This window comes from Pimephales promelas, chromosome 9 (genome assembly GCF_988280905.1).
Source record: "Pimephales promelas chromosome 9, fPimPro1.hap1.1, whole genome shotgun sequence".
NCBI lineage: Eukaryota > Metazoa > Chordata > Actinopteri > Cypriniformes > Leuciscidae > Pimephales > Pimephales promelas.
Window position 1 is genome coordinate 24,648,763 of NC_142777.1, and position 72,089 is coordinate 24,720,851.

The 72,089-nt window shown below is 37.2% G+C and overlaps 2 protein-coding genes across 5 annotated transcripts in view; both read left to right on the plus strand.

Annotated features, from left to right (window-relative positions):
- The first annotated feature begins 38,643 nt into the window (after positions 1 to 38,643).
- Positions 38,644 to 49,413, plus strand: pitx2 (paired-like homeodomain 2). Of its 4 annotated transcripts, XM_039664506.2 has the most exons (5): positions 38,644 to 38,869; positions 40,640 to 40,837; positions 42,868 to 42,935; positions 47,122 to 47,321; positions 48,189 to 49,413. In XM_039664506.2, exons 3-5 carry the CDS (start codon positions 42,890 to 42,892, stop codon positions 48,750 to 48,752), a joined length of 810 nt encoding a protein of 269 aa, XP_039520440.1. In that variant the 5' UTR covers positions 38,644 to 38,869; positions 40,640 to 40,837; positions 42,868 to 42,889; the 3' UTR covers positions 48,753 to 49,413. The 4 variants fall into 4 exon arrangements, with proteins under 4 accessions (XP_039520440.1, XP_039520439.1, XP_039520441.1 ...); XM_039664505.2 differs by lacking the exon at positions 38,644 to 38,869 and having other exon boundaries at positions 40,467 to 40,837; XM_039664507.2 differs by lacking the exons at positions 38,644 to 38,869; positions 40,640 to 40,837 and adding an exon at positions 42,698 to 42,776.
- Positions 49,414 to 60,480: 11,067 nt separating this feature from the next.
- Positions 60,481 to 72,089, plus strand: part of elovl6 (ELOVL fatty acid elongase 6) — a 14,059-nt gene continuing 2,450 nt past the window's right edge. Inside the window, exons 1-3 of the mRNA XM_039664508.2 lie at positions 60,481 to 60,784; positions 70,017 to 70,148; positions 71,115 to 71,266. Of these exons, the coding sequence (XP_039520442.1) occupies positions 60,702 to 60,784; positions 70,017 to 70,148; positions 71,115 to 71,266 (367 nt within the window). The 5' untranslated portion in view covers positions 60,481 to 60,701. The remainder of the gene's footprint in view (positions 60,785 to 70,016; positions 70,149 to 71,114; positions 71,267 to 72,089) is intronic.

Sequence of the window (72,089 nt, forward strand, 5' to 3'; positions counted from 1 at the left end):
AAATTGTCTACTGAAAGAATACATTTGGACAAGGTCTCGTCCTTTTTTGAATAATAACCAATACATTCCAGCTACTTGCATTGCATCTTCAGATGAATTGCATGAAACTAGAAACACACATTGTGCCAGGTTTTAAGTCCACATATTTTCACCAATTATACATGAAATCTTGACATTGCATTATAACTTTTAAAGAAAATGAGTTAAATCTTGTATTATAACTTGTAAAAAAATAACTTATTTTGATGGGTTAAAGCAATGTAAAATATTGTCATAACTTAATGATTAAAATTTTCTACTGAAAGAATACATTTGGACAAGGTCTCGTCCTTTTTTGAATAATAACAAATACATTCCAGCTACTTGCATTGCACCTTCAGATTAATTGCATGAAACTAGAAACACGCATTGTGCCAGGTTTTAAGTCTGCATATTTTCACCAATTATACATTAAATCTTGACAAAATTGAAGAGATGCATAAATGATGATGCATTACTGTTTCCCTATCTGGTCATCTCTTTCAACTCTCCTAAGAGGGTCAGAACAGATATGAGGGCAGCTGAGCTCTGGCTGTCCAGAGACGGTTTCCTTCACAACAATGTATAAAGAAGTCAAGGTGAAATTCCCAAAGAAGCTGTAACTTTTCAACATGCAGTTGCATAGTCAGATAGATTTACACGCTTCCGTGACTGACTAACAAGGTCAAGAGCAGGAGGCTAATAAAAAAGAAAAAAGAAAAAAAAAAGGAGAAGAGAGAAACAGAACTCTTCTCTCGCCTCCGAGACATCCACAACAAGCAAATATTAGGCTGAAAATCGTGAGATCAGAAACATAGAGTGATAATGGCCGACTATATATGATCACACACAGATGAAATGAAAGTCTTGGTATTCACACAAAGAAAACAGAGTCTGAGAAGAAACAACAAAACACACAGTCGCATGCTTACTCTAAATCCAGCTATTCGTTTCTCTCGGCCCTTTTCTCTTTCTATTTTCTCTCACGCGCTGACCCGCGGCTTCCGATGTCACAGACACATTAAAGGCGAGTTTATTATCAGGCAGGAGAAAGACAACACACTCAGTGCCTGAATTATGACGACAGTTGGAAATCCGTTGTCTCAAGCATGAAGCCAAATGGACTGTATTTCTTCTCTCTGTAAAAACATACATCACTGAGGGCTGAAGGGCAGACTCTCAGTAGGTAAGCGTTCTGTAGTCGTGGCCCTCACTTAACCAGCACTGGGGGCCAGATCACTCTGAAAAAGCAACTATTTAACCCTGACTTGAACTCCCACTGAAAATAAAACCCTCGTATGGCACTATCTCTGAGGGGTCGAGAATAAAACGGCGACGGGAAAGAAAATATCACGTGCGTCCGATGAGCCAGAGAAAGCAAACATTTGCTCAAATTCATAAGCTTGTTATTTGGGTTTGCCTAAGATCTTATCACCTATCCTGATCCAAAACAGTTACAGATAGTAAATATTGTCTGGGGGACTTAACCCTCTCATTTTTGTCACCCAACTTAGCCCATCTCAAATTCTTGATTTATTTTATTTTTTTTTTATTATATTTTAATTATTACTCTCTAAAAACGAAATATGATTTTTTTTTTTATTACACAGCAGTCTTAAAATTTCTAATCGTCTAAAACCGTAGACATAATATTGATTCATTTATGCATGAAACATCCTGTAATTTTCACAACCAACCAAGACACATCTAAAACAAAAAACCTAGACAGCTGTCAATCAGGCGTCTGTCACTAGCAAGTTTCCCAGGGTTGGGCTGTGTGCTGGCATCCCCACACTGTTTTCAGATAAACAGTTCCTATTACACTGCAAACAGCTATTCGTGCCCTCCCCTCCTCCTCCGAAAACAGAGTCATAATTCAAAACAAATGATTCCAAGCTTTGATGAGAGCACTTTTATGGGTCACAGAGAGTGAACCTCCCTACCGACATCTGTTTGATTTTATCTACTTGAACTTTATCCTCAGCTGGAGATTTATCGGCCTGCACTGGACCGAGCCTGTTAAAGTCGCCGCAACAGACAGGGTGAGAGAGGGACCGCGGGGGTGATCTTGAACGAATGAGCAAGTAAATGAGTGTGGAATTGCTACTTTGTGAATTAATTAGTTGCAATGAGCGAACGAGTGATTGATTAGTGTGTGACTGGGGAAAAAATAAATGTAGGAAAAGTAATATGTGAGATTGGACCAAAGGGCAGAAGATGAGAATTAGGTTAGTTAGAGGTAGCTGACATGTCCAATGCTACTTATAGGTCCACCTAAAGGGGGGCATCCCAAAAAAAAAAAAAAAAAAAAGTGATTGAGAATTATTACAAAATATAATAATATAAAAAAATATACAGTAAAAACAGCAACAACGTTAAATATTATTACAATTTAAAATAATGATATTATATTTTAATATTTTTTCAAATGTCATTTATTCCTGTGATGACAAAGCTGAATTTTAAGCATTATTACTCCAGTCTTCAGTGTCCCATGATCCTTCAGAAACCATCATTTTTATTATTAGCTATGTTGAAATGAGTTGTGCTGCTTAAAATTTTTTGTGGAAACTGCGATGCATCTTTTCCCGTATTATTTGGTGAATGGAAACCTTTTGTATAACATTATAAATGTCTTTACTATCACTTTTTATCTATTTAATGCATCCTTCTTGAACAAAAATATTAATTTGTGTAAAAAAAAAAAAGAATCTTACTGACCCAAAACTTTTGCATGGTAGTATATAAATTGACACTTACAGTTGTACATCCATAAATATTCCCCAAAAAGTGTGCTCAAAATAAAGTGTCTGTAAATTCGCTCTTTTGTTCCTTGTACTATTAGCGTGTGGGTCATGTACTAGTTGTTCAGTTGCTGTACGTGTGGTTCAGGCAGCAGGTCAAAGCCCTGGTCAGATCTCTGAGATTCCCAGACTCTAAAGGGGATATAACTCATTCCCAAGCCTGCCTTAGACCCAGTCTCCTCCTGGCTCTTTCCAGCTCTGAAATATTCTTTCAAAGGCCTGGCGCTGGAGACAGATACTGAGGTGTTTGAGATAAGGTTGGAGATGCATTAAGGGATTTTCCCTTTTAAAGTTGTCAAAGTTTTTTTTTTTCTCTCTCTCTCTCTGCAGCCCCTTTTCAGTCATACATTTTTCTCAGAGGCTTGTGAAAGGAAACTGAAAAAAAATAGGTGAGCCAAAAAGAGAGAGAAGCAGCATATTAAGCACAGGGGGCTTAGGCTTGTGGTCACTTCACAGCTCATAAAGGATATGGAGGGAGACTGTGAAGAGGGCCCAAATGCTGAGACTTAAGGGACAGGCAGAAGAAAAGCTCAGCTACGTTTAAAAGCACAGAGCGTCAGTGGGAGCCAGGTCAGAGAAAACCTCTTCTCAGGTAGATCGCTGAGACTACAGAAAACAAGTAATACAATCTGTAACAAATCACACTTTTGCACAGTTATAATAAATAGACTGAGTTCAGACTGAAGATCTGTTGACATTGAAGAGAGCCGAGTACTTACAAATGAACAGAAATTGCAGAAGGCCTTTATGAGTTGGTTCTGCAATTATCTTGATTTTACAAGTAAAATCAAACTTACAAACTTTTCAACACAGCCTGTTCTTAAATGGATAATTCAAAAAGATAAAACCGTAATGTTTACGGTAAAAAGCCGGCAGCTGTGGTTGCCAGAACTTTACTGTCAAAAATACAGCAACGTTATTGGTTTTACAGACTTAACTTAAAATTTACAGTAATAAACTGTATTTCATTATCTGATATAATGTTAATTTACGAACATACTGAAGTATTGATATCTGTTTTGTACCATTGTAATACACTGAAAACCAACAATCATCACAGCAGTGATGAGTCACATGATCAGTCAATCAAAGCTCATCACAAACAGCTCTTCCCCAAGAAGATTTATACTTATCCACAAGTTTCCGAGGGGCGCTCCTGTAAAAAATAAAGTGGGTGAAACTTCCGGTGACGCGGCGGAAGTAGCATTCCATATTTTGTGTGTTAGTTAGCGAAGAGGCTAGCTGTTTTTCGGAGAATTATTTCACTATTTAAAGACGCAAATCTTTATGAGAGATGTCGTTACGGAGCTCAGGGACAACATGTGCTGTTCGCGGTTGTATGTATAGCTGGACTAAACTAATTTAGTGGCTTAAACGGGATTGTTTTGAACATAAGCTGAAAACGAAATCAGAGTGATCCAGCCAACGACTGTAGTTTCCATCATCTCCCAAAAGACGACGAATCTTCCTGTGTACATTTGTTTAAATTCTTAATGTTCTATAAACTCTATCAGCATGTGATTGGCTGTTCGCTACTGATGTTACACCTAAACTCAGGATCAAAGCCTGTGTTGACAGAATACCAAATGTGCCAGTTAATGTATTCAAGTAGCACATTCATTTATAATTTTGAATAAACTCCAAAGCACAATGACTAAGTGTGTATTTTTTATTTTAATTGTTTGTCAGCTCGCACAACTGTCTGTCACCATGCCTTGATGAGTATTGATTATTAATAATATTATTATAATACTCCCAGCCAACTACTGCGGAGGGTAAAGGTACTGTTATTTTTACCCTTTTGAATTTCGTTGAGGTTGTGTTCCCACATCGTTAACTAGTTTGGATCGCTATAACTTGAATGACTGTCAACTGTTGAATGAACGAGTGTCAAGCGTGTCAAATCGCGCTTTGTTTACTTCCAACCGGAAGTCACGCCCACTTTTGACGCAAGGCCTCATGGGGCGTAGGAAACTTGTGGATATTAAGAAGCTGCTGCAGTCTCATTCACACAAACATTAAACACCATCACGGTAACACACATGAAATAAAAAAATTGCAATAAACATTAATTTAACAACATTAAATGTAACATAAAACCCTAATGTACATAACTGATTAGAAAAAAAAACAAAACAAGAAAATTATGAGAAAAAAATACATAAAATGTGAAGTGCACAGGAAATTATGGGAATGTCAATTTAAGCCTTGTTCACACTACATGATTTTAAAAAGTTGGGCTGGACTGTGCGGTTCACACTACATGACTTGTTCTCAGTGAAATCAGGAGTGTTCAAGTTGTTTAGCTGTTCACACCACACAACACAACATGACAGGAGGTAACCTAACTGACGCCTTGGGAAGCATTTGACCATGCTTCAATATCTGATGCTTTAGGCGCCCTTTAGCGTCAGTAAGATGACGCCCTAGGATCGCGTGTACCCTACCCCCACCCCAGACCTAAACCTAACCGCGTCCTCTAACTGACGCTTTCCTTTAGCGTCAGTTAGATGACGCTGTAGGATCGCGTCATGTAAGTGACGCTAAAGGGCGCCTAAAACGTCAAATATTGAAGCATGGTCAAAGGTGACGCCTTGGGGTGAGAATGCGTTGACATTTAATGGTATTTTACAGTAAAATTACATTACCTGTACCATGAGATCTTTCACAATTTTTTACATAGTACGGAAACTTTGTTAACCAATTAACAGTTTTGCACTGTATCATCTTTTACCGTTAAAATCACAATTATTTTTTACAGTATTCGCAGCAGTTCAAGTCTTCAAACAAGCAGCAGGAAACGTTAAAGCTAATACGGAAAATTACATTTATCATACCATGCTACTCTAAAAGTTGCGGTAGCAACTTGATTCTCACTGTTTTGTTTGGTAAAGTAAATCATATTTAGTACTATATCATCGTTTCCCTATTTTGATTCAATGTGTTATGCATTGTATCAACATATTTTCTTAGAATGCCAAGGAGAGAAAAAAAATGATTTTTGTCCTATACTTCAGATTTCAACAAGATCTTCTATTAAAGTTTTTACAAAACTAAAGGAGGGCTGGCATACGTTTGGTGGAGATAGAGGTGAACTGACAATCTGTTAATACTAAGAAGATATGAAAAGTAATCAATCACATTCAAGTAGCATTAAAAACAGCTATGAATTTGCTCCAGGTTTAACTTTTGAGAGGAGATTCGGGATTTGAGTCCAGTGTGATTTTACAGTTAGCATCTTTAGATCTATCCAAAAACAGTGAAAATACATCCACATAAACAGCCTCCCCGTTTTTCCTTTGTCTTCTTCAATCTCTCTCTGGAGTGGTTTAGGGGTGGTTGGAGGGGGTTTTGTCCAGCTTGAGCAGAGATTAAAGTTAGACTGTGATTGGGAGCGTAAAGTTGACTCTGAGCATTAAGTGGGATTAAAGTTGGGCTGGCTGTGGCAGGACCTGAACACATTCACTGTTATGCACTGTTGCAGACCCCCTATTCATCTAAAGGTTTTGAAAACATGAAAGAGAAAGAGAGTGAGAAAAGTGTGTGTTGGAGGGGTTCTGCAGGCCCATTTGTTATTTTAAATGTGGCTGTGAGTGTCTGCATTGAGGGACGAATTAATCCATTAATCCAAAATTAGTATAAAAGATCAGTTCTTGCCACTGAAGCAGAGCAGAGCCGATCAAGGGGCAAAGGACAGCATGCACTGGGTGACTGAGCAACTGAGTATGTTTTGAGTGCACAATAATATGTGCAGAAGTGTGAATCCGAGCCGCTTGTGACAATGCAAAATGAAACAAGGAGTCATTTTAAACTCTGCTTAAATGCAAATGTGATATTAAAAACTTGTATCTTGTCTGTTCACGTTTTTTTTTTTTTTTTTTTTTTTATCGTTTGGTTTAGTAATTGGTTTACTTATATTTAGCTTGAAAGACAGTTTCAGGGCAAACACTGGATTGCAATGTCATCTATAGCTGCACTTAAAGGGATACTCCACTTTTTTTGGAAATAGGCTCATTTTACAACTCCCCCAGAGTTAAACGGTTGGTTTTTACCGTTTTCAAACTCATTCAGCTGATTTTCTGATATTTAGAAGAATATCTGTAACCAGACAGTTTCTGGTCCCAATGACTTCCATAGTATTTTTTTTTTCCTACTATGGAAGTTAATGAGACTGGTTACTGATATTCTTCTAAATATCAGAAAATCAGCTGAATGGATTCGAAAACGGTAAAACTCAACTGTTTTACTCTGGGGGATTTGTAAAATGAGTCTATTTCCAAAAAAAGTGGAGTATCCCTTTAAGACAAACTTAAATTTACCTGAAACTTGGCAAAAAGTTGAAACTTGGATTTCAATGTTCCAGTATGCATTGCCATGGCACTGAATTGGGAGAGTAAATGCTAAAAGTGTTATAGAACGTTTTCGTGTGTGTGTGTACAAGATTAATGTTAAGTGGGAGATTTAGTAGTGTTTAATGCTTTGCTATGCTAATTTAGAAGAGTTATGTGGAGTTAACAGAGTTTCTATTATGTGGGGGTTTTGGGGGGTTACCATCAGGTGACAAGTGGAGCATGAGGTTGTTAGAACAGCCTGGTATATGTTATATGTCCTATATTGCCATACTGATTCAGCAATTGCTGTGATATGTTTATATGTTGTCAAAGCATGTTGCCAAATAGCTACAGTAGTTATAGATAGCTCAATTTCCACTACTAAAAGTATTTAAATTGAGTTTACATGACAATTTTAAGCTGAAATATCATATTCATATTACACGCCTTCTAAAGTCATACAAATTGTGTATAGAAAAAAACTTAAGACAGTGAGTTGAACTGAAGAACAAATGATTCAACTGAATTCATGTAGACCAGTTTTGTGAACATGATCAACAGATTCAATTTCAATGAATTTATCAGACTTAAAAACAAAATTCTCTTTCTCACTCAGACCAATCACATGGCTTCAGAAGTCACAAGTCATAAGGACCACTTTTTTGTATTTGTTCTGAAGCTTCAGTCCTCCATTTGTTGTAATTGTAAAAACTAAAGTCTTTAAAATATATCCTTTTGTGTTAGACCAAAGAACTGCATGAGGATGATTAAATAGAGAAACAAAATTACCCCCCCCCCCCCCCCCCGAAATATCTCTTTACTACACCTGCTAAACGTTCACACAAATTAATGTTTGTTCACTAATAATTTGTTACAAACAGGCAGATGACTACTTTTTTTGTCGTTTATCTTTCTCACACACCTGTTGGTGTGTATATAGTTCAATCGTCACTGACCTGCCGCTCTGACAACAGCTATTTCTTCTCTTTCCTAACATTTTCAAACAGTCTCCTCAAGCAATTAACAGAGTGAATGTGAGTTCATTCTGCAGGCATAAACGCCCAGCATGTCTACATGGGACATTTCCTGTGTTAATGAAATCCAGAGCAGAGCAGTCAAAACTTCACTGACCTCTCAGCATGAGGAATCATCTCCAAAAACACCCTAAACATTCCCTCTTTCCAGTGAGCATCTAAAAACACCCCCCATTTCGTTTTATGATTTTCAGCTTGTTGGTAAGCAATATAAAATGTGCTGTAGTAGTGCGTAGTGCTGCCAAACTGGCTGTGGCCAGAGAAACTGAAAGGGGGTTAAAGAAAAAGAAAATAAATTGTACAGACTTCCACAATTTGTAAAAGAAGGAATAAAGAGAAAACCTAGAAAATGTTGTAAATGCTTGAGAAATGCATCAAAAAAATCCATGGACTAAGCAAATGAAAAGCGGAAAAAAAAACACATGCGTCACTCACTTACCCAAATATGTCATTGCTGCAAAACCAGTTAAAGGCTGTGTTAATGTTCTAAAAGCATTAGTAATGAAACCTTCAAAGTGTCTATCAATGCAGCATGTTAAAGAAACCGAATTATATAGTCTCTGGCATTGGCAAATAGTTTCCGAAATACATGTAAGCATTTCTCTCTTTTACTATTCAAAGAGATTTATAGAGCTGGAGTAAATTACAGTGGCCTTGAAAAAGAAACCAAAAATCATCTCCTCCATCAGTTTGACTCTGCGTGTGCCAAAACTTGGCCTTTTAACTCCACTAGCCTCTCTCTTTCTTGATCCCCCTCCTCTACCGTCAGCGTACACAGCATGTGAACAACTGATCTGGCATAAATGAAAGAGCAGAGAGGCATAAAACACGGCTCTTTGTGCTTTCGGAAACATAATACCGCACTGTGCCACAAAATCTGATCGCACACGCATACGTTCAAACACAAACAAACACAAACTTTTGTTTTCAATCTAATACATGTATATTATTGGTAAAAGAGGGGTGTGCTATTTTCTTTGCAGATGTGACAACAACACAATTTTGGCTACAAAACGCAAATGCCGAACAGATGAATGGAAGACATGGTAACACACACACACTCTTGCAACCACCCGACATTTGGGCTAAGATTAGACAAATTAAATAGCATTATTCACGTCAGTGGTGCAGCTGTGCTTTAAAGTGGCTTTGTGTTAACTATCAAAATGGTTTGCTTTAAAAGCCACAGTCTTCCCCTCCATTGGCTAAATGAAAAAGCCCTCCTGCTCCCGTTGGGTGGGAAGGTTTTTTTTTTGCTCATGCAATGGAAAAATCATGGCTGCCTTCGACTGCACACCAATGGCTTTGGATGAATCAAACATCTCCAGATCAGATGTTTTACTTCTATTGATATAGTTTACAGGGTGGTATTCATTTTTCATCACAATTGACAAGTTTTGTTTTGGGTTTTTTTTTTTTTTTTTTGGCGCATGTAAGCAATTATGAACATGTATGGTGTATGGGAGTTTAGTCTGTAAATGTGAGCATCCTGTCTACATCTCCCTGCTGTGGGGGACAGATGATCATGTCAGTCTCTATGTGCTCTCCCTCTGAGCTGAGAATGGATGTTCGGCTAGAAACGAGCCAGAGGGGTGCGCATGTGTGTGTGTGTATGAGCAGTAGAACACCAGCCAGGGACAATGATGGATCTTCTACTTTCTGGCATATCATCACCTGCATGCATATGTAACACACTGTGTCAATGTGCATGAATATAAGAAACAGTGAGAGAGTGCGCAAGACAGAAATGGAGGGAAACTGATGGAGAAAGTGGATATAAAAAGTTCCAGAAGATGATATTTCATTAAAGTCAACATGAAATCGAAATTGAGCCAATCTATTTTCTTAATGCATGTCCCTGGGCTTATTGTGAACGATTTATCAATGCGTGTTCTTCCAAAGAAAAACAAAAATGTCTGTCTTAATAATATTTCATATATTTATATATTTTATATAATATTTCATTAAAATGTAACATGCTTTCCCTCTGAAACAACTTTAATTTTCTGCTGACATCACTTTGGCTCTAGGATATTGGACAATGTTAGCCAATAGTCCATTAGATATTTAGTCATTGTTTTAGCAAACTCACATTCAGTCTGGCTCTTTTCTGGCATGACATGTGTAACGCCCACTTTTCACAATCAGAAAGTTTTTCGTTTTTTTTTTTTACTTAAAATAAATAAATAAATACTATTTACAAATTAAAAAAATAAATAAGTAAAATACATTTACAAATAAATAAAATAAAAACATTTAAAAAATATGAAATTAAAAAGACATTTCTACAATACATTAAATAAGTAAATACACAAAAATAAAATATGCAAATTCATAAAATAATGCCAAATAGTACTATCAAACCAATGAGTCATCTATGTTGACAGAGCGATTACTCAATGTCAAGCAGACAGACAGGCAGACAGTACCATGGATTGTGGATGTCAGTTCCTGGAACAAATAAGCTAACAGACATTTTGCTACTAAAATTAATTGAGAAACTGTAAATGAATTGGATTGATTTTTCACTCACTGAACGACGTGGAAACACAAATCAGAGGGCACTGGTTGCTGACAGAAGATGTAGTTTTGCAGACCAGTGATTTGGACTGGACAATCCTGTGGGCAGTCAGATTAGTATGTGGCTCAGGCTGTACCCTCACGCTCTTGGCAGCCTCAACGAGAATCCTTGTTTTGAACGAGGATATGCTTATGTTTTGAAGCTAAAGTTTATGCAAACATCCCGTTTAGCTGACCGACATGATCAAATGAAAGTAATAAGCATAAAATAATGTGTTGTGTGTTATAGATTGTGGTCTGGGGAGAGCGTTTCCAGCATTTGATTGAATCCGGCCTTCCTCACGCCTCAGAGAAACTTGAGCTGGCTCCCCTTCTGCCCAACACCCCGCCCAAAGCATAACAAAGATTTGAGTCGCAGTTTCACATTTACAGAGGGATTATTCACCCTGTCTTTGTGCTTGGATCCCAGAGCTAATAATTTTTACTTTTACTGCCTCCATTAGAGAGAGAGGGTGATAGCAGTTAGGCTTGTATTTATTTCACAGAGAAAGCCTATGTGATGATGTGTTGTTCAAGGCCCATGGTAACGTGATGATTCTGAGTGAGTCAGAAGGAAGAGTTACGTAAAACAAGGTACCAAGAAAAACAAGTTGAGCAATGAAGTTCCTGAATCAGTTTACTTAGATATGATGTGGCAAAAAATACAATTCAATTCCAATGTTGGTTTTTAAATCTTTGTCTCTTGAGGCATTGCCACTGAAGGATATCATTAATAACCCTATAGGCCTACATGTGCATTGGCGAGAATGATGACAATGCAAATCACAATTCCAGAGGAGAAAAACACCCACGACGTTAAACGAATGGGGCTATTGCCAAAGACAAGACTTGTGGCGCTCGGCTTCCTGCAACACAAGGAATCATTCTTCAGTTAGTGGTTGTTTGAAAAGCTGATAGTCCTTCCCAAATGAGCCATTAATGATTGATGACTTGTTTTGTCACCATAGCACATACACTGTTCATTCAGCGGTTTAATGTACATATTAAGAGCAATGAGCGAGGGTGTGTGTGAGTGTGATGTGCAGGGACAATATTAAATGCATTTTTACACTGCCTAGTGTATGGGTGGAGCCCAACCGTTCCCCACTAACAATTCAGTGTGCATGCCTAATGATGACTCAGAGTATAAATGTTAAATGTGAATGAATTGCAAGGGTTCGATTAGCAAGAGTAATTATGGTCATTTTCTGCATCACTGAATCACATATAGACAAGAGTCAAAAGAGAAACTGGAACCAGAGTGATGACTACAATGAATGAAAGTATTCATTTCTTTAAAAAAAAAAAAAAAAAAAAAAAAATCATACTGACCCCAAACTTTTGAACGGTAGTTTCAGCAAATACTGACATTTCAAAAAATGTAAGTTGTTGTCTGTAATTTCAGTGTGGTGAATTTTGCTGAAACATATGGCTTCATGCTTGTAAAAGTGCGCTAAAAGCTGCCATTTGTAAAACGATATCAGCAATTGTTTTTGTATCCCCTGGATCACAGTGTAAAAAAATCCTTGATATCAGTATCTGCTTTAAATTTCATAAATCGGTGCACCCCTAATAGCGACGTACCAACTGAAATTGTGACCACACAACAGAGAGAACTGTGAGAAATATAAACCGTTACACATCCCCAGTGTGTTCACATGTGGACGCGCGATCGTTTGAGAAAAATATTCAAAATGTGAGTCTTGTGTGTGTGTGTGTGTGTGTGTGTTCATCTCCCTCCACAGGCTGAGATTTATGCATGGCACACTTGAACGTGTGAGTGGAGTCAGCATTTTGAAGATGGTGAAAAAGAAGGGGGGGGGGGGGGTTACGCTAGAACCGCACTGTTTAACATTCACATGTTTTACATTTCCAGCCTCTGCGAGGATGACATTTCATTTCTTACTACAAGTCATCTCGCCCAGACTAATTCAATTTACTCCACAGCCTGTCCTCCATTACCATCCTCCTTCTGAGAAGCCTCTTCAATCTCCAGAAAAAAAGGAGTAACACATTATTTTGTTTTCATCGGCCTGAGTGGAGAGCTTTGATGCCATGGGTTGCAAATGAGCGTGTAAATAAAAATCGACATTGTCAAATTTGCCTCCCATTTGCTTCTAATTTCAACTTGTAGTTTGATTGTCCAGGCCAAAGGCCCAAACAAAGCAAGCTCAACGCTAACACTAGCAGGTTAAGGGCCACACATCTTTCTCTAGTTAGGTGGAGATTGCTGAATAGGGTGGGTGATTAATAGAGGTTTGGGGGGGGGGGGGGGGTCTTCTCTGGGGTGCATTCACTCACAAACAGCCACACACACCCTGTTGTTCATTTGTCTGTCTCTTGATGTTACTTTGTCTTGCATGGTGTCTGTAGTCTGTACGGACAATCCAAACAACTTGTATGCAACAACCTTTTTTTCGAGCTTCCAAACTGTCTTATAAACTTGTCCAGTAATGTTTTTACAAAGCCATCTTTCCAGTGGCAGCCCATGTCAAGCTGTCTTTGTAAAACCATCCTACCAATACCATTTAATTCGTTCCATACCACGCACAGATTCACTTCTGAAGGTTATAGCTAATCTGAAACATGGTACAACCATTACCCATACATTCAGTAGAAACATCAGAGTTGGCTAGACAGATAAGTATCACATGCTCAACATTGACAATAAATAGTGTGTTCGCTCCATTATGCATAAGCATACGTGATAGTGTAGTGAAAAATCTCTGTAAGTTGAATAGAATTAATGTTCCGAATGCTTTATATATATATATATATATATATATATATATATATATATATATATATATATATATATATATATATATATATATATATATATATATATATTATTGATTTAACTTATTGATTTTGGATAATCAAACAATAAATACATATCCAATATCATCAATAAATACATAATGATCTGAAAATCAATAAATCTAAAATGGAAAATGCAAATACATTTAAATGCAAAATAAGTTTCCTGAGCACTGAAAATGCAAAAATTTTCACCTGTTCATTAATTTCAGTAATTTAATTATCACAGTCAAACTTGTAGAAGATATGTCTCTCTTTTTAAAAGGTTTATTCTTTTAATGTAATATGCTTTATAAACTTTCATAAACTCAAATCCCATTGCTTAACATTACATGGACATTACCTTTCTGCTGCCCATATCCATCTTATCAAGTTGCACGTTGGGAATCTTTGCATGGAACAAGTGGTATAGTATTCATAACCTTATGTTTAGGCTATAGAGCTGACAAAATGTTAACTTAATCTGAGTTGACACGAGTGCTTTGGGTCTACGGCCTAAGGGGTCGTGAAAAAGTGTTAGTGGGGTTAAGTGTGCAGGTTAGCAGTAGGCTATATAATAGGCAGGAAAGGGGAGCAACAAAGCAGTCAATGCTGACTAAGTTGTCTATCAACTTTCCTGCTCTCTGCTTCTAGCTTGTCTTTACTATTCTGCTTGAATTAAGTCTGTGACAAATTAGCATGTTGTGCTACCATCCAGAATCATTTTCTCCCAGGAAAGCAAAAGGATTACCCTCTCATTGCCTTGACTCCTAAAAACAAAAACAAAAACAAACAAAAAAAAAACTCCTTATGTTTACCAATTATGACTAATGTTTTGTTTTGTAATACTTTGATTCTGGACTTGGGCAGAGATTCAAATAAAACCAGACAGGGTTGACTTTTTACTTTTGACAAAAAAAAAAAAAAAAAAAGAGCGGAAATTACCATGAATATCAGATTCAAAGTGTGTGGTGATCTCTAATGTGTGTTTGTGAAAGGGATTAGCAACATTGCTTCACAACTACAGCAACAACTGCTCTAAATGTGCACACTTTTTGAATACAAGAGGTACTAATGAAACATTTTATATAGCAGAGGGAAACAGCGAGCTAGTAAAACCAAGAGAGAAAAAGTTTTAAAGGCCTCAAGAAGGAAAGCTGAGAAACCAAACCCTATCAATATGCTTTGCCAAAAACTGGTTAGCAAGCCTGTTAGCTTTTCCTAGGTTGTAACTTTTTTATGCTACTGCCATGTGTTCTTCTGAAAGCAACGTTTTACTGCTAACACATTTCTGAGCTGCCTCACCCAAAACATTGCACTAAATGTCACTTCTCAGAGGCGAATGCTGAAAAAAGGATCCATGTTTATGAGTAAATCTTTTCTGAAATGCATTCTAATATTTTAATTCCAAAAACATGTCGCTCGCGAGCTATTTATTCACGTCATGTGCATCGGCGGTTTGTCGGCAACAACTTGAACGTGCTTGGTGGCAAACATTTGTTTGTGTTTTTTTGCGCAGACGTGCTCCCAATTTCAAAGGGAAGCATGCGTGAAACACTGTGTGGCTCAGAGTCCCGCTCCAATGAGAAACACATTTAAGCATTCAGCTCTGAAATGTCAAACCGAGCGCTGTGCCAGCACAATAAGGAGAATGAGAGAATAGATTAGTGTTTGAACCCTGCCTGTTGTCAAATGATGGAAAATAAATCGCAAGGCTTTAATCATTGAGATTGTACATCTCAAATCTTCAACTCCTCAAAGTGGGATGCACATGAATGATGCTCAGAGGGAAATTTGCATGCATACACACAAACTTTGTTAGAGAAATATGTGTAAGCATACGAGTGAGTTTTTAACATGATCAATAAGATGAATTAGAAACAAAAACTAGAACTATTTTGGTTTAAAGACTTATTTAACCATATTTAATGACCTCTTAGTTTGATTATTTTTGCTGCAAGGCCGTTTAGTGCGCTTTCAACACACCTCAGAGACCAATTACTTGAGAGATGACAAGCAGTGTCATTGGCAAGACCACCAGGACTCTACTTTCATTTTGAGTGTTAGGATGAACAAGCATGCAAGGACATGCTCCAAACTTAAATTCAGCTCTGAAATATTAAGAACAAGTTGTTTAACACTGATAAATAATTTCCTTTTTTTTTAACAATGGAGGCACTTCAGTGTAGAGGGTTTTAAAATTAAATTAGGATCCTCTTGAAGTCAAATTTACCACGGCTGACATTTAACAACATCCTGTGACCTGATGGTTGACAAGCTTTTCATTAAGGACTGCTGTGCTCTGCTCTTGCATATTAAAGGCATCTTATTTCCATTAGAGAACGAAAGAGTAACTCGTTGAATTTCACAGGATTTCTCACTACTTAAAAATGCTAAAACGTATCCAGAATTTCTAAAAAAAAATCAGTGCTCCCCTAAATAGAATATAATAAAAATATATATACCATTTATATATAAAATGTAGGCCAATAAGGCTAAAAGAATATAAAATATAAAAATAACTGTACATATAATATAACACATTCACAGACAAGATAATAAGGCGAAAATAAGGCGTCTGTCTTACTGAACACATTTATCCTTCCTAAAAAGTCTGCTTGCCTTAATTTCACTCAAGGGGAGATCTGAGAAGATCAATGACACTAAACCCAAGACTTACCCTCCACACACACACACACACACACACAGTCTGCAAATGAAATGCAGAGTCCCGAGCGAAAACATGCTTCCCCACACACAAACAAACACTGGCATGTGTACACGCAGTGCGCTATTTAAATCATCCGAGTCCCGCACAGTGTTACAATGGGACAGTGATGGTGACAGGCAGAGTATGTTGATCTACCCAAGAGGAAATGTTGAATGATTGACACACCAGCCCACCTATTACCCATCACAACAGGGTCTCCGCAGATTCAGCCGCCCCCGTCGATCACTACCAGGCGGTTTTATGAAAAGAAAAGAAACAAAAAAGGAAAGGGGGAGGAGGAAAAGTTCTGAAACTAAACCCAAGGCCCACCTGTCCGGTGACTGAGGGGGGTTGGACAGAGCTGAAATAAAGTCCTTATGAGAGCACTATGATCATAACCTTCGCAATCCACAATCCTTACAGCTGTCTCTCACTGGCCCCGAGACCCCGACTTCACACACACCCGCGCTCCCTCGCATGTGGACATAAACGCTCGCAGACAAACCACTATGCACACTCATATATATATATATATATATATATATATATATATATATATATATATATATACACACACACACACACACACATGTGCCTACACATCCTTAGGAGAATAAATACGAACACGTACTTGTCCAAGTATTCAAATTTACAGCTGAGATATGACGCAAATTAATAGGCCAGTAAGGAGGAGAAAAGGTCTTTTATTTTTAGGCACCATAACAAGACTGTAACAAGCACTGTGCTCTTTAGTTTCCCCAATGCACACTTACACACTACCTTAAAATAGCTAAAGCACATCCACTTATCCTGTGAAGGGGATTTGAACCCCTAAATAAAAAGGAGGGATGTTTACTCATCTGTATCCCACCCTCCGTTCTCTCCGACAGGGGGAAAACAGGCGCTAAGCTCCAATCATGCTCAAAAAGGCTGAGAGTCTGTGAGCCAAGGCTCTGAATAGCAGAGAGGGCAAAATGTGTCTCCTGAGAACGAGCCCTGCTTCAGTCTAATTAAAAGTTGGCCTTCAAGCAGAAAAAATGATTAGCACTTTTGTGTGATAATGTAATTGGCAAAAGTGGATGCGAAGCGATGCACCTCTAACACGTTGTGTGTCCGTCAAAGTTAAGGGAACTTTTAACTATATGGAAACCTTTTGAAATGTTATGAAGGGATGGATTGACTTTCACTGCGAAAGACAGATGTCCTGCTCGTCACCGATGACAGAATGTGCTTCGATGGGGGTTGATACTGATATGAATTATCTCACATTGTAATTCAGTCATTCAGAGAGCATTTGTGGAATCTGATACAGTTGGGCCCAAAATACTGTGAACATTAATGTTTTAATTTTACTAGGTTTGTATTCAATTTGTAAACTTCAAAAACAATATATGTTTTTGAAAGAAGTCTCTTATGCTCACCAAGGGTGCAATTATTTGATCAAAAAGTAAAAACGGTAATATTGTCAAATATTATTACAAATTTAAAGAATTTGGTGCTCAGGAAACATTTTTTCTTATTATCAATGTTTATATTGAATACAAATTATGAGTGGAAATTTCTGAAAAAAAAATTCAAATTTTCATTGTAGTCCAAGATATTTTGTCTAGCTTCCTATATAGCTCATCAAAATGCCTGTTTGTTTTTTTTTGTTTTTTTTGTTTTTTTCTTTTTGTTTGTTTGTTTGTTTTTTTTTTGTTTTTTTTTTTGTGTTTTTTCCACTTCAGTTTTTATGTATATCGCTGCTTGCATGAGGCATCTTCAGGTCAGGTTATTTTTTGCCATCTTCCCGAGTGGAAATTCTCTGGGGCAGGGTTTGATTTTCCGTCCAGTTTGGAGGGGATTACCTGAGCTTTGGAAGCTCACTCAGCCGTTGCCCACCTTCCATGGGCTGACTGTGCTGAGACGTCTTGTGGCCGGGGCGTAAAGTATCCGTCATTTAGCAGCTAAACGTCCCCTCACTTTCCACAGCACCTCCTCTAACTTTCTCTCTTCTTGGCCCCTGCTTCTCATCTGATATCCAACGTGTTAATAAGGGAGATTTCAGAATAATTCAAGCCAGTTGTTGGCTTCCATAATGGCCATTACATTGCTTTCTGCTGCCTGATGAAAGTGTTCATTACTGTGAAAAAGTAAAAGGATGCTTCACATTCCACACAAAATGCTGGCAAACATCTGACAGAGCTGTATCTCTGCACTGGTGACTTTATTATTTTTCGCCATGAAATGGATGGCGGAGATGTGGAGGCTGTCTGCCTTTTTTCTCTCTCGCTATAACTCATCTCTGTCTTTGCAGTCCAGCGCTGTCTGACAGAGGCAGCTCGAAGCTCCAAAACAGACCTAAAAAATATGGCTTATGTAGTTCAGTTTAGGCCTAGCTTTAGAGCAGATTGCATCTGAGAACTGATCATATAGTATATTTAGACGGGATGGAATGAATTTACAAATTGAAGTTACAAATTGAACAATAAAAGCCTTGCTTGGTTTTAATACGAAACGAATTTGCCTGTTAATAATTTTGACAGAGTTCTGAATCAGCCCATGTCATGGAATCTCAGGAAACAAAGTTACGTAATTCTATATTGAGCACATCAAATAGTTCATTTAAAGTGGGGCAGAGGCTATTTGTAGTGTAGATAATATTTCATCACTCCGTAGTAAAAAAAAAACTAAATAGACCCAAAAGCCAACGGTATGCGGGTGCCTCTTGCCTCGCTCGCTCCACCTCTATTTATTGCTAGTGCAAAGGGCACGTTTGACGTCTCGTGTTGCCTCCCAGACAGAGAGTAGAGACCCCATAAAAAAGAAAAGAGAGCCCGTCTCACCCACCTGTTGTTGCTGAGACGGGATGCCATAGTATGGCTGTGGTGTGGGGTCTTTAAAACCCACCTGCAACATGGAAACTTCATCTGCCACATCTTGCCAGGCCCAAAACACGAGGATGAGTGGAACTCCCCTCATAAAGGGTCAAGCTTCCTGCTTTGATGTCAACTTATTTACTCAATAAAAGTGCTCATATCAAGCTTCATTTAGCACAAAACAAGTCATCAACAACAAAGGCTCTCTGAAAATGTGTTATATTTGTGTGCATTGTGTTCATAGTAATCAGCAATTGTTTTAAAGTCAAATTTTTCTTTTGGGAATACCATGAGATTAAATTGATCCATCTGGCAAACTGATAGCTTACATAAAATACTTTGAAGCAGTACTTTAAAATTACACTGCTTAAACTGGAAATTGACAAAGGAGAAAAGACTAATACAAGTCACTCGCATATCCTTACCTACCTATACACACTAAAAAATCTTGAAGTCTTACAAAGCACATTAATATTCTGCTCACTCGTTCCATCTTTGACATTGATCCGTTTTTAACGGGACACTGTGACACTGACACCCTAAACTGGTCGTCAGCAGACCCCTGTAGTGAGGGGAGTCATCCCTGTATCACTGGTGGATGGAGGGATTGGGAACACATGACAGGCGAGCTTGGACCGCACTGAACTCTCTGTATGTTTGGTGATGTGACTGTCCGCTTTTGGAACAATGGCAGGATTAAAACGGAGGACTATTAAAAGACCAAAGCTGCGCAATGTAGGGGTTGACTCAATCACACTGGAATGACCATGATCTCCGCCATCTGCCAAGAATGCCTCTAGGGCTCCCCTTCACTAAATGAACAGATAAGTATTGGCAAAAGTGTTTAAGCACAATCAAGATCCCGAGTCAAATTTGGTGTGTGTTCGTGTGCGTGTACTATCGATTTGATTTTCCCATTCTTGATTGTCTTTGATGTTTTTTTTTTAAATGCAACTTTAAGTGCGCATGTGAGCTGGAATCGAGGCAGAAACCTAAGACGCACATAAATTAATCGCAAAGAAACTTTGGCAAATATTCAAACGAAAAGCTCCCTTATTTATTACGACAGAGAGATTGACCCATTAAGAGAGTCATAACTTCAGCCTGTCATGGCATTGGCATGTTTTTAATGGCGGAGGGACTACCTCTCTCCAAGTGTCATGACAAGTATTGATGGAAAAATGAAACCTCGTCCAGACAACAAGCAAATAGGAGCCACTTGTGCTGCATTGTTTCAATGCTATCCATGCCACTTATTTTTAGCTGCTTATACAAACTATTCCACAGGTCCTCAAATGGTCATTCTTGCAAGCTCCCGCATACTCATAGCGGGATACCTGACCCTTTGTTTCCACTTCTCATCTCTATTGTTTTTCTTCCTATATCCTTTCCCCTTTCCCCCCTCTATGTCTTTTCAGCAAATAAACAGGTCATAATAATAATAATAATAATAATATTTATAGAAATAAAAATAATAATAACGTAATAACAATAAATCAAAATAAAACCCCACAGGACCTGCAGCTATGATTTTGAAATTTAATATAATAGATAAGATGATATCTTCAGATTTCAGCTGTTCAGCATGAGTCAGGGTTCATTCAGGGGTTCAGAGTTTGAGTTCAGGGTTCATTTCACACAAATTCAGACATGACAGCTGAACTGCACTGCATATATGTTAAACCAAACAAAATAAACAAATAAATACTAACTCTGTCTAATGCTATCTATGTTTTGACTATAAACTTAAGCTTCCCCACACAAAATATTTCACTGCTTGCTATAATTTGTGACAGTAGTTGATGGAGTAGGGCATTCAATGAATCATAAAAGATGGAATATTACTTCAAATCCATATTGATTCTGCTTATAGAAACAAGGTGTTGTGTGGGTGTTGAGTCTGGCTCTGAAACACTACACTGTGTTAAGAGGTATCACTTACAGTGGCTCAAAAAGAAACATCTGGGCAGGCACGACTCCAAAGAACACAAACCCTGCTGAGACTGGAGGAATATTAGAGACCTGGCAACCCACACAATTAAACTCCACCTCTTACTACATGTACATAAACACACAATATAGCTTTCTGTAGTGATTTCCCCCCCAGAACTTGCTAGAATTACTAGGTGTGTGTTTTCGGGTTAATAACTTATAAACATTAAATATTAGATGATTTGAGATTGTATACAACACATCTGTTTTGGGTTTCATTTTGGAGCTATGTCAAAAGGGTGTAGTTAATATAAAACCCACATTCACAAGGATAATGTCTTTTTGCTAACAAAGAATGAAGAAACAATCTGAGAAAAAGAAATTATAAGAGCAACATTAAGCTGATATCTGCCATTGGGACCAGCAGATATTTACATAATTGTACTGATTCATCATTGATAGTCTTGATGGTTGATGATGAATAGGGAACTGTACTTGTGTAGCCAGTGGATTACTAACAACCTTTTATTGAGAGGCAGAATTACTAGTTCTCATAAACACTCTCTTATTCTGGCTGTTAGCCCTCTGCTCTTGTTCTACACTCCACTTTCCTCAAAAAGAATCTTCCTCTCCAACTCTCATAAAACTTACTTGGGTCAAACCGTGCAACCACAAAGCAACACCATTACGACCGTCAAGCCAAATTGTCACTTGCGTTATGGAAGACAAAGAGTGTGTGGTGACTATACGTAGATATGAGGGTTTAGTAAGGGAGGTGTTGGACCAGAAACAACATTTGCACAGCAAGCTGTAGTTCCTAGAAAGCAAAGTGTTAATGCACAGGGTCAGTGTCACTATGTTTGACGCTGATGAGGACAAAGGGAAAGCTTATGTAATGCAAACTGCATACATAGGGTTTTTCCCCTCAGCCTGACCTGATTCTGCCCAAAATAGATCAAGTAAAGAACAAGGGATCTACAAAAGAACTGCTAAGACCAGTGGAGAGAGGAAATATTGAGAAGGAGAACAGCAGGATTCTTGGAACGCTTTCTACAACTCTGACACGTCGGGATGTTGATTGACCGCAGAAATCTGGCCGTGAACCGCCACTGCCTATTTTTGTTGTATGGGTGTTCTTTTTTTTTTTTTTTCAAGAATTTCGACTGCAATCGTTTGCTGCAACATCAGCACTTTCCCCAAAATGACATCTGAGGGCAGTCCTTAAACATACCAAACTTCTAAAACTGCACTGGAGACTACTGTAGGAGCAATGCTACATTTTACTGCTATAAAAGTGAAAGTGACTCATGCAGCAGTCAATGAATAGCCCTTGTGAATAACTGTCACCCTTACAGTCTAAACACACACACACACACATTAATTATTACAGAAAACGATTCCATCTCTATTTCAACGAAAGATCATCAGCAGTTGCCAAAGATATTTTTTATAAATCTCACTGCAGTGCTTACAGTCAAATGTGCAAGCTGCATTTGACACTGATGACACCATTTAACATCTTAATCGAGTGTAATTTAAAAAACATTCATAGACAAGAACAACTAGCTATAACCATGTACAAGCACCTCTTCATGAGAAAACGAAAATGTTTCCTGGCGAGACACGGAGGCTTATTTCAAATGACGAAGGCTTCTGGTCTGCAGAGCGCAGGCTGTGGGCTAAGATTACAGACATCTCAAGTTTAAAAATGCCACAGCACTCTCTCCTTCAGCCGGCAAACTGCATCCCACTGCACTTTTGCAGGCGCTCTACAAATTAATTGCGTATGAGCATTTCTGATTGAGCCATGTCTGGCAACTTCTTTGTCCACCAACAGACTGAGAAACAATTTGTAGAAAACTGGCATCTTTCAACAGCAAATTTATGGGTGAAGTTTTCTGCTCTCTTTATGTTTTACATGCTCAATTTTTACCAATTTACTTTGGCAACGGTTAGCGAGGAACAAGGCTGCACAAGATTGTGTGTATAACTGATGATATAGTCTTGTTAACATACATTTCATGGCGAGTAGAATTTGATATTGATAAGACTTGTAAGGCCTATGACTTACTGAGCCAAACAATACATACATTCTTGCATCAATGTGGACGAAAGACAGCAGCTAAGTACTTATTCACTGGAGCCGCTATTGAATCTGCATCGCGAAACAGACAGTACGACCGGTGCGGTCTGATTAAAGAACAAATGAATCAATCTGCTTTGTTTTAGTGAAAAACATACAACACATTGATCGCAGCTATAGCCCGATTCTCAAACGAATCATTCTTATAAATAGCTCTTTTAATGAATCAAAAAATATACCGTATCAGTCCAATTCTCAAACAGAACACTTTAATTAATCGGTTGTTTAATCAATCAAACATAACTACACTGTAAAAAATTATATGATCAATTAGTTATGAGGGTATATGTTTTACATTACTTTAATTCATCAACATCAGTTAAGCAATTTTCTCCTTTTTTATAAGTTATACAAGTTTCACCTAATTTTTTAGTCAGTTTAATGTAATTTAAGTTGATATGACTTAAACATCCAAGTTGATTGTACTTAATTTAAGGCAACAACTTTTTTACAGTGATATAGGTATCATATATATATATATATATATATATATATATATATATATATATATAATATATATATATATATATATGTATATATATATTATATATATATATATATATATATGTATATATATGTATATATATATATATATATATATATATGTATATATATATATATATATATACACACACACACACACACACACACACTAACTATATAAATATAGTAATTATTTACTAGTTAAACGTATAATAAAGGTTAAATATTTTAGAAGTATTTTTTTTAAGTATTTGATTATTATTGTTTTTCAATAATTAAGGACCTTAATTATTGAAAAACAATAATAATCAAATACTTAAAAATAATAATCAAATACTTAATTTAAGGTCAAATATTAGATTGCATTTATGCCACCTCTAACAAAGACTGTTAAAAGTCATTAAAAAGCCTGGGTATATGCAGAGTTTTATAATTTATTTATTTATTTATTTTTCCCAAATATTTAAGGCTATACATTAAGATTTTTTTATTCAATATTCTTTAAAATACTAAAAGAATAGTTATAACCATTGATAAACCCTTAACAGGAATCAGATTTTTTTTTTAATGCAATACTGGTTCAACAAGCAACAGCAGAAATTTCAACCAGCCATTCAGGCTTCTTATTCAAACTGAGGTCTTAGGATGTAAAGGTTGAGCAGCAGCATCTGGGGGTTGTGATTTCAGAAATGGAAAATAATAAAGAGCAGACACTAAAATATTCCCTTGGCCAAGATGTTCAGCCACAGCATCACTCCTTTTCCCTTTCCGCACAATCAACACTTTTTATAACTTCCCTACAGCTGTCAGACGAGCTAAGAGCAGTGAGGAGCACTCAAAAATAGAGTGGAGGAGGAAAAAGAGATAGAATGATCATCCAGCCCGTTCTCATCCTTTAACGTCATATAGAACGCTATATGCAAAAACGGCGCTATACTACGCACACGGCTCCCTTTATCGTTAATATAACACGCGAACCCAAGACGTTATAAATCCTTTAGCGTGAATATGACACGTACACCCTACCCCACACCTAAACTTAGCCCTCACAGCACGTGTTATATTAACGATAACGGGTGCCATGTGCGTAGTATAGCGCCGTTTTGTCACTAGCGTTCTATATGACGTTGAAGGATGAGAATGCGTTGGATCATCAGCTACTGCTGCTTAAAAAGAGGGAGAAGAGGGAGGAGAGGAGAGTCTGCCAGTGCCTCTCTGACCTCCAGAGTTTGATTTGGCAGAGGCATCGGATAATAGGTCAACATCAAGCATGTAGAAGAGGGTCAGAACGAGGCAGGAAGAAACAAAGAAAATGGAGATGGGAGAAAGTCTGAAGATGGAAAGAAACAAGGCAGAGCGAGCTAGACAGATAAAGAGAGGAGGTGTGGTATCCCTCTCGTGTCTTCTGGCCCCCCGCCCTGCTGGTGTCTTCTCTGTAGTGTCAGATCTTCTCTTCACACCATAGACAGCTGGAGGTGTCAACACTTGACTGTATGGGCCTAAAGCTATTCTACCCACAAGCCCAGAATATGCTCACTCACAAAGCAACCGCCTGTCACAATACCTACATCCCTCTGATGCAAAGCCATGTGTATGGTGTAACTCTAGGGGTCTGTAGGCCCCAACCTGACCTGAGGTAACATTGACTTCCCCAAGCAATTTCAGGACTGGAGCTTTTCAGCATCTTTGTCAAAAAAAAAACAAAAAAAAACACAGAGATCCTTGTAATATGTTTGGCTATATGCCCTGTATTATTTTGATGGGCAAAAGACACAGAACAAGCTGCACATCTCAACGCTACAGAGAATAAGGCTATCACTGTAAGGGGGCAGGAAATGGTTTGGTGATGCCAAAGACAATAACATTAACATGAACAATCTCAATCCAAGCTATCACTTTCCTGTCAGGGCTCAACATACAAAAGCCTTGAAACTAGTTAGGGGTTAAAGTTCCTACTACAAATCACACTGTGTGGGAACACAGTTAATATACTTTCTTAATAGGTTCCAGAGAAGCAAATGTCTGGTAATCAAATATGTTTCCTTGAAATATGTCCCATACCTTTTAGTGTAGCCGGCCCAGAGATGAGAATAACAGGAGAATGACAAAGATGACATAAGAAGGGGTTATTTCCATTCGCATTTTAATTTAATTTAAAAAAAAAAAATGAATGACTGTACTTAAAAAAACAGTGTGTGCTGTCTTGCCACAGAGCAAAAGAAGATATCAAGAGAAAAAGAGTGGAGGACAGCACATTCCTGTGAAGTGAGTTGGACTGGCTGGCACAGATGGCCCAGAAAAGCGGAGATTGATGAATCCCATAGGCCTAGGTCTGTACAGTGGAATTATTATGACGCTTCACCAAAACCATTATACCAAGGTCATACCTCAAATATATACAATATATATATATATATATATATATATATATATATATATATATATATATATATATATATATATATATAGTATATTATATTGTAAAATTGTAAGTTGCAAATTGTAGCCTCTTTTTATTATTTGTAGTTGAGATGATTGGTACCCGGTGGGGTCTTCTACTGTTGTAGCCCATCCGCCTCAAGGTTGTGCGTTATTTCAGCGTTATTTTCTGGTTATTTCAGTCAAAGTTGCTCTTGTATCAGAATCAGTCAGCCCATTCGTCCCACATATTCTGTGAAATATCTCTGTTTTTTTCCGTGCAGTGGTAGTCAGTGGAGTCCTTTTTGTTCACACATATTCTTCAAAATAACTTATTTTGTTTTCTGCAGAAGTAAGTTTTACACTTTTGAAACCATATTTACTAATTCAGGCCTCCCAAATTGCAATTCCCAAAGCATGGTTATGCTTAGTTACATGTTAAGTGTAACATTAGTTACTTAGTTAAGTGTAACATTGGAAAAGTAAAAAAAAAAAAAAGAAGAAGCTTGGATAAGATTTCATCTTCACCATCATCTCTGCAAAAGTGGGTAAGACGTAGATAAATGGAAGGGATGTTATTTTTAAGAAATATTTTCAGGAGAGCTCTTAATTTAAGATCTAGCTAGCAAAAACTCACCCTAAATGTGTGAGGTAAAGCATTTAAATGCAACTGATGTCATGGCTGAGAAATGTCAACATGGAGAGTGTTCTTGTTCTATCCTTATATCCTTTTTTAATTACAAAAGGCACACAAGCATATATATTTTCAAAACCTTGTATTTCTACTTGACCGAGCCTAACACAATTTGAATCTAATCTCTTGTGATATACTTCCATTTCCAACATTTCAGCCTCACATCACCTACACTCAAGTCATCACAGAGACACAATAAATAATAAATGATCCTGAAATTTCTGACGGAATTCCCATTTGCTGTGTGGACGTTTTTTCAGCACTATGGATTACTGTTCATTTCATGCGGTGTCCTTTTCAAAAGTATCTGCTGGTCGGCAAGCACAGAGATTTCTAACAATCACCAACCACACCACAAATTAAAGCAAGCACACAAGCAGTCAACACATTTTTATATTCAGGTTCAGACATTTTAGATAAGATTTTAGATTAAAGTTTCCAAGGTGTTGGAAGGACAGCCAATTTCTCCGGATCACTACGGCTCAGATTCTCAGACTCATTTTCATTAGGGATTCCCACCCTTTTAAAAGACTCACAAGACTGTTTGCTAATTCCTCCTTGAGATACATATTTTGGTGTTGCGGATGTGATGAAGCATCAAGCATTTCCAATATAGAGATGTTAAATTCTTCGGTCTAACTACTCCAAGAAAAGAGCTTACAGGAAAATAACCATGCGTCATTTTACATTCTTTCAAAGCAAGATCTCATATTTCTACTCTTTATACTCACAACTAAAGTTGTGTCTAGTTGAAAATCTTGAGATTTAAAATTGTTCCAATCAAGAAAGACCTTGCCACTGAAGAAAAGTTATTAGCATACAGCATTTTCCAGCTCTCGAGGTGCCATAGGCTGGCCAATAGGCGTATGAAACAACAGGGGTGACAATGATTGATTGAAAGATGATTGATGACTGCAGCTGACCGTTCATCTCAGATTTCAATTGTTGTGGTTCAGGCTCTTTGCACCTTGTAAAGCACTTTACGAGGAGTGCGTTGCATGAGAGGCAGGGGAGAGCAAGGGAAATAGAGGAAGGCAGTGGGACCAACAGGTGCCAATCTAGCCCGCCTGGCATGTTCTTTGGGTTAGAAGGGAAACCCAGACGAAAGGGAAAGAACAAAGTGAGGCTTGGAAAAACAAAGCAGAAATACAAACTGAGAAACCAGAAAGAAGAAAAAATATCAAGGGATTAAAGCAGACAATCATCAAATTAAACTTTGCTAGTCTGATCGATGTGATACAATTTTCCATCTCAGATTGCATTTCTTTTGTAATCACAGTATTAGCCATAAAAAATAAAATAAAAAAATAAAAAAAACTTCACTTGATTGGCTGGAGGACCGTGATCTCCTTCAGTGCTGTCTATATGTTATAATGAGAGACAGGGAACATTGGATCGATTGGCCTCTTCTCTGAATGAGGTTGTGCTGAGGCAGCTGGTTCAGGGCTCCAAACTGACCCAGCTGGTGTCACAACTGGCCTCCATCCTTCAGTAATCAACCCCTGAGAGAGAGGTCAGGGGTTCTCCAGCGTCCAGCAGCACAACCAAGCCTTCCACAACCTGAAGGATTTCCATGCATATGCCATAAAACCAGGTTCATGAGGCTTGAGGTAACATCAGTGTATCCATATAGGCGCCGATTTATGTTTCTGGCAGCAGGTGACCCCACTCCATGATAATAATACCATTTTGGAGAAACAGATTTGGCAAACGATCCAGTGCATATCGGTGTTTGTGCTCTAAAGAATGTCAAAAGTTTCTATTTACATTGTGTTTTGCAGGTTTGAGCAATGTAGACAATCACTTTTCCAATCACAATTTCTTGCACACAATGGCAAATCACAGGTGTTTAAGTTAGCACTGAACAAAAACTCACACATACTTTTTCAAAATATTCTTTACAGCTTTTTAGTAATTATAAAGGGAGAACTCTTTGCGCACTTACTGCCATGCCAAATCCCATTTACATTATTGTTAAGATCTATTAAAGGTATACGGACAATGAGTTACTACTTTTTACCTGAAAGTTCCAACACATTTTTGGTGTCATTGTTTTTCAAAACTATATGAAACCAAAATGAACACACACACACAAAAAAAAAAAAAAAAAAAAAAAAAATCCTAAGACATTGACACAAATTTGACTTCCCCCCCCTCTTAAAATCATTCGAGAGCTATTCATCTGCAATATAAGCACAGCAAGACGAGGCCAGAAATATCACAGAGCATCCTCCTCTCAAATACCCCTCATTGTCAGAGTCCAGATAACTCTATCAAGATACACAAGGTGATTTCAAAGGCTTGTCTGCTGTACAGTGTCACGCCACAGGAATGTGAGGCAATAAGAACAAAAAAATGGAAATAATGAAAATTCTTTTTTGTCAGGGTACCTATTCATCACATAAGAGAACGGACATATGAGAAAGTCCCACTGGGGGTGACTGTGGTCAGAGCCAAAACCTCTCACCCTTTTCCAGTCATGCAAAATGAAGTCATTTTCTACACCGATGAACCTAAAACAATGAGAATTAATGCCTAATTTGATGAAGCTGAATTTTGGCTAAAGCAACTGCACGTGTGAAGCTTTCGGGAGCCTTTGAGAAGGTGATAAGTCTAAATGCCCTTTGGCAAATCACTATATATAAGCATGTGTGTGATGTTAGGGGCATGCAATCAGACACACTTTTGTCCTTGTAACTTTACTGCCAAAGACAAAAAGACATGTTTGGTATTTGAGGTTCCACACACCTTGAATTACATCCTTAATCTTTGAAGGGCGCTTGGACAGAAGCAGAACTCTTCATGTTAGCCAAGAAGTGGCGTGACAACTCACATTGAGGTATTGCCACACACAGGGAGCAGACTGAACTCTCAAAGTAGCCTTGAGCATTGCATTGCTATACACTCTCAATAAGAGAGAAGCTATGCTTGGAAAAGTTCTCCAGAGCACTTAGGGGAGGCAGATGTGCCTTTGAACTGAGCAACAGTGCTCTTTATTCATAGAATGTCCCATTATTGCTTTGAAAGGTCAAGACCAAATACAACTTCATTAGCTCTATAATTTCTATAATTTGACTGTCACTACCACATTTATATGTCATATATCATATATCATATACACAGTAACTACTATTCACTTTAGCGGTATGCATTTTTTTTTTTTTCATTTGTAGTCTTTAAAAAAAGCAACTGAAATAATAAACCTTGAAATATAGTGTTATCAAAAATATACATTTCGATTCATATCAATACTGGAATTATGGGAAACCTTTTCAGCAGAATAGACACGATACCAGCTGTGCTTTCTCACCTTCTCATCTCTCCGACAGCGAGTTGACACACAAATCAGCTTTTCCTCACTAATTTGCTCTTGATGAATATAGTTATAGTGTTACAAGGCTTGAATTCCGAGGCATTACGTGAATTGCGTGAAATTTTACTCATTCCCACAGATTTTGTGCTCACCAAAAGTGTGCGCACATAAAGAGGCCTCTCAGTACTAAATTGAGTCATTTGTTGCTGCTTATTGCCATTAAAATAATGAACAAAATTTGTGTCAAATACACAAAAAATTACAAAATTCCTCGCTGAGTATTCACGTAAACACAGTAAGTTTTGTTTTTAATGAAAGAAAAATCATGTGTAACAGTATAATCGATCTGTGAGTAGTTTTTAAAGTGACAGCAGCCTAGTGTACCCACTGGCAAAGTATAAGGCAGTTTTTCACCATGGTATTGATGTCAAAATTGAATTTGTGGCCAGTGAAAATACTGAGTGGCTAGTAACTTTGGAAAACCACTACCAACAGTGGCTTGTGAGCAAAAACATCAATGTCAAGCCCTGTATATAAAACCAAATGAGGCTCACTGTTAAAATGATAATGGTGATGTAACTGCAGGAAGCAGTTACAAATGGCTGCAACCGGTTTAGTACAAGTAGGCCTTTAAATATAACACATGCTGTTTCTGTTTCTAGATAAACCAGCTTAAAGAAATACCTCTGGAGTTAAAAACAACTGAAAACTTACTCTTGCGAAGGAATTAATGGGGAGAGTTTGTATTCCAACTTCGGAAAGCCCCCTGATGTTTGGCTGTATTTGGTACATACCAGGGGTTACTTACCATGCGGGAGAGCAAGGTGCCATCAAGACCTCTTGGAAACATTTTATTTTAAGCAAAATTTACGAGGTCAGCACCTGCCATCAAAGTAAATTATGATAACGCTTAAGCTCAGCCCATTAGGCATTTATTCAGAACTATGTAGCACTCAACAAATCACAGACAGTCAAAATGGAATTTATGATGCCTGTCGCCCTCCATGCATTACAGTAATAAACTTTCAATGCATATGCCATTCATTAAATGACACTGGTGCGACTAACTTTTTTAGATCTTTGATGATTGCTCTCAACTGTGATGAAGATTAAATGGGGAAACCTAAATATAATGCAGTGATGAAAATGAGTAAAATGCAGTTTAAAATTGTTTTTGGACAGCATGTTACACCCCTGTTAACTCCCCAGAAGTATTTCATGTCAACTTCCCCATATAGTGAATAATTATGTAGATGAGATTCAGTAAAAATAATATATGCAATTTTTGTTTGTAGCCATAACAGACATTTCAAGAAAAACTCAAGCAATGTTTAGAAGTAGGAGTATTCTGTGTTTCCCTTCTATGGCGGTGCAATACACTGACATGAATAATTGAGAGTATGTTTAAACTTAGACAGGAGCATTCTACTAAACGTAAATAGATTCTGCAAACAAGCTTTTGTCTTTAGTGAGCAGAGCCCTGCTTGTATGTCAAGAAAAACTTCTCAGGTTACGCATGTAACCATGGTTCCCTGAGAAGGGAATAAGACCCTGCGTCGTATGACGACACTTTGGGGAACACTTTAATTCAGTTAAACAGTTAAATTCTGACTAGCACTGCGTAACCCCATTGCCGTGAAATGGTGTAATGCGGAAGCTGCAAAGGTAGTCAGCAACACAACAGCATCAGCTTCTAGGCATGCATTTAGTATAGCAGACGCAGCCTCTCATTCCCTTCTCAGGGTACCATAGTAACATACATAACCTGAGACATTACCTATCGAGGGAACTCGCACTGCATCGTATGATGACACTGTGGGGAACAAAATATCCACTAAACCATGCTAAAAAAAAATGCCTGTCTTAATGTGAAGCTGCTCAGACACATGGCTAAAGATCCCATGCCAGGACTCTAATCTGAGCCATCCCCAGAGTACCTCGAAGGAAAATAGTTTCAAGGGGGTGTTTCCCCAGGGAAAGCAGCTATGGCCTCCACGTAGACCTTAAGTGTGGAATAGGAAAGACCGGCAGCAAAAAAAAAAAAAAACATCTTGAAGGAATTCCAGCACTGAACCAACTAACTAGGTCCAATAGATGCCTTGTGCACCATAAGCCGCTTTCCGACCAAGTAGTTACAGGAACTTAGTTATAGGAACTGTCCACTTCTAAACAGTTCTAAGAACTACTTCCCCCCAAACTCAGTTTTGCTGCTCGCACTGGCCAAGTGGCCATAGGAACTGGTAGGAGGGGTAACGCAAGCACGGCGGCGGTCTTGCGGCCACATACAACAACAACAAACCAGCATGGAGGAGGCTATTGCAATGTTCCTGTTCTGCCTTGCCAGGACCATAATAACGGAGAACGAACGGCGGTGTTTAAAGATTATGCTTGAGTTCTGTACAGAGAAACACAGAAGACGAAGGCTCCAGCGTAATATGATATTAAGTAATATGATGGAAGAAGATAAAAGAGCAGAGTGCAGGAGGCAAACAAAACAACGGGTAAGTTTAGCTATTATTAGCAATTAGCTGGTTGAATGTGTTATATTTGTCTTAATCCTCGTTGTAATGTTTTGCAAAAACACACAGCGTATGGCAGACAGCACGCTACAAGTTCCGTGTTGACAGTGACTTATAAGTTGAGGCAATCAACGTAGACCTAGGGTAAGGGAACTAAAAAAAGTCCTCGCTCTAGACTAGGTACTGAAATAGTTAAAGGAACTACGGTCTGAGGAACTAAAAAAAAATCCCCAATTTAGTCCGGTCGGAACACGAGAATAAAAGGGTTATAGGAACGTTAGGTTCTAGGAACTGCAAAAGTCCCTCCGGTCGGAAAGCGGCTATAGAGTGAAGACTCTCCACTTTAAGGCATACAGTTTTCTGATGGAGGGAACTAATTGAGAATGGTCTCTACAACCTCAGCTGAGAGACCTGCATTTAGGAGCTGATCCCCTCAGGGGCCAGACCCACAGTTTCCATGATATACTGTGCCTCCAGCCTGCGTGAGAAGGTCCCTACTTACCAGAAGTAGGAACCAGAGGCGATAATGAGAAGTCTCTTGAGACACACACACACACAGGTCTACGTCCGCCTGGCCAAACTTTCTCCAAATCAACCGCACACAGTCTAGGGGTGCAATCTCTATTCCCCTGGCCCCAGTCCCCTGCCTCATCAGGAAGTCTGCTCCTAAATTAAGGTGCCCAGGGATGTAGAGGCCTCTCAGGGAGAGCAGGTTTCCTTGGGACCACAGGAGGATCTGATGCACCAGTTTGCACAGAGGGAGCCTTGGAAACAATGGCAAGCGCAGGCCAATCGATGTTTTTTTTTTTACGGCGGCAAGAGTTACGTCCACAAGCTCCTAATACTATGAGGATTGGGGTGCCCAGTCACTTAAATCGCCTGCATCGATGTTGAGAACATCCAACTCCTTTGAGATGAACAAACTCAACATTAAGTTCTCACTCAGAGTGGAAGCAGAGCTGGCTTCCACATCATGAGTTTGAGCGCTGGAGCTAACGGTTAAGAGCTAAGAAAGGGCTGAAGCCATCTCAAATTTCACAGTGCGTGCAGTCAGCCCAAGCGACTCCAACTTGTGTGTATCCCAGCCCGGGACATAACGTGGGCATTGCTGCTTGCTCTTCATTTCTAATAATATTTGTATAACCTACAGGACAAATAAATACCAAATAGGACTCACACACAGAGTGCTTGCTGAAGATCAGAAAGTTGACACTGTTGTTTTGCCGGCTCCCTTTGTAGCTTCCGCGTTACACCGTCACATTTCACGGGGTGATGCAGCGTCAATCAGAATTGGACTAGTTGCACCTTGTCGTGCTGAAGGTGTTCCCCAAAATGTCGTCATACGATGTAGCACAAGTTCCCTCAGAAGGAAACTTCTTTGGTTAAGACATTTAAAGTGGCTTTAAGAGTTTTCAAGCTGGTTGTGATGCAGTTATGTAAGGGTATATAAAGATGAAAAGATCATAAGGTAAACTTGGAAGGATTTTGAAGTTTTGCTCATCTGTTGGACCTAGTATAGTGGTAAATACTCCTGGAAAATATCTCTGATCCAAATATGCATACATATATAATCAATGTTATTGAAACATCCTTCCACCATTAAGCAAAGTCAAAAACAATTCAACTACAAGCACATAAGTGGGTCAGATACTTCAAACGCATTGCAGTGATGCTTGTGAGTGAAACATCATACCAACAATGAACAGGCTCAGAGGAGCAGGCCATGCTAGATTAAAGTCTGAATGATGCTTAACCCTGGCCTCTGCTGAAATGAACGGGACTTTAGCTCTCTCTCGCACACACAACACACGCACCCATGCACCAGCACAAAGGCTTTGATCCACACTAAAGTGGCTTTGATGGCTGAGTTACAGGAGCCTTGTGGAATCATCACAACCTCATCTAATCTTAGCGACCGATGCTTATTTGTACTAAGCATCTTAAGAGTTACAGTGTCTTACTCTGAGATACTTTATACATATGGGTCCTTGTCCAAAGAAAATAACACAGGCTTGGTCAAATTTGGGTTTTGGAAATTAGTGATACTCCTATTATTAAAAGTAGATGTGGTTCCTGTGCTACTGTGCATATTTTTGTGTGCTGTTTTTAGCGATTTGCATATTATTGTATGTGTGTGACTAGATGGGAGCATCAGCAGGCTTTTTCTTTCATTTTATCATCATAAACAACATACAATCAGTCTCTTATTTCCACTAGAAATGAGATAATCTGAAAGTCTATTATGCTCACCAATGATTCATTTACGTTTGACTAAAATATCAGTTTAAAACAATTGTGCTACTTAATATTTTTGTGGAATTTATTTTCCCACAAAAAAATATTAATTTACATTTTTCAAGATTCTTAATAAATGGGTAAAAAGTCCAAAAAACTGCATTTATTTTAAATATGAATACCTTTACTGTAACTTTTCCTCAATTTAATGCATCCTTGCTAATAAAAAGATGAAAAAAAAAATCATGCTCACCCCAAACATTTTAACAGTAGTGGAGTACACATTTCCTATTTATTTCACTGACTAAAGGGATAGAGCATATGCCATTCTAAGTAACCATATTTTAATACAAATATATTTTAATGTTCTATATTTTACTTGATGTACTATTATCGTTCTCTTAAATTCCCCAAATTATTTCAACTTATGACCCACACTTGAAATACATCTTGATGAGTTTATCCAAAGGTCTTTGGAAACTAGAGAAAGAGGCAAAACTGAACTGAAAATGAGTAAAATGCTGAAGATCAAAACTGAAGATTCAAAGGGAGAACAAAAAAAATTACGTTTTTTTTCTGTCTCTGTCTTAATTTTTAATTCATTTTAGTGCTTTAGTTGAAACAGAGGTAAAATGTAGTTATTATAAATAGCATTTGCTGCTCTTATCAAGAATGGTGGATGTTGGTTCTCCGATTATCACATGATGACACATACACATGGGTATTAAAACATTTGTCTCATGACAGTAATATGAAATAGAATCGCTGTGTATTTTCTAAAGACAAAAATTAAAAAAAAAAAAAAAAAAAATTATTCAACTCATGCAGTCAAACAGACCACAAACGGTGGATACAGTATGAACACCACACCAGCCACATTTACTAACACTTGAACTGTTCATTTCTGTGACAGTCGTGAACATTTGACAAAACAGAAATCTTTAGGAAAATGATACAAATCACGGATGTGTCATTATATTAAAGTAAAGATTGATCCATCTCTGTGTGTGTGTGTGTGTGCGTGTGTGTGTGTGTGTGTGTGTGTGTGTGTGTGTGTGTGTGAGTGTTAATCTCCTTTATCCTCGCATCAGGGCAGGGCGTGTCTTCCTGTCTCCAGTAATAGGCAGCAATGAGAAGCTTGAGTAAACACAATCAATGTGAAACAGTACAGCACACACAGGGAAGATACACTCTGACAAACATGAACACACATATGAACACACACCCCACTCTCCCTCCTGCCATCCACAGCCACTTCCACTGCCGTATATTGCAAGTATCGATCGGCACAAACTACCCAGCCCAAAGAAATCATTGTAGTCGCTATCGTCAATTTAGAGGTAGACTTGAAATAAAAACTGCACTGTTGGAGAGCAACTGTCCCCCTCTCACACTTTCTTTGATGATTTCAGATAACAATCTCTTCATCCATTATTGATGAAGTTAAAGTTGTGGCATGCTGGATGTGTTGCATAGGAGATTTGGGGCTAATCCAGCAGAAAACAGGCACAGGCACATAATGAAGAAAAAAAGGCACAAATGTCAACAGTTTCACATTGGGACTGGATTAAGCAACCCCCCACAAAGAGACTGTCTCTCTACCCTTCATACACAAACACTCACACAGTGTCTCACCCGAGGATTAACGCACAACCAAACATTAAATCTGAGCTGATTTGAGTGTCAAAGTACCTTTGGGGGTGCCAGAATGAAAGTAACATAACAATATTCTCAACATCAAAGTAAAAGCACAAAAGATGCTTGCTTTGTCAATATTGATAATATGACCTTTCCTTTTCACTGTATGTCTCCCTCTATCTGTCTGTCTCTCTCAGCCACAGTGGACTAATTAAACACTAAGCTGACTCTAGTGGAGGATTGAGGTGCACCTGAGCAGTTGTTGTCAATGGTTCAGTAACCATCTGATCTCTTTTGCTGATGACCGAGTGCTGGCGTCCATCATGTTTGTCTCATTACCTCAATTTCATTCTTGGACAATTTTCCCTCCGGCAACCCAGGGGCATGACCACAACTAACCACTCTCACTCGCTCACTCCAGCTGTTTATTGGTCCCCCCTGCATCCGTAATTAACACAGTGTGCTTACATACATATTTTCTACAAAAAAAAAAAAAAAAAAAAAAAAGTTATTACATTATATTTAATACATATATATCGTTTGTAAAAAAAAAAAAAAAAAAAAAAATGGAAAGACTGGTGTAACCTGAAGTAACGCTACATTATCCATTGCAATAAACTAGAAGATATTAAGTCATTTAACATTCAAAACCACATTACATCAGTGAAAGTTTTTTCTATGGTAAATGTGATGTTAATACCATATAGGCCCAAGACAAACAGTTGAGTGTTTTTTAAATATATACTACAGCGTTGTTGGGTTCAGTGTGGTGTGTGTGTGTGTGTGTGTGTGTGTGTGTGTGTGTAGGTACTGACTCCTACTGCATGCCATATTTGTCCTTCATAGGCCTGGTCATGTCAGTAAATGTTAACCACAGTGCATATAGATGCAACGGCATTGTGCGTTCCAGAATATTCTCATGCTCTGGACGCTAGTTTTAAAATCCTTTTTAGCCATTCAAGAACTGTTGTTAAAACAGCCATCATGCTAATGAAGGGCACTTGAGCATATCAGATAATCTTACAAATCAAAAATGGATAGTCACAATGTCTTGAGATGTTCACTCTCTTTCCCATTTTCTTTATTTCCCTCATCAGGTGCTTTTCCATTGCTCCCCTCCAGGTCTATCTTCCTTGCTGATAAAAAAAAGTATAGCCATCATAAAGAATTTACACCTACAATAAAGTCTCCTGTCATGGTAATACTGCTGGTCTAACATATTATCAGTACATAAACTTATTTGTTTAATAGTTTGTGGTTTTGTCTGCACTACTTTGACAAGCAACACTGGAAATATCATAAAAACTGTGTGAAGACAGTAGTGTGCGACCACCCCTGTTTACGATAATTGTTTGAATATAATATGAAGCAGTACTGCGATTATAATTTGGGTTACGGCAATAATCTGTCAAATTACAGCAGTTTTCTGGTTGAGCAAACAGAGCTTCTTGTGTATTGAATAGTATCATAATGAAACATACAATTATTTCTTGTTTCTCCCACAGCCTGACATACTAAGTCATGTTTAATTGATTCCTTGTGTGAAATTCAGTTCACCCTTAATTATCCAAACTGAACAAAAGCAAAAAAATAATTTGTTATGCTGAAGTAATTACCCAGCATGTCAAGGGGTCTAAACTGTGATAGAAATAGATCTTTCACACCTTCTGTCTTTTGCCATAGTCTAATCAGTGCACTGTACCAAGAAACATGTTGAAAACGAAGACAATTTCATTTGATGGAGAAAAAAAAAACGTTTTATGGGGGCATGAGAAATATTCTGTCATTTATTTTATATTGTTACTAAGATAAACAAGACACAGTGACATCTCAAAAGACACAAATCATCCATGCAAACTAGTCCAGAGCCAAAAGCTGAAAATAGTTCAGATCCAGTGATCCAGTTTCAGAAGTTAATATACTGATTTTGGCTAATATGATTCTGAATGCTATTTTAACTATTGGCTGGTGCATGTACCATCTGGACAATTAAATCATGCAAACATCACTCAAAAGTTCACCTTTTTTTGACCTCGATTTCTAGGCTATGCATGCCATTATATTATCAATTAAAAATGATGCACCACATCAGTATTATCATGGAGAGGTGTGTGTGTGCTTGTGAAGTCTTTGAACAGAGTTTTGCTCGGTTCATTTCAGCCCACACGTTAGCCCTCTGCGATATTCTTTCAAGTGTCCTTCTACGACGCCGAAGATGACAACAGCGAATCGATAACGAGGCAGAAATGTAAAGAAGCCGCCGGTCTGCCCCCGAGGCATGAAGATCTTCGAGCGACCCCGTTTTCTGAACTTTTGGGCATTCCTTTGCAAGGCTTTTTCAGCGTGAGAAAGCAGAAGGCTCCAGCTGCTGCCAGATGAAGGTAAGAACGAACGACGTAAGGGCGCATCGCTCCCACGGAACCGCTGTTCGGATGAGACGGATGTGATCGACCTTCACTCGATCACAAAATATGAGGGTTCTTCAACGGTTCTTTAATGCACATCAGGTTTAGATAAAAACCCTGTAATCAATTTTCTTAGCTGTACGATTAAAAAGTTATTACTATAGACTATTATTAGGCTATGGTTCACCAGATTTCTATGGTCTTTAAAATTACAACAAACGGATTTTCTAACGAAAATGTATTTTTGTGGAACCATTTTGATTGTAAACTTTTAAGGCAGATTTACGGAAATGAGGACTGTGGTTACTAAACAATTTTCGTTATTAAGCCGTATTAAACGATTACAAAAACAGCTTTACCTCATTATTGGTAAATTATCAAATATAGGCCTATGGCTATTTTTGAAGCAACAATTTAAATACTCTTTGCATGTAGTTACGGAGGTTGTGGGGTGCTTATAGATTAATCAAATTGATTTTATTTGCAACAAACAAAAATATGCTCATTAAGAGTTTTTTTTTCTTCCTTTTTTGCAGCAGATAATAGGCTAACCATCAGTGTGCAGAATTATAGATAAACATGCATGTCATTTTTAGGCTCCCAGGCCTATTAACGCTGTGAAAGAGAGAATATTCCAACACAGGCTTGGGAATTCCCCAATGGCCGAGCGCATTAATTACTCGCGTAATGGGTGTATGACCCACAATGTAAAAAAAGGATTATGCGCGCGTGAAACCTTCGTCCGGTCTGCTTTGCTCGCATGAGATGCAGATGGAAACCAGTCCGGTGCACGCAGATCTTTAAAGATCGTTTGCATTCAAGCCAGCTGTTCACTTCATTTTAAAACCTGTCCAAAACTGTTTAAACGCACACACACTTTTCAACACAAGTTAATAGGCTATTTTAAATTATAGCATAGTTAGATTATATATTTAAAAAAATAATAAAAAAATCAAACTTACTCAATTTATTGTCTGCGGATAGTATAGCATCTCATCAGCAGGCCTTCTCACTTTTATAAAAACTAGACTGTCAAGATTACCTGATCTATAGGCCAACTAAAAATAGCCAAACTATATATATATATATATATATATATATATATATATATATATATATATATATATATATATATATATATATATATATATATACACATACATATACTAAATTTAAAATAAAAATAAAAAGACAGAAGTAGAAAAAAAAACTTTGCACTATTTTAGCTTAGGCGTGTACAATTAAAAAATATTATTTTTTTCTTTTTAAATGTCATTCTGTATTTGTATGTTTATTGTCAGCCATTTAAATTAAATTGAATATCTTAAATTGATTGATATTTACCCATGACAGATTTAGCGTTCATCGGGTTGATATTGTTCGTTAACGTATAGCCTATCGTGTTTTAATGGCTGATTTGTTGTCTAATTTAGCCTACCGTTTCGCATCACAAAGTTCACCCCTTACACACACTCTACGCGTTGGTTGTGCATACAAACACACCCACTGTGGCACGCATGCACACGCACGCGCCTATACACACAAACTCTCACTCACGCCCACGCGCTGACAGTCAAAGCTCGTGAGAGGGGGGGAAATGCACCACTCTCTGCGTCTTTGTGCGGAAAAAAGTTGCGGTCGTGGAAGCTCTGCAGAAAATATGAGTTGCTAAAGCAACTTAATAGTTTGTAGCTTAAGACACTCTGGGTTAAGGTAACAGATGTCTGTTTTCGTATTCTTTGAAAGAACCCAGAAATAGCCCTAATCGTTCTCACTGGGGAAGAAGAGGTTACGTTTCTTTTGGACCTTCTAGCAACAGTTTATGTACCCGGACATCATCAAGGACGAAGATAAACTTGTTCGGAGGTGTGGAATTTATATTTAAAAAGAAAAAGAAAATCAAGACTGGCACGGCTGCAAAGCGCCGCTTTTCAACAACCACTGGTAAGAGCATGACACCCTATCGTGAATGTGAGACAATGCAAGTGAAGGAATTCGTTCCACCTCAGGGTTGCAAACCATGGGTGAACTTCAGCTTTAGTGTAGTTAGATGGAGAAGCATGATAAGTGATGCTCTGGCAGGTCTCACCTTGACTTTGCAGTTGATAATAATATGTCGTTAACACGGTGAGGCAAACGGGACAAGGATAACTTTATACTTAAAGCGTGTAATTTGCATTAAGACATGTATTACGGGTTTTTATCAGCAGAAATAAATCGCGCTAACGAAATTTGCTTTCAAAACAACTTTAAATAGCTTACATTTTTTTTTTTAAATAGCCTACTCGTAGCAACTAAAATGAATCATTTTTGTATTAACATTTGCAATAAATTGGGTAACTAAATTAAGCATTTTAATTAAAATATGAAAATTAATAATTATTATTCATAATAGTACATTTATGCAGATACAAACCTTATGGTTAAGTATTTACGTAAACTAATACAGTATTTTCATTTTGTTTAATTAGCTGTAAATCAAGTTTCGCTTAAAATAAAATCACACACAAGAACTAAAGTAAATCACCTTAATATTTTAAGCGTAAGACTACGTTTATTATGGTATTATCCCTAATATTAACTGAAGACAATATAACCAATTAAAAATAAACCTTTTACCAATTAATCATTGGAACAAATGACAACAATAATAATACAAATATCAACATGAGTTATAGTAGTTTTCTCTGTTCTTGACAGTGTAAACTGTTTTAAATAGACTGAAATTATTAATAAATAAAAAAATGCATTAGAAAAATCTTCAAGTTTTTCATACATATTTTCCTCTGTTGATGCGCTCCAATAGCCACTGATAGCCACGCATTGATGTAGCCCAAATTATAGCCTAATCTTATTCACGTCACACGCGTGTGTGTGTCTGTCTATACCTTTTCCAGTCTGAAACTTACCTTGCTAGAGTATTTATCATGACGTTTGTAAAAAAAAAGAAGGTTTATGAAACAAAACAAACCTACAAGTATAAAAGAGTCGAGATACATAAAACGGAACGAGTGCCCTGTTGGCCTATACCCACTCAGAAGAACGAAATAAACAACATTAATGGGTAATTTCTCACTTGGACTACTTAGAAATAATTTAGACACTTATTTGGAAACACTTACTTTGTGCTATAACCTCAAAATAGGTTTTAGCTAAGATGAATTTCACCATCACATTAGGATATTTGCATATTAGGCCTACTCAGCACACTTATACAAAGAAACGCACACAAATTTAATTTCCAGAGTCTCAAGCCTTTGACTAAAGGCACAGATGCGACTGCGAGGCATGCAGGTGATATAAGGGGAGGGCTAAAATAAAGCGTTGCATTCGGAGAGAGAAAAATGGAGAGAGAAAACGGTTAACAGCAGGATTGCATGCAAATTTCCGCCTGAAATTATCATAAGCAAACAGCTGAAGCCTGGGCTAATAAAGGCCCATCTGTGTTACTTCATATCGGGTTAGTATAGAGCTACGATAATGAATTTTGTAATATCCAAGCGACAGACATCTCAATCAGAGACTAATCCTCTGATTTTACCGCGGAATCACTCAACTTCGTGCGCTCAAACTGCTCTCTTTCTCTCACCGACACACGGTGCACTGTCTCTCTCCCTCTCTCTCTCTCTCTCTCTCTCTCTCTCTCTCTCTCTCTCTCTCTCTCTCTCTCTCTCTCTCTCTCTCTCTCTCTCTCTCTCTTTCTTTCTCTCTCTTTGTGCGTTGTTTTCATGTGTGCGTTTGGAGACACGAGTCTTAATTAGGAGGGACTCGAGCAAGCGCTAAGGGATTTCAAAACAAATTATGAGGAATGTGCACATCCAATTACAGACAGGAACCATCCAATATATTACAATAGATTTGAAGTATATCAGTGGCCCGTCAGGTCAGATAGCTTATGTGAAGTGAAGGGATGGACATTATATATAAAACAATTATATATAAAACAATAAATTAACGTTTCTCTTTTTTCACAGGTTCTTAAAAGTAATCTATCAAATGGACTCCCACTGCCGCAAACTTGCATCAACCTGTGCTCAATTAGGTAAGATGATCTTGAACGACGAGCCACCCTCCTTGTTATTTCTCCAGAGAAGGTCTGGATTCATAAAATACGTTTAATTTGTTTAACAAAAACACATCTACATTGTCTGACCTTTAAATATCGCAGGTATAAAAACGGCTCTTTAAAGTGTGAGTAAAACACCTTTGATGGTGTTTGACTTATGGCTGGTTATAGGGAACTCGGCCATTGGACGTTTATAGTCAAAGATGGACATCTGGTGGTAGGACAGTATCATACAAGATAACCCGTAGCAGATCCTGACTGGGAATTGATAATTTTACAGCCAAATTCGGTCTCATTTTAGAGATTTATGGTTTCTAAAAAAAAATAATAAAAAATACTGATCTGATTCTTCGAAATGCATGGTAATGTAGTTAGGTTATCAAGTGCGTTCTCAATGAAATGATGCAAACGTATATCTCTTACAAGGTTCTAAATACAAATTTGATACAAGTAATATAAATTACATTCCAGTCTGATAGACGCAGGTAGATTAAACGCAAAAACTGCACAATTTTCTCCACTATAGGCTACGGTATAATTTGCCGCACAAGGACAAAAAAAAAAAAAAAAAAAAACTTAGACAAATCATATTAAAGTTGTTGGGGGGGGGGGGGGGGGGGACTGTACGCCTACAGGCTGATACTTAATGCGTGCATCATTAAGCTAATTAAAGCAAACTGAGAACAACCCACAAAACTTATTAAATCGCATTAGTTTGCCATTTCCCATTGGCTATGGTATGGTATGATAGGCTATGTGAAACGATGCAATTTCAGCAGAGAAGAGATAAAGGAGAAAGTGCATAAAAATGCACACAGAAAAGTAAGAGGGAAAAGACATTCGAGCGACTTGATTACCGACAATCTCGTCGCCGTTGCAGTAATATATGCAGCGCTTGTTAGAAAGACTCGGGGGAAAAGTAAATGTGTAATGAAAGCCTCCTCGTGAGGAGGAATATACTAATGGAAGAATCTAATGTCCTCTTAATCCTATGGAAAAGGCTTTGTCGTCTCCCTCATATTGACTGAATTGGTAATTAATGGCTCTGCGGTGTGCCATGGCCAATAATCCACAGCAGGCAGTGAGAGCGCTCTGAAGAATTTTGAGGGTCCAGAATAAATACAGAGCAACAATCCAGTCCAGCCATCAGTGCGTTTAACAAAAATCGAACTTTCGCCTACGGAATTTCAATGCACACAATTTTCAAGAAATTTTAATTGTGCGCATTGAAATTCCATAGGCAAACGTTGTAGTTTAATTTAATTTTATTTATTTTTTAGGTTTACTAAAATCATTCATATTATTCAGTCTATGTGAGGTCCAGAATAATCATGGTATTTTTGTAATGCCTGTGTTTTTAGATTGTAGTAAAATTTGATCTAAGAAATAAAAAGAGTGATTTGGCTACTTATAATTGATACAAATCAATTATATATAAATTATTCAAATTGGTCGCAACTTCTAGAAATAAAGAAAATAAAACTGAATGGCATGTGAGACAACAGACCGAATTTTAATAATAAGCAATGTCTGGGCGCAATGCGTTGAACACGAGGTCACATCATCATGCAAAAAGACAGGTATAAATACAAGATTTGTCGGGTCCAGGTCATGTATTACGGCATAAATGAATATCCAGTACGAAGAGCGGGAGCTGAATCAGTCAATGATGGGGTTGGTCGAGTCATTTTCATAAGCACCTGACTGTCTTTTCTTTTTTCTCCGTTTTGTTTTAATGTTCGACGTTTCAAGTAATTTTACAAGACAAGCAGGGAAGCAAAAATGTAAATATCATTGCTTCACTAATTGCCGTATTATTATTATTATTATTTTTATTTAATAATTATGAAAGGTCTAATCAACTGCTTTAAATTATATCGGATTGGCTGCCTCTCCTAGTTTCTATTTTTTTTTATAAACACATTTAATATTTTCATTTGAATGAAATATCATCAGAATTTTAGAATAAATCCAACCATTTTTTTCTCTCATAACAAATGCTTCTCCCCTGTAATAATATACACTAATTTATAATATAAAGTTAAATGGCAAAATGGAGAATAATTTAACATGATTTAGGGCTAAGAAAAAAAGTTTTCTTTTTATTAAAATAATGCAGTTAGTTGTAATAAAGTTTTGAAGGAACTCATGACAACAAGGTGAAGAAGCTTGAAGTCATTAAAAAGCCCAGTTAAAATTCTTAGGCAAATAGGCGTCTTATCAGATTAAATGTTATAATCAAGGCAAAGTGAGCACCTTTCTCTCGCGAAGTAATCACGGGCCCGAGGCGCACAATTATATCTCGCCAAAGTGCTTGTCCATACATCAAATTAGCCTATCTGATATTTCTATTTACTTTATAAGCTTATAATTATCATTTAAACAAAATGAAATAGACCTACTGTTTGTTACCAATGAATTTAACGAGGCCTTTGTTAACTCACTGTGGCCAAGAATCGTCCAATTACACGTAAAAAGCGGAACTTTCATGATGCGCATCTTCTAGAGCGTCATTATCACCAGGCCTATGTTTTCTTATTGTGTTGTGGCATTTGCTAATGAGATTATTTTAAATTTAACAGACTTGAGTTAAAACGCGAATAATATGATGTTTTCTAATTCCTGTAAATTTTCTGCTGAGAAAAGGTTGACACGTTTTGAGCGCCAGGTGTGCTATGAACAATTTTATGGACTTTTGACATATTTTGCCTTCTCTAAAGTCACTGAATGCAGTGTCTCTTTATTTACATGCTTTTGGAGGATGGAAAGCATCTTGAAATGAACAGGCTGCATTTTCTAATTTCTAATAGGGCCGTTTCTTAGTCTGTTGGCCATAAAAGCTCTCATGTATAGAGTCTAAAGTTCCGTCAGATTGTGGGCGGAGTTGTTGTGACGTCACGACGCATAGAGCAGCTCGGTTGGACGGATAGAGGGACAGCTGAAATGAAGAGCGAGCGCTGTGATGTGCAAGAGAGTGTGTGTATGCAAGTGGATATAATATCACATACCTGTCCCTGTCACTCCGGCTCTTCTTGTAGCTCTCTGCTGAAACTATCTTTTTACCCAGCCGAAAGAAAAAAAAAAACTTTAACTTTCTTTAGCACTGGGTTTATTTTAGCGATTTAAAGCCGTTTGTGGAGTGTCGCTTTGAGTGGTTTAATTGGAAAAGGAACCCTGACAACGCTTGCCGATAGCCAACTTCACTACTGGACACATTCAATGTTTTTATTTATTTATTTTGTATGCACTATTTGTGATCTTCGCTGAGGAAGTAATAGCTGCTTGCGAACCCTCCGTAAAACTCTTGTATTGTCCATGACCTCTATGAAGGATCCGTTGAGTTTGGACCACCATCACCATATTACCGGGAGCAAACACGCGCCGCTTGCGATGGCCTCTAGTCTGCAACCGCTTCAGCGGTCTGTGGACTCGAAACATAGGCTGGAGGTGCACACGGTTTCAGATACCTCCAGTCCAGAGTCCGTAGGTAAGCCCTGGTCCTCTGAAGAAATGTTTAACTCGATCGTGCTCGGTTTTGGTGTCAGTTTTCATGAGCTGCTGCCTTTGGAAATAAACTGTTTAAAACTACTTTAAACAGAGCCAGTTATAGTGTGAGGCATGCAAATATCAAGACATGGAACTGGCAGTTAGTTGATTCCTAGGGCTATATTCATAAGTCATGCCCTTTGACAGGACTTTATTTACTTATATTGTGTGTGGAAAATGTGGACTTTTCACAAATGTTTGCACTGTGGCAATTTTCTATAGGCTACTGCAGACATTCCCCAACTCCAATAGGCTATTTCTTTCTTCGCATGGTGAAAAAGACATATTGCGTTCTTTGTCGTTAAAATATTTTCTAAATCTTAATTTAAGAGCATTTTTATGTGAGCCTCTTTTATCGTAACTGCTGCCAGAATAGGATGTTAGACATCAGCGATTATAAGAAAATAGTCACGGAACATCTTTACATTTTTCCCGTTTTGTTGTTAGGGAACCTATTTTGATATGTTACCATGATGTCAAATATTTTCAATTCAATAAAACGGAATTAGAGATTTGTCTCCCTCACACAGACTTCTCATATGTGTCAAAAAGCCTGAAGCTGGTTCCTCTTAAATTAAATAATTATTTAAAAATACTATATTATTTTTCATTGCAGATAAAGAGAAGGGACAGAGTAAAAACGAAGATACGACTGATGACCCATCGAAAAAGAAGCGACAGAGGCGGCAACGAACGCATTTTACAAGCCAACAGCTCCAGGAACTGGAAGCCACTTTTCAGCGGAATCGCTATCCGGACATGTCCACAAGAGAGGAGATCGCCGTTTGGACTAATTTAACAGAGGCCAGAGTCAGGGTAAGTTTGAAAAGTGAAATGGCATTGAAATAACATGTTATTACATAGCCCTAAAAAATGAATAATTGATTTTTCTAATCAAAAATTAATTCTAATCAAATTCTATATTTTATAACCCTATAGCCTACTGAATTGAAAGAAGCCTAAGCATAAAACAATTATTTTAGATCAGGCTTATAATATGTCCACTTAAAATAATATAAATTCTTAAAATAATAATCAGCCTATCACACTTTATACTACTGTGCCTTAATCATTTATAACCTGTAGGCCTATTTAAACTTTTTCAAAAAGTCTAGACCTTGTTTTATAAGGCTAGGCTAGCCTATTTAATTACAGGCGCTACGCGTTGCTAAAATTTCGTGACGTTATTGTAAGTTACATGCTAAATACGACTTGTTTGCAATCAACACAAGTGACACCCTAACGATGACCTTAATGGAGTCACACAGTTGCTTTTTAAGAGGTGTAAAGCTTGTATTTTGTGATTGTCATTCTCGTGTAGTAGTACTTAAGGTTAGTTTGTCTCCGCCTGCTTAGAGAGAATACACATTTGAAGCGTCGGCCGGCTCATTTACCGCTAAGAATGGATGTGTATTGGGATTCCCGGGATCAGACAAGATTCCGGGTGACTGATAAAAAAAAGCGACTTAATTAGGGAAGCAAACTGAGTTTGACACCACCACCATCCATATCATTAATCAATATCAACTAAAAGAAACCGTGTAGCAGTGGTTAATTCATGTTGTTCTAATGCATACGGTGACAGCAGTTCTGAAATCGGCTAATTGTCACTTCCATAGATAGGAATTAGCCTAACTATGTTGGCTAATTATAAATGTAAATTATTTACTACATTTGTTGCAGGTGTGGTTCAAGAATCGACGGGCAAAATGGAGAAAAAGGGAGAGGAACCAACAGGCAGAGCTGTGTAAAAACGGTTTCGGCCCTCAGTTCAACGGACTCATGCAGCCCTACGATGACATGTATCCCAGCTATACGTACAACAACTGGGCTGCAAAGGGGCTCACGTCGGCCTCTCTGTCTACCAAAAGCTTCCCCTTTTTCAATTCCATGAACGTCAATCCGCTGTCGTCTCAGACCATGTTCTCCCCACCTAACTCCATCTCCTCAATGAGCATGTCCTCCGGTATGGTTCCGTCTGCTGTCACCGGTGTACCCGGATCAAGCTTAAACAGCCTCAATAACTTGAATAACCTCAGTAACCCTTCTCTAAATTCGGGGGTTCCCACGTCAGCGTGCCCTTACGCCCCTCCGACACCTCCTTATGTTTACCGGGACACTTGTAACTCCAGTCTTGCCAGTCTGAGACTGAAAGCCAAGCAGCACTCGAGTTTTGGATACGCGAGCGTGCAGAACCCGGCCTCCAATCTCAGCGCCTGCCAGTACGCAGTGGATAGACCGGTGTAAGGGACGTAGAATTTACAATCCTGAATCCCAGGAACGAGAGACTACACTTTTTGTGTCAGGGGCACTAGAAGAATAAACCACTGAAACGCGTCCAATCCTGTGATGGAATGTCAAGCGGGAACGGAAGGCAAACGCGCCATTTCTAATAAGATTTGTTCTCTACACTAGCAAGTGCACACTAGCCAGTGAAGAGTTTAGGATACCAGAATGTTAAAAAAGAAAAAAAAAAATCATTTATTTTGACGTTTCAATTTTTGGACAGTAATTGACTGAAAGGTTGTATATAAGCTGTATACATTATATCTTAATATCATCTCCAATTTGTAGAGGCGAAGGCTGTAACTCTTAAGCATTTTCGAGAATTCAGTTTAACACAGCATGTGGAAAACGTACAGGAATCATGTCTTGCTTGCGATCAAGGGAATGTACATACTAAACGCACCAGTCGTGTGTGATATCATAAATTTATTATTAAATATCTGTGTGAATATAGATTTAGAATAGCAACCCTGGGTAATAATACGCAAATGTTTCTGCGAAATGAACTTGGTTTTTGCTCTGTGTATAATATTTGTTACGGAATTTTTGTTTCGTTTTTCAACATCCCAAAAATAAACTATTGTGTTTTATTTAATGGAAGTAAATATATTGTTCTAAACCATTTCAAAACGTTTTCTTCACAATTATTGCATTCGCCTGGTTGCATGCAGCACACATTGTTGCTTTGTGGCATTTCTAAGGTTTATAGAGAGAGTGTGTGAGAGAGAGAGAGATGTGGGGGTATCTAATACACATCAGCGTGACATGAGAAGTCCGGTGAAGAGGGCGAGATGTCCCGAGCAGATTAGGAGTCGAATATACAAGACTGACTTATGCTGGGCCTCCAGTGCTCACCGATGCTTGAAATAACATTGCAAGAAGATCGGAACAGACTGGACCACACATCACTGAACCTTCTGCCGGCTAAACTCCTTTAGAATAAAATAAAATATGAAGTGATACCCAATGGCGGTCCAAGATTAAGCACATCAGATCGTGAGTTGAAAACGAGGCTCGTATCTCATACGAATTATAAATGACCTTATAATATATAAAGTGCCATTTCTGTGCAAACAAAACTGTACTTCTTATCAGACTCAAAGCAGGCGCGTAATTAAAACTAATAGCGACATCGAGTGTCAATTGACTGTCTGTTTGTAAACAAAGAAAGCTCGCTGCCTCAAATTACTGTATAAAAACAAAAGGATACAATAAATAACGAGTGGAAAGAGGGAAATGTCTCGTGCTCATAATATTACTGCTATTGTAAAGATTATTAAAGTCCAATATAATGAGTTACTTGTTCTGTTTCTCGGGAAATATTTACATTGTCACTATTGTTAGGCACTGTTGTCCATCATTAGCTGAACTGAAGCATGCAGCGGATAAAAGACCTCTATAGCGCAGTCAATCTCATTGATAGAAGAGCAATCAAAACAAAGAGAGGTATGCTACAGAGACAGGCGTGTGTTTGAGTGTGTTTCTGTCCATGAAAGTCATGTCACAGCGCGTAGATCAGTGAACATTTATTCTACTTTGGGTATAGTGTGGTTGGAACAACACAAGCGTGCTGTTTAACATGAATGCTCTCATATAGACTAATGATGATTAATGAGGCAGACAGAACAAGGGTGGAGGAAATTGTAAAATTGAATGCTACTATTACAGTAAGCCTATTCAAAATAAGTATGGCTGCAGAAAGAAAACTAAACGCCCAGGCTGATTTAAAGCGTCTACATTAAAACAACCAACGTTTGTCTAAAATCCACAAAACATAAATCAGTCATTTTCAGGTGTACACATTCCTGATTCTCTCAATGAAGAGCTAACAGGCCTAAATTATTCATTCCTAGCAACATGACGGTCTGGGGTCCCAATACACATCTCAATAAACACTGTGAGCGGGGGGCCCACGGGAGCAATACAGAGCAGATCCAGAGAGGAACCCCTCAGTCGGCCTAAGAGCAGACAGGAAAGCTGTTCCCTTTATTCTCTAGAAGACTGCATAAAGGTAAGGCATTTTAATGCGCATTATCAGCAGAAAACTAAAAACATGTCCTTGCATGACGAAGTGAAGCGCCAAAAGTTTGCATTCATTCTAGGCTAACTCGAGTTTTCTCAGGCTTTCCTGCAGTGTCTTGCCGTGTTCTTGATTATTTTATGTGCCGACAGAAAAAAGTCGTTTCTTTCGGGACAACGTTGTGAAAATGTGCAATCAAATAATACCAGACGCAGAACATTTCTTTTACAGCTTGAATTATTTATTTATTTATTACTTTTTTATTTTTATTTTTTTTTGCTATCCAAAAAGTCCATGCAACAGTTTGAACGCAGCTGACAAGTAGGCGTATGCTACGTTTGAATGTAAAGTGATTTAGTAGCCTATTAATTCCAATTTTCTACTTCTAAAATTACTGTAACCCTTAATGCATCTGTCTTTTCTACAGTATTTAAAAATATTTACATAGCAGAACTAGTCTAAATATAGCCTTTCTCGGCGGCTGCAAATGTCCTTCCCGATCCTAGACTATTGTGTGACTAGCCTACATAGGTATCACTTCTGATTTCCATAATAACTGGAAATGTTGGTATTTACACGGTGCTATGGTCTCCTATTCGTTTTTTTACCCTAACCCTAACCCAACTTACAATTCAGTGGATAATTCAGTTGTAGCCTATTTTAAACGCATATGTCATGTTTTGCATTGATAAGGGGAACAGGCTTCTTTTTTTCCCTTTTGCTAGGCTAAATGACTAACATGCACCAAATAACAACAAAACTATTTTTATATCCCTACACAAAATTATTTAAATTCCTCATACGCCTATCTGAACCAAGGTGTAATAATTCTGGACTAGTCGAATACTAACAACAATTAATTAACAGCTGAGAAAATAAATAATTGCGTTAATAGATTATGCTGAAAGTTTAACTAACAGCTTAGGCTAGGCGTAACGCTTATTTTTATTGATGATACAATTAGATATAGCGTTAAAACATTAAGTAATACGTAAAAACTGTTTAGTAAAATTACAGATATGATAATTAGTGGCCTATATTATGTTGCAAGAGGATAGGCCAAATTTGTAGCACATTTTCCAAATACTTTGCTCGTGGCCAGATTACCTAAAATCCCGTTTAAGTCGGTTTGTTGTCATCGTCGCTGCATGAGTATAGGCCCTAAATTGATAAACTGAACGGCGTTGTTCTTACCACCCCATCTGGGCAAAAATCACAGATTGTCCAATCAGAGAGCAGAGATTTAAGCGCAAGGTCGGGGTGGGATGACCTCCCACATTCTCGCGCTTACCTAGTCCTCCATTGAGCAACAATACTGACTGACCTGGAACACATTCAAAATTGAAAGAAATGCAACAGTTCATATTTCCAAGTTATTTAATAAAATGTTTACGTTTTCGCAATACCACTTTTTGTAATGTCCCATTACAAATCAGCCTTACAATCAGTACAAATTGGTATTTCTGTAGAATAACAATATTGGAAATAGGCCAATCAATCAGCTGACATTTGGCTATTTTGAGATGATTATTGGCACCATCCAAAACCAGGTGCCCACATGGCTAATTAACATAAAGGTTATGTAACAGTTCTAAAATCCACTGACAGTCATGTCATTTGATGATTAACTTTCTATTTACCAAGTCAGTACAGTACAACAGAAGAATTAATTAACTTTCAGACGAATGAGATGTGCATTTCATCTGCAGGGTTACTGTATGCCTCGTTCAATATCTGAAATGCATGTCTCTCTTGTCTATTAAGTAATGCTAATGCACTAGAGGAATGAGCACAGGCCAGGTGGTGCTGACCCAAAAGATCCTCCAGTCACTATGTGCAAACCCACTGACTGAGTTGAAGGTTTTCTAAAGAGTGAGCAAACATAGAATAGGGTGAGCTTGAATTGTTAAAGAGAATGTATGTGAGGATTATGGGTGTGGAAAATGTCACATATCATTGCCTTTAGTTAAAAGGGCTAGTTCACCCAAAAATGTGTGATTTTGTATGTATTGTATGTTTTTTTTTTTCTTCATCATTTACTCTTGATCCAAACTGTATGACATTCTTTCCTCTGTTTTTTTTTTTTTTTTTTTTTTTTGTCTGAAAGTCAGTGTGGGGTTCTTTAGGGCTGCTTTCATTGTTCACTGTATGGAGAGAGAGAAAGAGAGAGGTAGAAAGGAAAACTTTTGTTTTCTACAGAATAAATCATCTCGTAAAGGTTCGAAACAAATACATGACAGAATGTTCATTTTTAAGATCCATTCGATGAAGAAAAAGACGTAGTCATGATTACATGCTTTCTTACATGCTTTCTATAAGGCAACTATGTGTCTGTACCTGCATTTATAGATGTGCGTAGAGAACGTATCTGTTATTTTTGTGTTTTGTGTATGCCTGCTGGCATATTGCTAAAATGCAAGTCTACCTTTTCATCTGATGTGCTTGTGTTTCGTTGGTCAAGGTGTATGTCCCTTTCTTAGAATGTGCCAGAGCTTGTGTGTATCCGTGTATATATCCTATCCCTCGACATGCTTGAGTGTTGGTTTTTGTGTATTTGGGTGTGTGTGTGTGTGTGTCTGACACGGCCCTGCCTTTGATGAGTTGAGTGTGACGCCTGGATGGCTTCTCTGGCCGCAGGCGTGCAGTGCTAGTGTGGGAGCATGTGAACGATCAGACATGGAGTAAACTTCCATGACTCAGACACTTCCTGCTTTCTCAACTTATATTAAAAAGAAACATCACAAATGTTTTGACTTTAAAATGAGGAATTCCACACAGCGAGTACCATGAAATCACAGACGCACGGATGTGTGTGGAATTAACAAAGATAGTTTCAATGAAGAGGGTGTATACTGCAGCTTTTCTTTATTGTTTTGGATTGGGAAGACAGTGACGGAGGACGGATGATGTAATGCAACACTTAAATAAAGCCTATAAGCTGTCCAGACTGCAAGAAGCTTTAATTTTGGATGAGGAGAGATACAGAAAATTTTCCCAAAATAACATCAGTGATTATGTTCTAATAATATTGTGAGGACGCAATTCATGTTGCCAGAACTTTACTGTTAAAAATACGGTAGGAACATTAATGGTTTTACAGACTTAACTTAAAATTTACAGTAATAAACCGCATTTCATTTTCTGATAAAATGTTAATTTACTAACCTTTTGAAAAAATGATGTCCGTTTTGTACTATTGTAATACACTGACGAACAGCAACCATCACAGCAGTGATGAATGACATGAGCAATCACAGCTCATTACAAGTAATCTTTCATTGGAGGATTAATACTTATAAAGAAGTTGCACAGTGTCATTCACACAAACATTAAACACCATTATGCTAACACACATGAAATTGCAATGCAATAAACTTTAATGTTGTTAAATTAATTGCAACATAAAACCCTAATGTACATAACTTACATTTATTTATTTCATATTAAATTTATTTACCATATATAGTATGAAAACTTTCTGTTAACCAATAAAAATGCTACAGTGCAAAACTGTTAAGTGTTAAAATCGCTATTATTTTTTACAGTGTAGAATGCACAAGTACCTACAAACATGTAACATAATGAGAGTAATAACTCAGGAATATTTAAATAGAAAAAATTGGAACACAAAGATATGGAAATATAAGAATAATACATATATTGTTTAATAACCAAATACCTATTGGCGGTTCTCTCATTAACAATTAAAAAAGGAACCTAGTCATAGGAAGAGCACACCTTAAAACAGACCAGAGTTCTACATAGGCGAAAATATATACACTTTTCATAATGGTGCTGTCAGTTTTGCATTTGCCATGCATGCAAACATTTGAAAAGCAGCCGGCAACCCACACAAAAGTTGACAAGTTAAGAGATGCAACCGGTATTGAATTGTGAGTCTCCAGTGCCTAAAGAATTAAGGGAAAGGTGAGAAGAGAATGAATGAATGACAGCATTGTGAAGCTCAGTGTTTGTAACAACAAGAAACTCCAGCTCTCTCAACCTCATCACCTTTCACAAATATGACATCAACAACTTAAGCCTTAATACATCAAATGTGAAAAAGGACAAGAGCATTAAGCCTCAAGCAAGACAACACTCAGGTGCTAAAAAATACAAGGCTATATGTTGACTGCATGAGAATGTTCAAAATGTCAGTTATAAACAAATTATGTTCTTAAAGCAGCGAGTTCAAATGCAGGATGTTCTGCAAAGTTGTATGTTAACGCATATCCGCAGACTAGTTTTAATTTTTCATAAGGAGACATGTTTGAACCCGCAGCCGGCCTAAAAAACCAGTCAAAGCAATCGCCAGCGATTCTTTTTCAAACATCCTCCTCATTACGTGCCACAGTTTACGCTCCAAAATCCTGCTAATCTCAGTGGAAAGATGGCGTGAGCTGATCGACATTAATGGATTTGTAGATACGGAAGTGTAAGACACACACAGAGCAGAGTTTAGGAGTTAGGAGGAATTGTGCCTCATTGTGCTTTCTGCTTCATTAGCTCCAGTACAGAGCCTGTCAATGCATTTCCTATGTCTTGCTGCAGCAGGTGCAGTTTTTCTCTTTGAGATGCAGCAGGCCATTGTGAGTCCATTCTGAAATCTAGCTTCTTTTTTTTTTTAATTGAACTGAATTTGAATGTAATGAAACTAATAGCCTGACCATGTCATACCACTGTAAAAAATAATCGTGATTTTACGGTAAAAATGCTACAGTGCAAAACTGTTAATTGGTTAACAGAAAGTTTCCGTACTATATACGGTAAATAACTGTGATATTTTACTGTAAAATACCATTAAATTCACAGTTTTTGAAAGTGAAAAAGAACAACTCTGTGTAATTTACAGTGAAAAAAAACCAACATAAAATGGCATTCCCACAATTCCCTCTGTAACACTTCAAATTGTATGTATTTTTGTTGAAGTAACTAGTCATAGTTTTCTTGTTTGTTTTTTTCTCATCAGTTATGTACATTAGGGTTTTATGTTACATTTAATGTTGTTAAATTAATGTTTATTGCATTGCAATTTCGTGTATGTTATCATGATGGTGTTTAATGTTTGTGTGAATGACACTGTGCAGCTTCTTTATAAATATTAACCTTCCAATGGACGATTAATGAGCTGTGATTGCTCATGTGATTTATCACTGCTGTGATGGTTGCTGTTCGTCAGTGTATTACAATATCTTACAAAACAGATATAAATTTTTCAAAAGGTTAAAAATTTACATTTTATCAGAAAATGAAATGTGGTTTATTACTGTAAATTTTAAGTTAAGTCTGTAAAACCATTAACATTCCTATTTCCTACAGTAGGCTATTTTTAACTGTAAAGTTCTGGCAACCACAGCTGACGTTTTTACCGTAAAAAAAAAAAATACGGTTTTATTTTTTTGTACAGTTAGCGACCTATCTCTCAGTTTTCCTCCGGCCTGAAAACAGCCGGCCAATCAATGAACAGAGAGCAGTGACATAGACGCTAAAGTGCCCAGTTTAAGATTGTACCATTTAAGATTGTAGGCATTCTCTGATTGTATTTTAGGTTTGGGGAAATCGAAAACAATTCACTCTGTTGTTTAGCATATTCCCGGTATTTTCTAACTGAAGCCCGAACGATATTTAATTGTTTGTTAAATATTTTGAACGGAGGTGATGTTTAAGTTGGAGAGAGAGGTGATTGTGTTATGTGATTGGCTTAGGGGTTTTGCTGCAATAATGAATAACTAAAATAATTCCTGCAATTTGTTTATAAAATGTATTTTACTGACAAAAAAAAAAAAAAAAAAAAAAAAAAAAAAAACATACATTTGTAAAACCTTTTATAAAAGTGTTGTTCACCTTCACGACCAACAGGGGGCAGTGCAGCTAATCACATTAAGAGTAGAGACCCATAATTGAGAGTATTACACCATTTATAGTCCCACACATCTATGCTTATTTGTTACACAAGGACATTTCTAACAGATCTAATACTCTTTAACATTATAATACTCTTCTGCATCCTAACTGCTCCCTGATCCTCAGAATGTGTACTTACACAATTTGTTAAAGCTGTCACAACTTGATGATTAGCAAACAAGAGCAATAGATCAAAGGAAGATCACTCCCAAATTAAATGGTAATCATTGGTAATATGGCTACTATTTGTACATTAATTTAAGTATCAACATTACAAATTATATGATCAATAAATATTGATTTTTTTTTTACATTGGTTTAACTCATCAAAATAAGTTAAGCAATTTTTCAACTGATTTTTTTTAAAGTCAGTTTAATGTTATTTAAGTTGAAATGACTTAAACATCCAAGTTGATTGTACTTCATTTAAGGCAGCAACTTGTTTACAATATAATGCAGATGAATAGTATAATACATATTTACAGTCCTGTTTCGCATCTACCACAATAATAACTGGGTAATAGCTATATGTAAGTCCTAAACCCATGTCTAAACCTACTTACAGTGTACTTCTTTCTTGGTAAGTATTATATTATACCATAATATTAACATTATTGTAAATGTAAAGCAGACATAGCTGATAATTCACCATAGAACGGTTGTTTCGGTGTGTCACCACTAGATGGTGCAGTAGGTAGAAGACAAAAAGTGCAGTGCAAATTAATTGAGCAACAATAACAAAATAATATTACAATATAGATCATCTCATTACAATGCGTTACATTAATCTCCAGATTCCACATTGCATCTCTTAAATGATTGTACTATAATTTCATATATCAGCCTTTTACTGTAAATGTCTCTTTTAAATGACAAGTAACCATTCATGTTTAAAGGACAACCTTATTTACGCACACGACACCGTAACACCTTTGGCCCAATATCAAACAAGTTCTTTAACAACCTACAGCATCTGTCATGTTTAATTTGAGGATGACAAATGAGGATTGGATGCATCTGTGAAATCTGTTTCAAAGAAAAAGAAAATCAAGTAAAAAGTTCATTATGTTATTTGATTTGGCTCCATTGGACGGTACTAAAAAAATGAACTGGGTAAATTTATGTCAAACACTATTTGTTTTAAGGTGAGGCAATAAGGAGGCAATATTACTATATGAAGAGTTCAGATGCAAAAGCCTCTAAGTGCCATTTGAAATTTTCTTCTAGAATGATAATTTTTATCAACCTTGTATATTTACGTTCAGTGATTTCACTTAAATGGCAATGATAATTGCCTATTAATTGTTATTTAAGTGAAATTACTGAACTTAAATATACAAGTTTGATAAAAATCATCATTAAAGAAGAAAATTTCAAATGGCATTTAGAGGCTTTTGCATCTGAACTCTTCATATGTACCCGTAACCGTAGCTCAATAATAAGTAGGGCCTACATGTAGCTAATTATTACTCAGAACTTTTATTAAATACAATGTAACTGCATCACCTTAAAATAGTGTAATCACACATTTTGACAGATAAATTAAAATCACACAAAAAAATCTGACATCTAATAATGCATCTTCCTCTCTCCGCTGTGAGTGACTCACATCCATTCTCCTAGCCACACCCTCTGACTTTATTTAAATTGCAGTTTTCCTCCAAGTCTGTTAGCTGAACTTGCTGAACCTCTTCACCTGTACAGAGCACATGACATTCCTAAAGTGAAGTTCCTAAAGTTGAGTCAATGCAGTCCCTAGAATCAATACAACTCCTGTCCCCATGAGTTGAAATAAGCTCATAGTTGCTGGAGCTCCATAGAGGGGCCTTGAAGCAGCATGAGTGGCTTGTAATTGCCATTGACACAGATACTTGTGCATTTGAATTCATATGTAATTTATGAAACCAGCAGTAATGACATCAGAGAAATACAGAGCCCGTGTGTATAGTAGTTTGGCTATGTGTGTATTTCTCTGTAGCAGAGAACTTTAAATAAAGTTAAACTATGGTGATCTTTTTTTATAATATTTTAATATAAGCTTCAAGGAATAGTTCACACTAAAAATAAAAACCTTTATGAATTTCTTTCTTCTGCTGAACAAAAAAAAAAGAAGATATTTTGAAGAATGTGGGTCAGTTGATGGACCCCATTGACTTCCATATGGGTGAATGGGGCATTGGGCTCATCAACTGTTTGGTTACTGACAATCTCCAACCTGTCATACAGGTTTGGAACAACTTGATGGCGAGCAAATCATTTTTGGGGTGTGTAATTTAATCTTACGGGTAGTGGACACACCTGTGCATGTTGCAGGCCAAGCCCATAGGCATACATCCAAGAAACCATTTGGTTCATTTCTGTGGATTTCTTCCACACCACAGCAGAAAAAGAAATCATTTCTCCTCCATGCATGGTTGTTGGCTCTGATCTTAGGCTACCTTTAGAGAACTCATGCACCTGCTTATCAGATTACCGACACCAATAACTGAAGAATATTTAGACTTTTTGAGCATCCGTCAACATCAGGAATGATACTCAAAACTCAATAATTATTGATTTGAAAATTCAAACTTAATAGCAGACAGGACATGACAGCAGAAAGCGACATTCCTCATGCCACCAATGATACGTTCCCGTTCAAAGGTTTGGGGTCAATACAACTTTTTGAATGAAATTAATACCTTAATTCAGCAAGGATGCATTAAACTGATCAAATGTAAAAATAAAGACACTTATGCAACAAAAATATAAACACACATATTTAAGTAGCATGCCTGTTCATCAGCTGTGGTGCTCAACTCACTTTTCTTTTTAGTTTCAAAGAATCATATTAGAAAGACTGATCATGTGACACACTGACGATTGGAGTTATGACTGGAGTTAGAAAACAGTTATTTTAAATTGTAAAAATGAATCACAATATTACATTTTTACTGTATTTCTCATCACATTAACATTGGTGAGCATAATGTACAAGAGTATATTTTACATAATAGACCAATAGGTTGAATAAAACATGTAGTTCCTACTCTTCTGAAACCATTCTTGCAATGGAAAAATTAGACATAGACCTGTGTTGTATAAATGTCATTGGTTTGTGCTTTGCATATTTCTGAATGCATTAATAAATTAGGAAAACAATTTTAAATTTGTACCTACCTTATTCTTCAGCCTATTTTTACCATTTTCAGCATTTTAAAATTAGTGTCATCAAACAGCACAAATGAATTTATGGCAATGATGAAGTGACCAAAAATGCTAAACAAATCAAACTCTTATATTTTAGATTATTAAAATAAAAATAAAGTATAAATCTCAGCAGGCACCCAATATTTTTTAGGAGTGTACATGCATGCTGAACACATTTTATTTTTAATTTTAATTTTTTCATTTAATTTCGTATAATCTAGGATAAATGTATCTTAAACTGTAAAGAATTTTTGTTATGGTACAGTGGGACAGTGACCTGTCTATCTATATAATGTAAAGAATATACTAGCCTATAATACATAAAATTAAAAAAAAAAAAAATCCAGGTCACCGGGTTTAAGAACCTGTAAATAATGGATTGGTGAGAAATACATGTTAGGCTGATAGCAGTGACAGTTGATCTATGTTCACAAATAAGTAGCCTAGAGTCAGAACATCGACTGGAAATGATGGAAATGCCTCGTTAATGAATGTATGCCAAAGGTCATCGCAGTCTGAGATGACGACAGCTCCGGAGGATGCATCAGTTCTGCGGCATTAGGACCTTGCGCTCTTCTTCCTCAGAAGAGAGGAGGGCGTATGCCGGCACGGGCTGAGAGTTAAATAGGCTGACATTCGAGAACAACTCAACGAATGTGCTGGGGGTGGCAAGAGCGATGCAAGGGCAAGGCTGGAGCTGAGCCTGCGAGACATAGCTAGGAAATCCGTGAAACTCAACTCATTCAGTCGCCAAAGAGGCTAACGTTCTTCAGTACGCGTTTAAAGGACGAGAGACCATGTCGGTGCTGGCTTTGCAAGAATACGAATTCGAGAGGCAATTCAATGAAGATGAAGCCATTCGATGGATGCAAGAGAACTGGTACAGTAGCTCTGCTGCATGATACATATTCTGTACCATAACAATCACGCCTACAAACCCCGTTGTATCATCGGATAGCTCGTATCCCTGATTTCCACTGACTGACTAGCATATTAAATATTTCAACCATGCATTAATCCTTATGCTCAAAAAGCCTCTTGAAAGTCACTGGGAGGTGGGCTGCCATCCAGACCACGGTATTTGCACAGTCAGTGTGATATTCCCCCTCGAGACTCATCAATATTGTTTCAGCATCGTGTTCTATTCATCCTCTCAATGTTATTCGTGTAATGAGCGATGCTATATTTGAAGCATCGTTGCTCTAATCAGATGCAAAGCCTTTTCAAGGTGATGCTCTGATTATGCCCTTTCGCGACAATTGGAACGTTCATCCTATGCCTCGCGTGTTCAGATTGCACGCAAACGTTTAGGCTATTGGATTTTTTTCTTCCCGTAAAAAAAAAATAAAAAAATTAATGTATGTTTAAAATCAGTGGTACCCCTATATTAAATAGCTTGCTCGAGAATCGTTCTTTAGATTCGGATCTTTCCAAATGAAGCGGTTGACAAAAACGGTCACGAATCGGACCGGATTCACGATTCATTAATCCGTGAGTCGTTTCCTTCCAATATGTCTGATTTGTAGGCTAATTGCCAAGAACTAAATTGAGTGAATTATTTGACTAACGGAACGACATGGTAGGCGTTTTAAAAGGCTTTAAAATGTTACAAAAACAACTAAATGTGTTGACGAATTGATTTTATGGCAGTTACAATCACGAAACAGAATTGGTTTGAATAAACTTCAGCTTTACTATGAGCACCATACAAGCCTAAAACATAATTAAAAAAACCTAACAAAACATACATGAATATGACTTTATTGTAGGCTAACGTGATAATACGTTAATATGTCAAGGACCATGGGGTGACAATCACGCCATGACGTATAATAGTTTGAACCGGTTCTCTTAAACGAACTGTTCAAAAGAACCGATTCGCGAAAACGAGTATGACTTCCCATCACTAGCTCTTGAAAACTCAAAGCCTAGCCTAGCTAGCCCAATGTCTGTAGCAAATGGAAACGTAATAGAGGTAATCATATTAATAATAGGCTATACATGCAAGTGAAGCGTTATTAGATTCCCTTCTCCGTACGTAAGCTTTATGGTTAATGCCAGAAATCATCGCTGTTTATTGCACATTTGGCACGTTTCTCATATGGGAAATTGTGCTGCTTATTAATAGGTTTTGACACATGGTAACATCAACACGATTACTCGCTATATGGATCAATGTCACACATTTGTTATTCTGTAGCGCGTTTGGAGAGTGAGAAGTGCTGGTTAATAATTCATAGCAACCAATGAGATGTGGATGTTGATGTCTGCTGACACAATTCTGACCAATCATGTTTCGCGTCACTGTGCCGAGTTCTCGGGGTTGCTTGCATCATATTATTATCTATCATCTTGTATCCCTCCTGTGTAGAGAGCAACACCGTTTGTTTTTAAAGAACGTTTTTATTTGTAATGTGCTTAATGATAATTTTGTTTTGTTGATCACTTCAGACTGTCGGTTTCCTGTCCGTACTTAAAAATGAAATGCTAAGGAAATGGTGTTTATGACTGACGGCTATACCCTGAAATGCAGATTTAAAGGGATAGTTCACATTAACATTATATTTATTTCATTATTTATTCTAAACCCCTTTACAATGCGTATGGTCTTCAATAGAAGACCACAGATGATTTTAGGCAGATTGACCTGAGTCACCGTTCACTTTCATTGTATCTACTGAATGGTAACTGTCATTCTATGTAAGTAAGTTTGGGGTAAACTTGGGGTATCACTGTAAAAATAAATAACAATGGATACTCCTATACATACATAAGACAGGCATCTGACAAGCCATTCAATCATACAGCATAAGTCATCAACTCATCACAGGCTTTAAAATCATGCTTCTTTCCTGCTAGGTAACTTACAACAGTCACAATTTCCATGATGTCACAATACTTGCTTGTAGTCACGTCACATTAACTTTATGAGTAAGATAATTTTAATGGCCCTTGCTGTTATTAGGCCTAACTAGTTAATTTTTTACTGTTCAAACTTTGAGGTTTATTCATCCCGTGGCCACAACTGTTATTAAAAAAATAGTTTAATGTTCTAACTTTTATGTATGCTTCCTATCAATTTATCAGGATACTAAACTACCAGATCATTGGCTTTAGACTAAGGCCATGTCCACTAATATGTTTTCATTTGAAAACGTATATTTTTCTCTCCGGTTTGGCCTTTCATCCACACTGAGACGGCGTTTTAAGTCAATGAAAACGTAGCTTTTGGAAAACACTCTACAAAAGCAGACGCGGTTTTCGCGTTGTAGTGTGGACTGTGAAAGTTTAGTCATGTGATCCATGTTGTACCAATAGAAATTCATGTTTACCAGTCTTGTACCTTTTATTTGCTAGTCACTTTCAAATTGATGCTAAAATATGTTACTTTGTCTTCATATCACAGTCCTGTACAGATGACAGAAAATGTACTCACATTTGCTGTTCTGCGGCAATACATGAGAGTGGTTGCGTTTTAGACCAAACATATGGTGACTCAGTACAACCTGGACATGTCAGTGATGGTGAGATATTTTGCTAAATAAAATTATCCTGTTAGAAGAATTGCGCGATAACTTTATTTTTACCATCTGTATCATCTCTGTGAGCTTTTGTGAGGTTTCACGCATGCGCAGTATGGTAAATTTAGAAGTTTATCATCTACACTGAAATGGAAAGCGCCTGAAAACGCTAGTGTGGACGGAGAGCGTTTTTAAAAGAAAACGCTGTGTTCAAATGTATCCGGAATCAGATTAATGTGGACGCAGCCTAATATTAAAGACATTCGTCTCTTTGTAATGTAATTTTTCTTGATACCTCATCACCTGAGGGAAGGCAGATTGTGTTTGCATTGCAACACATGTGAATGAAGGCTCAAATCACCTGAAAATAAAGATTTGTCATCACTTACTCACCCTCATGTTGTTAACTTGTTACAAACCTGTATGAGTTTCTTTCTTATGTTCAGCACTAAGGAAGATATTTAAAAAAAAAATGTTGATAAACAGACAGTTGGCAGTAGCCTTTGACTTGCATAGTAGGAAAAAAAAATACTATGGAAGTCAATGGCTACCATCAACTGTTTGATTACCAACATTCTTTACCAAATATCTGGTCTTGTGTTCAACAGAAGAAAAAAAACTCATACAGGTTTGGAACAACTTGCGGGTAGGTGAGGACAAAATTATTATTATTATTATTATTTTTTTTTTGGGTGAACTATCCCTTTAAATATCATTTAGTCCCAAAACCCTTATATACTTTGGCAAAGACTTTGGTTGTCTGCATAAAGGTCATTCGGCCGAGTGAGGGAATGATCAAAGGGGCTAAATACTAATTAGCTGTACTTTAACTCAGCATTTTTAAGACTATAGATCAACTGGGAAATTCACATTGTATAATTGCTTCTTTCGCATTTGAGGGAAATGCATAGATAAAGAGTGTAAACGTTTGCTTGGAAAGCATTTTTCAGAACCCCTCCTGTTTGGATCTGAAAAGAAGCTGCTAGGCACGTCTCTTCTTTAATAATTCTACGTTCCGCTCTGTGATTAATGACTGCAACACCACAGGATCCATTCGTACATCTTACTGATGATCAGGGAAACAGAAATGTCAGCTGTGTTAAAACAATTTTTGCACTATTTATTTATGCCGAGCAAGCACAGTTGCTTCAGCACAGACTTTCCTGAAGTTCTGTGATGAAAAGATTGTCAAGTATGAATGCAGATTTGGGTATAATTATCACCTCAAATTTTCAATGCATCCCGCATTTTCAATGCATATATATAGGTAACAAAGGCTGTTAAAATTAGAAAGATTGTTATTATCGAGTACCTCATGAACAACAGTACAGGGTACAGAAAACCGTCTTTTAAAAAACACTGGGAAAAATATGGATATTTTCAAGAGGCCCATTTATTGGAATGTATATTTTAAATTCTCTTACTCCAACTTACTCCAAGTACTAGTGCAGTTCAACAGCCACGTCGGTGCTGTTCATTGTATGTTGCAGTAAAAGTGTATGCTGTGCATAATGTTTTATATATATATATATATATATATATATATATATATATATGGCAAAACAATTCTCAGCAAAGATCAATAAGACAGAGCTGCCATAGCGTGTGCATTGAGCCATGTGTAGTGTTGGTCTGGGTTGACCAGAGAGAATTAGCCTAAGGTTGTGAAGATTGCCACAGGTCATCTCTAATCTGGTAGTATTTTTATCCTCTATCCTCACTATACTGCACTGCCCAAAGGTTTCTTTAATGAGATCTCATTGTAAGAGTCAGCTCTCAAAAGACCGGCAGACAGGAGGCACAGAGGTGATAAATAAAAGTGGACTGAATTCTGAATTACATAATAGTGACAGATAATAGAGTTTCCTGGCACCATCAAACTGATGTCCCCTGCAATAAATGCTAATACAATCTTATAAAAACAGACAGCCACTTTACTACACAACATTGTGAGATGCTGTCTCCAAAAAATACCGCCACTGGCCTTGATAGGTTATCTTTATAAAGTAGATTTGCTTTTCCTGCATCCTTCACAGTCTAAAAAAGCTAATCTCAGAGCACACACAATAATTTTATTTTTATTTTTTTCAAAATTTGACCTCTGAAAGAGCAGTCACCTTGTCTCTATTTTCACCGCAAGTAACCCAGAAGAAGGGATTGCATTTGATGTTTTAGAAAGGGTAGTGGAGAAAAACAAATACCTCTGGCTAAAGCCCTATCCACCTTGTCAAAACTTATAACATCAGCCATTGGTTTGTTTAGTCACGCATGTTATCGCACCCAGAGTGTTAGACAGAAAACTGTCTAGCAAGTCAGACTGATCTCATGAAATGGCGTATGAATGACACGCCAATTCGTATTTCCATTTTTTGGCGTGCCATCAACACGCATAATCACTTTTCAGTGTGTTTATTGACTTTTTATTGATCATTGACTTAACGTTACATTACTGTATATATAAATAAATGACCTACCCCAACCCCGTCCCAAAACCTACCCGTCACCATTTATGAGTCTTCCCCTACCATCCAAAAAAAATAAAAATATCGCTCCCCAGATGTAGATCTACATTTTGCTTCATTTTGCTTGGACATTTAACGGTATGTACATACACGCGGAATCACTCGGACACTTAACGGCGTAGACATACACGCGGATAGCTCAAAATGCGTATAGATAACACACCACTTGTCTTGAAAGCAGCGTGTATGTATACGCAAAAGTCATGATGTCATGTTGCGCAAGAAAACAAAGTAGTATTTCACTATGCATCTATATTTTGCAGTGTAACATGGAAAACTTTTTCTTTTTTTTGCATGTCCTCATGACGTCAAGGTTTTGCTCTGACAGAAAATATATTCTGTGCTTGAATTCAATACCACTTGCCCAGCGTTGTGCTGCGTTCAGGTAAAAATCACTGCATCTAGCAGAATAGATTCTGCTATCGTCATTAGTCTAAAACTGCTATTAGGCTGCAGATTCAGTTTATTTTGCAGCTCTAAATGACTTGGGAAGCACTTCTAGTGCAAACAGCTTGGGCCAGATGTGATCCCTTGCAAGTAGCTTCACCATCAGTCTTTGTCCACTGCAGGTCTGATGCTCTCAGCTGGAAAAATGAGAGCATAGACAAAAACGCAGATGAAGTTTTTCAAAGAATTGATGGTCTTGCAACAAACAGACCTACTTACTGTGCGTTGATGACGTAAGACCTGAATCTGTTCTGCTGATATAAAATATTTGTGGTTCCTCTTCTACAACCTTTTTCTGTATCATTGTCGGTGCATACATGGAAGCTGCTAGAGCTCTGCTTTTTTCTTCTCTCTCTTTTTTTTTTTTTTTTTGGACCGTAACGAGGTCTGATGGGAATATCTATCGCATCTCGATTGGATGGTCAGTACTAAGGCAGGGTTTTACTGCAGCCGTATAACTCACTGTTATGAAACTCACTCGCTGACTCCTCTAGCCTTCATATATGAAGGTCTCCCCAAAACATGTCTCCTGATATGTTGCTAATAAAAAAGGGAGTGATGTTGTTTTGTCATTCACTGCAGCATATCACAGTAACCCAACTGAACACACAGTCTTAAATGAATAACCTTTATTCATTTCGTTTCTGCTTCTAGGGCTGGACAATATATTGCATACTGGAAATATATTTGAGATTATTTTGCTGGAGATTTAGGCTACATTGTGATCACAATGATGTGATGCACCTTTTATTTGACAAATACGTTTGACAAGTTTAGCAGCTCTTATCAAACTCACAGATGTTTTAATACCATAAACTTCAGTAAAAACAGGGTGTTACCCATAAGTTTGTTTAATTTTGTGAAGATTTTTAAGTAATTTTCAGAATTTGCCTTAGTTTGCCAGTATTTAATAAAAATACATGTACATGACAAAAAAAAAAAAACCTATTTCAGCAAGGACACATTAAATTGAACAAAAGTGATAGTCATTTTAAAAGGAACATTTATAATGTTCCAAAACTGTATAATATCTGTAAATATATGTAAATTACAAACTGTAAAATATTAGAACTGAGCATTCTATTTATCAAAGAATCCTGAAATAAAATCTATGACGGTTCCCGGACAAGTATTAAGCAGCACAAGTGCTTTTAACATTGATAATGATAGCACAGCAATCAATTTAAATATACAAAAAAAAAATAATTAAATAAAACTGTTATAGTTATTATTTTTGATCAAACAAATGCAGCCTAAGAGATGTCTCTTTTTTTAATCCAAAATGGCTGTTTGGTCAAAGTCAAAATGATTGTCCGTCTGACTGAAAACAGAAACCTTTTAAACCTTTTTTTTTTCTTTGGCTATGTCACCCCCAGCCCTAGATGTGTACAACATAATGAATGCATAATGACATGCAAACAGAAGTTTGTAATGGTAATGGGTTACTGTAGCAGAAGCAGTTCTCTCAAGTACAAGCTTCTTGCTAGCTGCACTGTGAAGATAATGTGTCAATAACCAGTGCACTTAACTAAATAGCAGCCAGTAGCAAGAGTTCAATCTTCTAATAACTAATAAATCAGTCCTATATGTGCATACTGCTGCAGTCTTCCATTGTACACAAAGAACAAAGCAATGACAAGTCAAGGTTGGAGGGGGCTGCATACATTGAATGGGCTCACTGTTATAAGCAGAGTGAGGTCAGTGTTTCTCACATCCACTAGGCAGAAAAATAAAATGATGCCCAGTGTGCTTTCACAACCTACACCCATGCCCATAAAGGTCATGTGTAACAAAATAAGAAGAAATTTCAACAGTGCAAAGACACTTATATAGAACTATATATTCCATTATATTTTGACTTAATGCAATGTTTGATTTTTTAAGTATAGAGGAATTGTCTGAGGCTTTATCCAATGGGTGATTAAAACCCAGAAGAACCGATAGGCTTCCTCGTTTACCTATTTGGCTTCTTGGAAAGAGAACAGAGTCACGCAGGAGATGCTACTGGCAGGGAGAGAGGTGCCCTAGTTTTGGCCCATAATGCCAGCTGGATGCTTGACTGGCAAAGCTCCCATCTGGCGGACGTCTGCCATTAACTGAAAATAAATACTGTCATTATTAATTAAAGCTTATGTTTCAATAGGGATGTGGAAAGAAATGCAGTTCATTTTAATTAAAGGACAGTTTTTGCTCTGAAGGCATCAAATTAGATATTAGACTATTTACCCAACAATTTAAGTTGATTCATTAGATAATATTTTCTTGATATTAGTGTTAAAAACAAACTACTTTAACAAAAAGAAATTAAAAGCAATAGAACAATTGAGTTATTACCATACCATTGTTTTAATTATTTTAAGCATGGTATGAAAATTAGCACAGAACCATGAAATTGCTCTCATGTTGGTATTGAAAGTTTAATATAGTGATGTTAGTACCCTTATCATTATTTATGTTTTTAATGGAGTTACTTTATATACAGACATGTCCTAACGGTGTCATCAGAACACAGTGAAATTGAAATTTCTTTCAATTGCAATTTCCTTGGTATTCAAAGGGCATGTGTGGGGCATTATGGAAGCAAATTTATTGTAAATCAGATTTAGGGGGGGATCAAAATGCCCTAAAAAAAAAATGAATTAGACGGCACTGTAGATATCTCCAGCTTCCAGATAATGCAGTACAGCACTGCCAGATAATATGAGCTCCTAAAAGCAACACAAGCTGTCAAAATAAGCCCAATAAGCTGTTTGTGATAAAAAGCTCCAACAACAGTTTATTTCATTTTGGCAAGATATGTGATGAATATAGGATTTAAGAAACAATTACATATTTATGTAATGTTTGATGCATTTTGACAAAGTTGCTGAGCCAAATGCATTAGATCAGGATTTAATGTGATATTTATATATATAAAAAAAAATAATAATAATAATAAAAGCTTAACATCAAAACCTGTACACAATATAGACCAGTATGCAAATGTTTTAAGACTGGAATTGCGAGTTAGAAACAAAAAGTGCTGGCTCTTCTCTTGTTTTGTTTTAACAGCTACATAACTGCATTAGAATGTAGTCAGAAAAGTCACAGGATCAGTTTGCAGGTGGCCTTTTCACCATATGCAAATTCTACAAATTTGACAGTGTAATATGAGACTTGCGTGTTACCATACACAACGGGTCAAAATGCAAATTGAAAGAAAATGCAGTGCTTGTGAATGAAATGTTTTTGAATGAAACGTTGAGCCATTAAGCATAAACTTCCGTTCAAAAGTTTGGGGTGATTTTTAAAGAAATTAATACTTTTATTCAGCAAGGATAAGTGTCATTATAAATGACCAATTAATGCTACTTTCCATTTATCAAAGTATCCTGAAATGTATCAGTTTCCATAAAAACTTTGTGCATACATATGAACATTTAGTTAAATGAGCACATATAGGATTTATAATTGGTTCTGGTGTTTTAAAAATGAATCCGCAAAATAATAAAGATACTGATATAGTCTGATTTTGAAAGGTTTTTGAAAAGCTAGTTGATTTATACACACTGAAGGCTGTTGTGGATGGATACTTGAGTTTTCTTGGACTATACTAATTTTATTATCATCTCCCTCCTTACAGGAAGAAGTCCTTCCTCTTCTCTGCGCTTTACGCTGCCTGCATACTTGGTGGGCGGCATTTAATGAAACAAAGGGAGAAGTTTGAGTTGAGGAAACCTTTAGTACTATGGTCTTTAACACTTGCAGCCTTCAGGTAAATATGTCTATTGGTAAATGAGTCATGTGTCTTACATGCAAATGTTTGAGTGTGTGTATTTGACATGCATTACATGCATCTATCTAGCACCTGTTAATGCTAAAACATATTTTCTTACTTCAACATATTGCTGTTATGATGGAAATATTAAATGTAGTAAATGTAATTTAGAAATGTGTCATTACTATCACAGACAGTTGAGTGATATTTTTACACCACAGGCACTACAAAGATTTCACTGCACATTAAACCAAACGTCATAATACAATGGCAGTACAAGATGAAAGCAAAGTTTGAGACCTCCTTCCTTTGTCATTTTTTTTTAAATTTTGCTAACAAATTACAGTTTAAAAATACTTAAACCAGTCAACATGGAAAGACAATTCACATTTATCTGATATGGATTTTTTATTATTTTTTTAAATGATGTCGCTTAGCACGTTACAGTGTATTCATAAATTGTGAATACACAATTTATGATGTCGCTTAGCACGTTACTGTGTATTCATAAATTGTTTCATGTTTTAGCAGATTAATGGTGTTCATTATAGGCAGAAAAACAAGCCACTTCTTCGTTCCAAGTTACTTCATAAAGACCTGCATATATGGTACATAAGAGGCCTGCATATTTGAATTGATATCTAGATTGCATAGTAAAGGGCACAATGATATAACATATCACAAACTCTTCTATGTGTGAAGATCAGCACTATATTTACTGTAGAAATGGGGTGACACAGGCTACCTCGCACTTCCAGGTTTTTCACATGATCCAGCCATTGGCAGCTTTATAAGAAACCTAAAACTGGAACCTGAGTGCCAAGTAACTGCTCAGCCATAAAGCATTGAATAAAGCATTGTAAATGGTAATGCTATGCCCTGAGTCCTAAGTGTCAAATAAAGTAATATGCACTACTCAAAAAGTCAATTGTATTTGATTTTAAATGTCTCCTCCTTCTTCAGTATATTTGGTGCCATCAGAACCGGAGGCTACATGATGAACATCTTGATGACCAAAGGCCTAAAGCAGTCAGTGTGCGATCAGAGTTTCTACAACGGACCAGTCAGCAAGTTCTGGGCCTATGCTTTTGTCCTCAGCAAGGCACCTGAACTAGGTGAGATTATACATGAATAAGTCCCATTTCAGTTGTATAGGTTAAGATTAATAGGTGCAGTAAGCGATTTTTGAAAAAAGCAGTTGAAAATTGAAAACACCGGAACAAACCATTTTGTGATATTTGCTAGATGTCTGTTCAGTCTGCATGTGTGCTGAAGAAAAAAAAAGTGGATCAGACCGGTCAACACAACGTTCAGAAATAGTGGCATATACACTCATGATACGAAAGGAAAGAGTGTGAGAAGCGAGACATTTGTAGTAGTAAGAGAGATGGCTGAGATATTAGCACAGAGTGTTACGATCAGGCAAAGAAAAGTTCCGATCAGAAAACAGACACCGAGTTTGCTTCGTTTCTGCTCGATTAGTAAACATTGGTTTTGCCATGTTTTACAGAACCAATATATGCTGTTGTTGTGAATCACAGCTGATTCATCCACACTGTAATTGTTGCCCGTGTCGTTGCATAGCATGTTCGTTATTTTGGTGGTCTAAGCAATGAAGGGAGGGGTCTGTTTCTTTTGGGTAGGGGTGTATGCGTGTTTCGATTTCAAATATAAACAAGTCAAGTCACCTTTATTTATACAATTGCTTTATACAATAAAGACTGTTTCAAAGCAGCTTTACAGTGATACACAGAAAAAAATGATTCAATTATGCTGTAAATCAGCCCTAAAAAGACTTTAGACCATTTGTATACATGCTTCATCTGAAGCAAAACTATAGACTAAAAAATCATTCAGTAGTAAATAGGCTACTTTTTTTCTTTGTTTTAAAGTTAGACATAACCACAGCAACACTTGTAGCCACATTACTATATCATT

What these genes read in the sequence shown, in the direction of transcription:
- pitx2 (XM_039664504.2), top strand. Translation starts at nt 46,275, where the DNA reads ATGACCTCTATGAAGGATCCGTTGAGTTTGGACCACCATCACCATATT. An exon ending in CTCCAGTCCAGAGTCCGTAG is followed by an intron (nt 46,447 to 47,121) that starts GTAAGCCCTGGT and finishes TTTTCATTGCAG; the next exon opens with ATAAAGAGAAGGGACAGAGT. An exon ending in TAACAGAGGCCAGAGTCAGG is followed by an intron (nt 47,322 to 48,188) that starts GTAAGTTTGAAA and finishes CATTTGTTGCAG; the next exon opens with GTGTGGTTCAAGAATCGACG.